A 60,948-nucleotide genomic window follows, 5' to 3' on the forward strand; every position below is an offset into this window, starting at 1 on the left:
TTTTGGTTGTTTGTTTAGGGCTTTTTTAATTGTATAGACACTAGGGAAGAGGAAGGGAGGTTGAACCACATGTTTCTTTCAGTTCAGCTGCCACTTTTAACCCACACTGAGAAGTTCACTCACCAGAAAGCATTTACCCTAAAACACTCAGGGGTCTCGGGAGCTGGGACCATTTCTGAGTGAACGGTCTGTATGGCCAGTCCCGCCTGGCAAGGAGAAGTTTCTCTCCTCCAGCACACTTCTTCAGTGTAGAGTGGAGCAACCACGTCTTGGACATCCACAGTCCAATGACAGCTCTGACCACTGCCCTTTCTGTGGTGACATCCAACCAACAGAGAACTTAATTCAGCAAGCAGCCAACTAATGTAACAATTCACTGACCACTCACAGACTACTGCCTGCTTCACTTTGGGTATGCAGGTACATCCTTCCCATCCATAGTGAGTGTCATCTGAGGATAGCAGCATTTCTGCATTGGTTGCACCTCAAACAGACCTTTTCCCTTCTTCTGTTTGGCTTCATTCCTTTATCAGTGCCTTCCTGCCTAATTTGGGCTCCCTTTGCTATTTTGTGCCTCTTTCCCTCTTCACCCTACAGGTGATCACAAACAGAGCACACAGGATTTCACGTCACGCTGTCACAGCAACGATAGTGGAACAGCTCTGTGATTAGTCCAAACCAGCTCCATCATCCCTTTTGGCAAAGAGTGGTTTTATACAAATTGCAACTGCAGCCTTGTTTTCAGAGAAACAGCTACTCAAGCTTTGGATACAAACTCCAGCCCCTATGCCACAGCCCTCTCCTCCCTTGGAGCAGGGTGGAGCCCACACAACCGGGTACAGGGAAGAGCAGCCCGATACAGAATAATTTCTCCATCATTTCCAAGACCAGCGAGGGACAAGACACCAAATGTGCTGTGCTTCACAACCCCCCAAAGCCAATAACCCAATACCTGCTGGGATAAATTAAATCAATCCTCTGCCCAGCATGGTACCAGCAACACAGACAAAGCCAGGTGCAATTCCCACTTTTCTTCCTGGGCTCTGCCATAACTTTTCTGGAGAACAAACACTGCTGCAAGTTTTGCAGCCTGCCTCCTTTGCTTTCTTCTCTAACCCCTTCAAAGGGGGGCCAGTAGGAGCTAATAGAGCCTCCTGCAAGATTAAAGTAATTCTGCAAGTCGACGGTGTCCTCATTTAATAATCTCTGGGTCTCTATCACCCTGACAGCATGTCTTCATCAAGCCATTACAGTCTGAAAAGAAGCGGGGACAGGAGATAGGGAGGCCTGTCACAGTTACTGGTGAGCTGGCTCCACAGTTTACCTGTCGGCTGCAATCAGGCATCCAGAGATTGCTCTGCTGCAGATCTAAAAAAAAAAAACCAACAAAACAATCACCATCATCCTGATGTGATAAAATCCTCAGTGCTCCAGACATGCCAGGTAATTGATCACTTCCTCATAACATACATCACTCCCTTGCTCTTCATCAAAAATAAACCCACCCAAAACTGAAATACAGAAGGCAGCCCTGCCTGTATGGAGCAATCCCCATCCCTTTCCCCCCACACTCCTTAACAATAACTATTACAAAGCTGCCCACTCCAAAGAGTCAAATGTGCTTCAGTCATGAAAAGAACATAAACTGGGGTGATGATATAGTCATTAAAGCAAGACTTCTCCCAGGGTTAGGAGCAAGAAAGCTCTGGAGACAGTTTAGAGGTGAGTTTTTTAAGAGTCCTCAGAAGACCTTTAGATGATGATGGTGTCAGCCCAGCCCCCCTTCACCAGCCAGATTCCAGTTACCCCAATCTCTTGTGTAGTCTCAGCCTGCTACATCACTTCAGGACAGAAAGGGACAAAGGAAGAGGGGGAGTCACCTCCCTGCATTTATCCACCCACTAATCCCTCCCCTCCTGGAGTGTCTCTGACATCCTCCACACTCTGACAGCTGTGGAGGATGACTGAGCCCATCTGAGGGTTTGGGGCTTGGCCCATTCTCACATTTCTGTGTTACAGAGGGAACTCAGGCACCAGCACAAGCACTTGGCTCCTTCTGGGGCTGCGGGTGGGCAGGAAGGGACCCCCCAAAGAGTGGACAGGCAATAGGGCTCAGCTCCACAGCAGGATACAGGTTACATCCCAAACCCATCAGTTCAGGTGTGCTGCACTGCAGGTTAATTAAAGCATTGTTTTGGCACTTGCACTGGAAGAGCAGAGCTGGGTGTGGGTGTTCAGTTTTGCAAAGGAACTTCCATTTCTTTGGACTCCCTGAACAGCAAAAATACAAATGCAGGCAAAGAAATCAAATGTTGCCTTGCTTTCCTTGAGGCTTGTTCCTGGAAAACAAATTACTTTCTTTAAAAATGGTCCTGAATCCCTGTATTTCCAGCTTTTTCTCACTGCTTGGATAAATACCATGCTCCCAGTATACCCTCCCATCTGCTAAAGGCTTGCAGAAATTTCAGGTTGCTTTTCATTTACCATCTTAATTAATTGCCCTGAAGCTTACCTTTCCCTTCTTACCTTTTGCTTGTTCATCAGGTCATTCTTGCAGCATTTGTAATTGTTGCAGACAGTTTTGTTTAAGGAGGATTTCCTCCTTTCCTGCCAATCTTCTCTTTCCACTTGACCCTGCAGTAACTTTGCCTATCAAAGTAAACACAAGCTGCCTGGTTTGCATATGGAAGAGTAAGGACAGTGAGTGGGAAACAATGGGCATTGCTGCAATAGGGGGTGTTTACGGCTGCAAGTTCCCCACCTCTGCCCTAGGTGAAGGGAGAGGTATTTAGTTAGAGGAGAACAAACAGTACAGTCCCTCCTCCATCCTCTGCCCCAGTGGCTTGGCTGGGGACACAGTTGCATAAAGCAGCAGAGGTGGAAGCTGAGCACTGTTTATGTAAAGCAGCAGATGGTGGCATTATATAATCTGAAATGTTATATATGCCTATATATTTATATATCAATTTCACTGAGGCAACAGGACATTACATCTCAGGGACAATGTGTATTGCTGGCTGGAGGGTCGGTCTACAAACCACGTGCAAGTTGAACATGTTTTTGGCTGCTATGTCTCAAGAACAAAAAATTTAGGTGCAGATTTCCATCTCAAACCTTCTCCCAGCAGAAGGAAAAAGGAAAGTTAAAAGTCATCAGAAAAAAAGTAAGAAATTATCCCTGCCGAGTCCAGCTCCTGCGAAAGCAGCAGCATAAAGAGCCAAACACGTAAACGAGTGTGGAATTCCAGGTATGTGCTACATGCTGAATCCTTGCACTAGCTGGCCAAAACCCCTTTACTGCAGAACCCAGGGCCTGATGATTACTGCCACACATGTGGGGTACACGTTGTTTGAACCCTGTGTGTCCCAGGTTGTCCTGCACTGGTGTCAGTGAGCTGAGCACCACGGAGACCTGAGGCCATGCAGGAGGTCTCTGCTGTGGACACTGCTCCAGTGTCCTTTGTCACAAGCTGCCAGACTGAAGGAGTGACAAAAGATTGTGTGGATGGATCCCAGGTGTCCACGCTGAAATGACTGTGGAGCACAGGCTCCCAGCTGAAGGCAACTGACAGCACCCATAAAGGAGAAAAAAAGTGCCTGCCCACACACCACCAACGGCACCAGAAACCTCCCACTCACCCTGTTTCAGCATTTAAAGAGCTACTGCAACACATCCTGTGATGGTGACTGGCCATTTTGGCAGAGAACACAGGCATTGCCCCTGGAAGTTGGTGCTGGGCTTGAAATGGCCGTTGGCATTTAAATGCAGAAAGAGCAGCAGGCATTGAGTGCACATTAATTTAAAATGTAATTTTTATCCTCTGCCTGGGACTCACGTGGGATTTATGCTATTAAATATTAAATACCAAGACCTTTATGTAATGAGGCAGTTTTACTGAATAAAATTATATTAAACAATGAAATCAGAAGCTTTGCAAATATTAACCATGTAACAAGTTTCAGAAAACAGGGTGAGGACGTAGAGGGGATGTGTCCTTCGGTCAGTGACCCCCAGTGAGCTCCTGGCCCAGGGGCTTGCGGCCTCTGGCATGTGCCTGAACAAGGGGCTCTTTCTTACAGCTGCACTGCACCAGTGTCTGCACCCTCATGAGGGCAAGGCTTGCACATCAAAACAGGGGTGTGAAGAGCAGCTCAGCTTCCAATTTGTGAGAAGTCCAACAGCAAATAACAATTTTCTTTTTATTTTGTTTTTTTTTCTTTACATGGCTCTCCAGGGAATTATTTGAATATTCTGCATGGGAATGGCGATTACTTCGTCAAGACTGGCTGTTGGAGTGACATGGAGTTGATTTCATTCCATGTCTGGACGGGAATAGAAACACTTCTGGAGCAATTGCCAGAACTGACCTCTAATTAACACTGGTACCACTGAAACTCAATTCTGTAGGACTTGCAAGTAAACAACCACAATAGAGTCCCAAATTTAATGACTATTCAGTAATGTGCTTTACTCCTAGATTGTTTCAGGATTTAAAACAATGGGATATAAGTTATTATCCCACCTCACAGCCTGGCAGATACCCAAGCATTAACGCACGTCTGGGCCACACCTGCTCTGTGAGCCTTGATTTCAGAAAACCTGCTTAAATGTGGTCTGGGATACAACTCAGCATAAGCACGGGTTTAGGACCTGCTCCATGTGAGGCACCTCTCTGAAGTCCCTGTATTTAAATATTTTCCTAACCCTAAATGTTTGAGTCTTCTCTCACATGAGGTCATTTGTCAGCAAGGACCCAGAGCATGAACTGGGAGAGTTAAGAGCATCTTGTTATTAGAGCAGAGAGACTGGGCCTCTTTTTGAGTAATTCACTGAGGTTTTCTAAGCGGAGAGAGGAGAAAGGAAAGCTCTTTGTTCAAATGCTCATCTTACAAAAATAGAACAGGAAGAAAAAATCTCTTTCCCAAGTTCTCGAAATGGACGTGATGTTGAGATTGAGATTTTTAGAACAGAAGACTAATGTGATGAAAAGTAATTGAAAACCTGTCTGAACTGCTTTAAAAAGATTGTCTTTGGGGAAAACATCTATTTAAGAGGAAATAAAGAAGTGTAAGGGCCTGGAGCTTCTGCAGCCCAGGGAGCAAGCGTTCCAGGTCAAGCAGCCCCAGCTCAGCTGTGTGCTCCCCTGGCCAAAACACTCTGTCCATCACCACTACTGGGGAAAAAAACCCATAGAGAAGCCCAGGCAGCAGGAACATGGGTACCACAGAACAATGTAAATAGAGACATTAGTATAATTTCTGTCACAACTGATGACTGAAGGAATTCCTGCTGTACCATTTGCAGTTCCAAATTTAACCTATGCTACAAGAAGGAGATTTCCAAACATTAAACATGTTTCCTGTGTGCTATGAAAGGACTCTGTGTACCTTTGAAATTAGCTGTCTCCACCATTTCTGTTGCACCTGCTTATAGTCCAGCAACCTGCCAAGGACAGAGCCAACCAAAATAGCAATAAAAATAATTTCCAAGGTCAGGGGAGTGCATCACGCTTGGGGCATTAAAAATCTCAGCTTTGCTCTAAGCTGCATTGATAATTGGCACCAGAGACAGCAGGAGGACTTTCCACCAGGGCGTTATGCTGCTTGGTGTCCATATGGCTCAGTGATATTTTGCTCGATTTTATTTCATGGTTGGAGAGATCAGAGTTTTCCTTGAAGAGCTGGCAGGCAGAGCAGACAAAATTCCCATGGTATTTTCCTGTTCTAGCAGCAAACTGCAAGGAGAAGAGTTCCTGCTGGGCTCTTGCAGATGAGAGGGCTCTGGAGCAGCAGTGGCGTACCAGGACACAGAATTGTGCAGGAGCTGAGGATAATTCCTCAAAGAAGTGCTGCTGACACTCACCTCCCCTCCTGCTCAAGTGAGGGAGCGGCGCAGTCAGAACAGGCACTGCCACCCAATGCAGAAGTCACTGGGTGACCATGTCCATCCCTCTGCCTTGCAATCCTGTTCGGATAGCACTTCCAAAAGCACCCAAACCTCTTAAAGCTGGGAGAAGCCAGAAGAGTCAGTGTGGTCTGGGAATCTTTAGGAAAAGATGTAAGGGTAAATGTTGCTACCTCAATAACGATAGCTTCACGCTACTGCAACTATTCTTCTACCAATATTTTGATGTTTTCACTTACAGTCATTAGAAATAACTTATTCCTGTCCCCAGACACCAACCAGAGCCACCATTAGTAATATTCTGACCGCAGGCAGGTGTAATAAAATTGATCAAGGTGTTGACACTTAAAGATACAAGCAAAGGAACATGATAAACTGCCAAGGACTGCGAGCAAGAAACACAATGTTCTTTCTTTGTGAAATAACACCTGGCAGGGATGGGTCTTTCGACTTTGCTTCATGTAGACAACAGCTTTCAAATTACCCAGGTAATCCATTTGGCCTCTCAGAGCAGAACGGGTTGGCAAAATAGCCCTCGTGCCCTTGAACACAGGGTGTCCCTGCTCTGGGCATCGCAAGACGTGCGGGACACAGGGGAGCTTCATCATCATTTGTCCCACCCTCTCACAAACTGGAAATGAATCCACGTGTGTGCAACTCCTAGCAAACACCTCTGCACATTTCCCTCCTGTCCCATATATTCCAGTTTTAATTAAACTGTGCATTACATGCCAACAAGATCATTGTGTGGACATGCCTAGTTTGTACGAAAGCATCCATCCCAGACAAATGAAATATTTATAGTATTTTAAGCTTCTGCTACTCAAAAAAAAAACAAACCAAAAAAGGAAGAAAAAAAAGGTAGCAGTAGGCAGAGAACATCACTGTGCAGGAACAAAGGTGGGGAGCACAAAAGAGACATTGGGTCCTGAAGCCAGAGAGGGGTGATTCCCAAACACATTTCGGGAAGGCAAGAGATGCACAGTATTAAGATGAGAGCCCAAGCACACCAGAGACACGGCCCCAGGTGTCAGGGCCAGCAACAACCACAGGCACACCCAGTCATCTCCCCTGCCACCCATGCCACCTGCCTTGCCTGTGGAGACACCGAAGTGTGGGGAAGCAGCTTGGCTTACCCTGAACACAAGGATCATGCCCTGGACTGAGGAGGTGATGCTCTCCTGGTCCTTTCACTGTTTTACAGAAAGCTGACACTTCTTCCAGCGGCCCCAGGTCCGTGATGTGCACAAAGCAAAATTAGGAAGATGCTGTTGCTGAGTACCTGGCAAACCAATGTGGCAAATTCCCTGGGAAATTGAAGAATTCTAAAGGGCAGTGCAAAATAATGGATTGTTCCAACAAAGGTGATTTGACAGCAGCTGCACAATTTGAATTCAGTGAGAGAAAATACATGGCAGGGCCTAAACAAGAGTGTTGACCATGAAGTAGACTTTCCTGGAACTGAAGTGAAAAGGCTAATTCATCAAGCTGTAATGAGAACCTCATTGTCATTCATCTTTTATGTGAACATTTGCAGGCAAGAGCCTGGATGTCAGGGGAAAGCCCTGTAATTAATTTATCTCTGTTGTGTAAAAGGTAACAGATCTGAACAATAGGTTCTGTCCCAGCACAGCTGCCTCAAATAAAAATCAAAGTGATTATTTAGGTATTATTTCTCCTTCCATCAAAGGAAAAATAAATAGCTGCAGAAAAACTGGAACCATGAAAAATACACTGTTTGACAGAAAAGGTGGAGAAGACCACTTCCAAAAATCATATTGGCAAGAGCAACCCAACCCCTCAGCAGTGAGAGGTAAAAAAAATTACCATTTGTTTACAATGGGAGAATTTGTTACCTATCTGAAGGTACCAAGTTAGGATTAAGGCCAAATAATGGAGGCAGCAATCAAAGGTATTTCCCATGGATGGCCCTCAATGTTCAGAAGACCATGTCAAGATTCCCTGCAATTACAAAACGCTGGCTTACTCTTCTTGTGCTTGCTTTAATCAAAACCCTTTATTTTTGGGAAAGCACAAGAGGCACTGGAGGACCTGACACCCATTGAAAGTCAGCAAAATCTGTGTGCTTCATAGCAATTTCTGCCTTTGCCCTCGCTGCCTCCTACACCTCCAGCAGCCTGGTGTGCAGGACGCTGGATCAGTTCTAAGCACACAGCTTAGGGTCACACAGGGTCTCGAGGGGCGCTGGGACCCGCACCCTCCCCGGGAGCAGCGTGAGGCTGCGGCTCCGGCCGGGGCACGGGGCGCGAAGGAAACTCGCCGTGGCTCAGCGGGGGCTGCTGCAGACAGAGCTCTGCCCTCGCTCCATCACCAGCCACCACTGCCCGGCACCGCAGCGAGGGAGGACTGACCGCAGCCACATCACCGCGGCGAGCGGCACCGCTCACAGCGGGACGGGGACCCTCCGGCACGGACAGCCGGGATGCTCCAGTCCTGGGCATGAAGCAGGAGCAGAGGCTGGATTCTCCCTCAGCAGCACCGACTGCAGCACTGCTCCTCTCTGACAGGGAGAGGATCTGTCCATCTGCCCAAAGACCCACACCTGCACACAGGTGAAACGCTTCCTCCCCCTTCCTTCCTGTTCTCTGCAGCAGCCCTGTTTCCAGCCCCGAGTAACCAAAACTTGTATCAAGGGCATCATGTTGCTCTGGCTGAAGTCAACAACAGAATTTTCACTGACTTCAATGCTCCTGGACTGTGCTTTGAAAGAAAAATTACCAAATCGAGTGAAAAAAAGCAAACCAGAACTAGTAGGATACTCCCCAGACAAAGTGAATCTAATCCCCTTCCTTCTTCAATTCGAATTCCAGGACTTTAAGACATTAAAATTATTTTTTTTCCAAATCAAATAAATTTCTGCAAGCCCCCTCTCATTTCTTTGGACCAAATCTCACAAACAGGACTAGGATTTTCAAGAACCAGCACTCAGACAAAATCAGACACGACAGTAGCCAGCCACCTGAGGGTGGCAGTGGGCTTGAAGTGGCTCCTGAGGACCTGGTGCTGGCAGTGATAAAACACATAATCACATCTTTAAGGAGAAATACAGATTAGAAATGAGACCTGTGAGCTCCAGCTGTGGCAGAGCCATGGAGACACTAAATCACAGCAGAGCAGGGAAACCTCTGAGGAGCGCAGAGGTAAGAATGGAGCCTACCAGGGTTGCTCTGAAGGAGAATATCCCTGAGAAAGGTCCCTGGGCTCTCACTTGATGGCAGGCTCGCACATGCTGTGGGACCTCCTGTCGGACTCAGGGGATGGCACTGAGCACCTCTGCCAACACCCACAGTTTGTGAGCAGACCAAAAACATGCAGAAAAAATAATATGAGATCTGATGGTGATCAGCACAAAAACATCCACATTGATTTGACAGCCACCCATAATGCTCACCAGCTGTGGCAGCATGGCAGAGAGGAAGGGTTCCACAGCACCTCATTTGTTTGCAGTGGCAATAAATCTGGGTGAACACTGACCTCTCATCCCGGTGAGGCTGAGGTTTCCAAGCAATGACTAACTGAAGACCATTTAATGCAATTCTGCAGGAGCACCAGTAGACTCACAGGAGTGACAGAGACTTGCCTGAACTGCTTTTTGTACACACAGGTGCCAGAGACAGTTCTTGCCCTTTGGCAACTATTGACCCAGAAATGGACTTGTACAGTTTGAGGTCCAGCTCAGCGTGTGTTTGGTGCTGAGCACGAGCTGACAGCCCTGCTGCCAGGCAGCTTCCATCCAGCAGTTCCAAACCTCGGGGAGCAAGTGGAAAGACAAGGGAGTGGGACAGCTGGGGCTGCATAAATTATCAGTCACAGCAGATGATGTATCGATATGTAAAAAGAAGAAAGAGCAGCCTGGGTCACTGTTTGCAGCCAATGCATTAGGTGAGCTAATTAAAGAGACAAGAAGGAAATTACAGTCAGTGGAAAGTGAGGTAGTTGATGTCTGAGAAAGGAAAAAAACCATCCTGCTGCCCATGCCAGACCTGCCAGGCGTCCCTCCATGGCCACAGCTGTGCTCAGTGCAGGGACTGTGCGGGGCCAACAGGTAGAAGGGTTTTTTAGGAGGAGGAAAGCACAGCAAAGGAGAAAGAAAAGGCAAAGAAACACTGCTTAGTCCTGAAACGCAAAAGCAACAGCAATTTGGGTCTGTTCCTAGAGCTGAGCTCCTATCTTTTTCCACTTTACATCACCATGGAACTCTTGAGATTAAAACAACCAGGGTGCTCGCCAATACACTGGTGAATCCACAAATATGTAGGTCTCCAGGATTTTTTAATTTTTTTTTTTTCTGTTTGCTGGTGTGGTTGGAATTCAGCCTTTAAGGATGTTCTTGCCATCTGGGATATCCCAGAGGACTTGTTTCTTCCTGTGTTTTGCTGGCAACCATGGGGAAAAAATCATAATGAATGACCTCTTTTCTCTTTTCCTTCTGCACCAGCTGGCTCTGATACCCTTTCCCAACCTCCACTTGCATCTTCTACCAAAACAGAATCTCATTTCCCAGAGACTTCTTCAGGCTTCTCAAGATAATGAAAAAACCAGCATAATGGAAACACTTCACATGGGCTTTCCTCTCTCAAATGAACTTGCTTTTTTATTTGGGAAGCTTTTGGAATAAGTAATTTCCCTCTATTCTGTTAATCCCAGCTCCCTGCACATCAAGGCACATCCTAAACTGGCCATACTGAAAGCCATTAGATAACCTCCACAGGGCAGAAACAGAGGCCTCTGCGATTGCTCTGACTAAAGAGTTTGCCAGAAGGAAAACACAGAATGGGTCTTCAGAAGTGTGCGGGAAGAAAAAAGCAAGAGGATAAGATTTTTTTCTTTAACGATCACCTCTTGATTCTCTGTTTCCAGAGAACATGAGCAGAGTGGATGCAGCCCTTCCCAAGAGCGGCTCTGGCACTGCCGCGTGTGGGGAGCGGGGCCGGCCCAGAGCCTGCAGTGCTGGGGCTGAGCTCCACACTGGACACGGTACAGGATGAGAACATCATCCAGGATGACACTGAGCAGCTCTCAGTCTCCAGCCGAGCCCAGAGGGTGGCTCTGCAAAATCTGATACTTGACTGACGTTTTCGTCCTTTAATATTTTTTTTTTGACGTTAAGATTTCTCCAGTTCCAGTTGTTCTGGTTTGAGTCCAGTTTGCTCCGTGGGCATGACAGGTTGCTTAGCAGCCGACTTTAAAGTTCGATTATTGTATTAATATTGATGCTATCATTGCGTGAATCATGATTCCTGTAGGAGGAATAATTTAAGTTTCTTTAAAATATTGATTTTGGAAAGATACCAAAGTGAAGGCACATGGGGCTGAATCCTGCTGGCACAGCAGCTGGAGGATGAGCATCACCGACTGCGCAGGGTGGGACTGAGACCGGGAAAAGCAGATGGAAATTCTTGGATAGTTTAGATTTTAATGGAGCTGCCCTCCACTGGGAGCACAAACTCAGGACAACACAAAAATATTTCTGCATTCAAAGGAGCTGATGTTCTCATGTGTATGGGAATACCTTTTTCTTGGAGCCAGGGAGCTTTCCAAGGCCATAAACATGGGTGCTAGAAATCTTATCTGAAATCTCTAGATTATGATCAGAAGTCCAAAGAAGTCATGAACGCAGAGTTCTGTCAAGAATGTCTGTATTCTCTCAATATTTCCCACATAAAATACAAAAAATGAGTTACATAAATAACATTCTGTGAAAATGTCCTTAATGGCTGTGCTTTGACACATCTTTAAGATCATAAACTTCACTCTTTTTAATGTTTTTGGTAAGACTTGTAATGAGAAAAGACAATTCTGAAGTCCTGACATTAATAAATCTATTGTAAAAAGGTCACCTTCGCCTAAGAATGTTTTATTATCAGTGGAGCAGAATAGCTGTGAATATGTAATGACTTTTATCTGATGATTGCCTTGTATTCTTTCTAAGGAAAGACGGCTGATAATTTACATATAATCATTGAAGTGTTTGGCAGCAGAAAAACAAACTTGTTCAGAGAAATTAATTATAAAGCAGCCATAGAAGAGACATGAAATTTAACTTCTGATCTTTGTGTGTCTCTAAGAGGTTTCAAAAGTCACCACAGGACTGCCTGTCCCCTGGGATGCCACTGTATGGCTGGAGTCAAACCAGCACTGGAGATTCACTTTCTGTATAAATCACTGGAAAGGTTATTTCTCATTTTCATTTGATTTTTCCACTTCGGTGTAGAATCTCCACCACTTGCATTTAGCAGAACATAACATTACTCCTGATCTACCACCAACGAAGGTTTTTCAACAAAAGCTGCCTCTGTTAAGAAACCATTTTTATATACTAATGATCTTATCCCAGGAATGCTTTCCAAAGAGCCATTAAACATCACGCTCCATTTGCCAGGGGACACAGTGAAAAGTAGGGATATTTTTATAGTTGTAGTTTCAAGAAAAAAAATATTTTCTAAAAGTGCTGTCTGGGACAAAGGCTTTGTCCTACTGTGAAGTCCAATTACCTGGGGACCAAATAACTGTGAAACTTCATCAGTGCAGCAGTGCTGTGCCAACTCATCGGTATTTCAGAGGAAATACGATGGAGATTCACAGAGGATGGTTTTTTTGTTGCAAAGTGATGGCTGCTGACTCCTGGAAGCCGTTTCGTGGTTCTGCAGGGGGGGCAGCATGCCACCTCTCATAACAGCACCGAGTTCCTTTCATGTGCCAGAGCATTGGAGAACAAACAGGAACACCTCTGAGGGATAAGCGAGGGACTGGGAAAAGGGATGGAGAAGAACCAGAGGAGCAGGACAGGCAGCAGTCGAGATTTGTCAGGAACCCTTTTGACAAGAAGCTGGAGAGACCTGAACTGTAAATGGGACTTAGACAACAGAAGAGAGGACAAAGCAATCCAGAATGTAGTGAAAGCTTGAGGATGTGCAACTACAACTCTCCAGGAGTCAGATGAGCTGAAGTCCAACTCCTGAGGTGCTTCCAAGCACATCCTGTGCTATTTGCACCCATTACAGGGCTGCTGTCCAGCCTGCCCTCCAGTTTGGAGCCTAATATGAAACAGGAGGAGCCTTAATCTCTCTGTATCAGGAAATGGGTATTTAACTTAATTTTTTCAAACCCTAATTGCATCCTTATTCTTCCTAATACTGAGCTAATAAATGAGGCATTCCAGATTCCACCCTGGCATTTCAGCACACCATAAAAACATACACATCAGATGAAGCAACCATTAGCTGTGTCATGCATTCTCAGCCAGTGCAGCTCCAATGCCACATTTCACAGATGGGTTCAGTGACTGCTGTTCTGTGAGGGCAGGAGCAGCGGGGTGGGCTGATTAAACCAAACTAACAACGTAATTTGGGGCTACTTGTTCTGTTTTATCATAATAGACTTGAGTTGGTTTGTGCTTTCTCCATTCTGTCACCAGGGCATCTTTTTCAACAGAAGAAATCCAGTTCCAGTGATAGCATCCCCAGAGCAGAGCCCACCCTGAGAGAGGCCATGGGCACTGAGGTGCTTGTGTGGGGCTGTGCTCATGTGTCCATTCAACAGTGAACACTGACAGATGAAAATATTCACAGTTGCCACAAAGCTTGCTTCATTTTTCATCCTGTTGGGGATGAAACACCTTCTTAATGTCTTTTACATCAAAGAAATTGTTTCTTTATCTGGTATCATCCAACCTGTTTTCCATTCCCAATCTCCATTCCCCTAGAAAGCTGAACACTAATTGGTATTCAGTGAATAAATTGTCATTACTTCTATTAACTATATCACATTTTTAAACTCCCAAGATAAGGGAATTATTGTTCTCAATACCAAACAATGATGCTGCTCCTGTCAGGAGAAAGGGGTGAGGGATAAAAATTCCAGAAGTAACACTCCACCAGTAAAAGGCGACTTTTGTCAGCTCTTCTGAGCCCCAAACTCTGCTTGGAGCTCTGGCTATAGACAAACACCCTCATCCCAGTGGGAGGACCCAGCTCCCCTGGCACCCCTGCCTCGTGCTGTGTGAGCGCACGCACCTTCCACTGCCACCCCAGTGCTGCAACTCGGGCTCTGAAGTCACCACTGAGCTTCAAAAATCCACAGGTAGGAGTTCACAAGCTCAAGTTAATCTGTGTGTTGGTATCTGATTCAGGGAAGCAAGAAGAGGCTGCTCCAGCTCCTACGCAGACAGAATTTATTCCACCCCATCTCACAAGAGATGTAGTGTTCCTTTTGTCTTGTTTTTAATTTTTATAAGAGGAAAAGACTTGAAAAAGGACATATCTGCACAGCTCAATTCCCATTTGCACATTTCAGTTTTGAGTCCAGAGATGAACAGGATGCAGTGGTGTGAATTGTTACAATAACATTAAAAATGCAGCAGAACTCATTATCCTAAATCTAATCTCTCCCTCTGAAATTCTGTCAGACTCATTATGTTGGTTCCCTTTTTGACACGGTTTAAGCACCTCCAGGGAGCAGCTGTACAATACCAATAACAATGATTAAATTGCTGTCTAAAGCTTCACTGGACATCAAAAAAAAGTAGATTAAATTCACACTTAGAGACACTTTTTAAAGAAAATTATCAGTGTACCAAAATGGTGCAGCTTATGATGTGCCCTTGCGGAGTAACTAAACACCAGCTCACAGAGCAAATGTCACATAAACCTTATGGACACAGGACTCCGAGGGGTCCAGGTCACAGCCCTGAGGGACGTTGTGTTCCCAGGGAAGCAAAAAGCTGACACTTCATCCAAATGTCTCACTAACTCCAGCTTTGGAAACGTGCTGCTTCCTGCCTTCTGGAGGTGCCATTTCCACTGCACAGCAGATCTCAGCCAAGCCCCTCCCAGGCTCCAGGTGCTCCCACCTGGGCCACCAACGAGCCCCAGCCCCCTGAGACTGATCAATCTGCAGGGCAGCCTCAGCAGAGCCTTTTCTCAGCACTTACACAGCATGTGCCTTGGGCTCCTGCTCCAGGTCAGAGGGGCCTGGAGCACCCCAAAGCCATCTGCCTTTGCCAGCTGTATCAGTAGGCCTAAAGGAAAAATGTTTAAATCTTCAAATTCTCTTTAGTTTCTGATCTGACACAGTCACTTCAAAAGTACAGATTCATCCACATTTAAGGCAATGCCACCTCTTCTCAATAAAGGACCCCACTGAGATCACTGAGATTTAATCAGTACTCTAAATTAAAACACACATCAAAGTTTTCTTGAGGACAAGTAATGCAAGTGCATGCTTACTTTTTGGAGGGGAGAGTTTTAAATAGAGCTACATATAGATGAATATCATCAACCAAATTTGTAATTAATTCCAGCAACTCATTAACTGTAGGAGTAAAGTCACTGGAGCTTCACTAGTTTATGAGACCTACAGATGGGTGTCCATTTACTGCCTAAAGTGTGTAAATCATGCCAGGGTTTTATTAGGTGGTATATTGACTAATACCGAGACTCTGTCCATCAGAGCTGCAAAGAACCAGAACACTGGTTTTTAACTGAAATTCCGCTTCAGCGCTCAGGAGTCAAGTGGAACACAAACAATATATAAACTTTGTGCTAATTTCTCCTTAAATTATCAGTATTCCCACTGAGAGTCAGTAAAACTGACCTTCAGCTGCCCTGATAAGTCATGGTTAAAGGAGTGGAGATCCTGACCTGCACCAGGTCTGTATGCTCAGTCCTTTGAAGAGTGCTGGCTGTGTCCCAGCGTGCATCCTGAAATAAATCAAAACCGAACCGAAAAGTCACTTTGAATTATTATTAACAAGCACGGCACTATTTTAATTGGCCCCCTGGTGAATACTGGCCTAAGCATGGGGACAATAAATGGCCTTACTGTGTGAAATTTCTGCTTTGAATCCAACAGTGAAAAAAGTCCCCAAACTCAGAACAAAACACTGACGTGCACATGAGCACATGGAGAGAGCTGGGAGCACCAGGTCTGGTAAGAGCTCTGTCTGTTCAGTCAGTCCGGAGCTACCACACGGTGATTGGCAGGCAAACTCCAGTGGCCTCGGCATCAAACCAGCCATGGTGATTGAGTGTTTAAACTCAAGACTAAAACAGTCCAGTTTTTGTATATCAGGAATGCTGGGGAACTGTATAACTTAGTCTTCTACAAAGGCTGTTTCTTTTCTGGAAGTTGAGGGAAAGCATCTCGCAGAGCCCCACTGATGTGTTGCACCTCCTGCTGGACCTGGGGTTTCCAGCTTCACTCGGAAGTCAAAACAGGACAAAAAAAGAGTCAAGTCCTCCTACAGAAAGCAAGAACTGAGCCAAATCAGCCTCCAAGTAAGCTCCACCAGTGCTGTTGCCACCCTCTATTCATCAGGAACAATGACTGCAGGCATTGAAATTCCACACTGGTTTGATAAACAGAGTGCTGCTTTTTTAGTGTGTCACATTTAGGCAAGAGAACAGATTCTGGCTGTAAAAAAAGTACCCTTGGAACCTGCTTTTATAGTTCTTACTTGAAATATTTCTCAACAGTCCTCTCATCACATGCATTTAAACAACTGCAGCCTCAGGAGTGTAATAACCAATAGCAAATCCACTGACTTTTCCAAGGAAGAAATGCAAGTCCTACATGCAGGTCACAATTTAATGAGTTCACAGACAACAAAGCTCCCAAACCAGAGGGGAATTGATGCTAATTACGACAGGGAATCCCAGTGTCTCCACTGCATCTGTAGTGTCACTCACCTGCAACCACCAACTTTTCACATATTGATTTTAAGGTTAGCATCAGGCACAGCACCTTGAAGTGAAACGTGTCCCTCTGCCTCAGATTTGCACTGACAGGGATCAAACAGCCAGTAATTGGTAGGGGGGAAACATCCCATACTCCCCAGGCATAACTGGAACAAAGGAATCCCAGATTCATGAATATTTAGCAAGTTTCCACACTCCTATGCAAGACAGATGTATTTTGGTTTTAAAAGAATGTCAAAACCATTCACTGCAGTTCCCTTGTGAGATTAGAGTGGCCCCTTTTCTGGGAGCAGTTGGTTTTGTGGCCTCATCCTGCATCTTCCTGAGGACTGGTTTAGGGCTGGAACTGTTCAGGGAGGAAAATGGCATCCATACAGACATCTTTTATTTTCAATTTTCATTTCATTTACATTTATCTTTGGGCTTTGAGGTTGTTTACATCTGAAATACATTTGCCAGGAGTTCAAGTATTTCCTAGCCATTGCTCACCTTAGTTCTTTGAAAGTATTGTCAAGACAAAGGAATCACACACAGCCACAAGTGTCACCTGAGGAGGAGTTGTGAGCAGCAGGCTGGACCAGAGGACAAGCCCTGCTGGCATCCTGCCCAGGGGTGGCACAAAGCACAGCCCTGGGCTGCAGCCAGAAACATGAGCTGGGGACACTAAGCTCTGGTGTGCCCAGCTGTCTAAGAAAGGGGTTGGGGTCCGTGGCCACCCCGTCATGGGCCAGAGCAGCCACAGACACCTCCCCCATGGCTTTACCCATCCCTTGGGAATTGCAGGCGGGGGCAGCCACGAGAGCTGTGCAAGGGGCAGAGGGGTACATAAAGTGCTCCAGCGGTGAATTTAATGCCTGGTGATAAACCCTTTATCCGTTCTGAAGGACGGTGCTTAAACAGATGCTGTTAGTGGTTGTATTTCAAAAGTCAATGGGGCTAAATAAATCTAAAATTTACTTCTACTAAAAGTGCTATGAGGCCAAGCTCTTTTTATTCTTTAGGTGTTCAATTTAGCAAAAATCCAGAGATCTGCTGGAGAATTTAAGACTGCCATGAACAAGAAAGCTTTTTAGTTAAGCTTTCATCTCTTCAAGTGAAGAACTAAATTGATGATTTTTAAATAATTTACATCCCAGAAGTAGTGTTAAAAAAATGTCCCAAATGGAGCTAAAAGCATCGTAAATATAATTTCCTGTCAGATTATATGAAATACCCTGATAAATGAACAGCTCTTAAAAGGACACTAACAGTGGACTTGGAAGGTCTGACTCCAGGTTTCTGAAAATGCCAGCTCTGAGCAGCTGCCATTTGACTTCAGCTCTTCAGCCCTGAGCAAATCATGAGATACAGAAGTATGAGTGTGCACTTTTTTCCTTTCTCTGATTTATTACATCAGTGCTCATGTTTTGAAGAACCTTATCCATCCAAGAAACAAAGGGAAGCTAGTCATCAACCCAGAATGTGGGGAAGGGGAGAGAGACATGACTGTTTATCTGCTCAATAAAGATCCTTTTGAATGCATCACCAGCTGCCAACAAACGCAAATGTCTTTTATTTTCCTTTCAGTGAGTGCATGTGGGAGGGGAGGAGAGAGAGGAAGGAGTCTGTGTTAGCTCTGCTGTTACACTGCTGAATTAAGACAGCCACCTACCCATCATCTACTTCCAAATCCCTTTTGATTTTCAGACACAACTGACATTTCACTGCCTTCTGTTGCCCATCCTGCTTAAATATTAATGCATCCAAAGGTTCAGATGACTGTAGCCATCCAGAACAGAGAATCAGAAATTAAAAGCAAACAGGCAGAACAAAGCCCAGTAACGAGTGCGTGGTTCCGAACTTGCTGGGAAAGCTGAGATGAGCATACAGTCAGCTTGAGCTGTGAGTCATCCTTTCTTGTTATTAATGCAGTATTTATCAGCACTCACTCCTTTCCTCATGATTTCTGCCAGCTCTGTTTTCACACCGCATTCATCACCACAGCTTTCCCGTTTCTCTGCCCAGCTAGCACAGTGCCCGTCATGCCCAGCAGGCCCAGCTCGTGTTCTCAGGCTCTGTCTGTGTCCTGTACTCCCATTGTGCCAGCACCCTGTTTCTCTGGATGTTGCACTTCCTTTCCAATTGTTTGTGTTTCTACGTGATGGGGCAGCAGTGGTGAATAAAAAGTGACAGCCTACATCGAGTGTTGTTATGACGCTGTCATTTCAATTTTCAAACAGAGCCAGCACGAATTGAAGGCAGCTCTTCAGACACACTAAACAGCTTCAGCACGACGGCGGAACTGACCTCTGAGCCCAAGACATGGCACTGTCCTTCAAAGCACAAGGGATGATCTAACTTGTCCTACTACCTCCACTGGCCATCAGTCAGAGATTGGGGTACTGCTGCACAGGGGTTGTGCATCTCTGCTCAGGAGCCCTCTCAGCACAGCACTGACACTGGAACTGCTGCTCCCTGCTCTGTGACCACCTCTTCTGAAGGCTGGACTGAAATTCAAAACAACAGCCTTTGATGTTTTCAGAGGTAGGAAGAATGCCATTTGGGCAGCCAAGGAACATTACAGCTTGTGGAACTATCATTAAAACCTGAAAAACCTGCCTTGGCATCAAAACACCAAACACACTTTCTCACTGCTCTGATGATAAAGGTTTATATTTCATTACACCAGTGAACTATGATTATTTTGCAGAACCACTTCTCCATCCCCAGCAATTTAAAAGATGTCAGATTTTGTACCCTTGTGTGTACAATTTGGAAAGTTTCTAACTTGCTAATCAAGGGATCAGGACAGAGAGATCATCTTCCTGGAACTTACTACCAGCACTGTAAGAGCAATTACATGGAAGATGTCCCAGTACTGATGCCACACAAAAACTTAAGATTGTCTAGAAATTAATTTCTAAGGCCAATTCCATACGGTGTCTTTGGGAATAATTGCAATGTGAGTGACATACAGTGATTGTTCAGCTTCCCACTGAATCGAAGCCCTTGCACCGTTCATGGTAGAGATGCTCCCCAGGCAGGAAAATGGAAATTAAAGCCAAGGCCACGGCTCATGCCTGCTGACCTCAGTGGATGCTGCAGTGACTCCCAGCCACATCCTGTGGGGATGAGCTGACTGTTCATGAGGCTAATGAGGAACAGACAGCTGCCATTAGCTGAACAGCAGCAGTTTGCTCTCAGGGCAGTTAAGGGTTTTGGTTGCCTGTGGTGTACCATGGATGCAACTCTTACAGGTGCAGCCCCAGCTGGATCTGACAGCCTCACCCCACGTTGGGATGGAAATGCCCTGGCTGAGCTGCCTGAAGCCTGGCTGCTCGCAGGGCACGGGGCACGGCACCAGGTCACCAGGCTGCTCTGGGGACAGGGACAGAAAGGCCTGAGGACCACATGGCGTGTCCAACAAACCACCACAAGAGCTGAGAACAGACACCAAACTCCTCTGTGACACCAGTCCCACCTTCCACACTGACCTGTCAATCATGGGGAGGGTGAAAGATAGAACTCTTAGAAGAGGAAAGAGAAGATGCTAAATGCAGACGTTATGGGAAGTGCTCAACATTTCCTTCCATTCAGCCTGAAAGTCAGAAATGATAACGGCTGAACCCTAAGGAGAGGAGGATGAAAGGGTTTCGCTCCTGGGCATGTGACACTGCTCCCCTTTGTGGGACCAGATGCGAGGAAAGAGAGGAGAGAAGAAAAGCAAAGCTGGAGCTGAAAGGCTCTTTTTCTTTTCTTTTTTTTTTTTTCCCCTTTTTTAAGAAAGAACAAAATTAAAACGATCCTGAAAGAACAACTCTTCCTTTCAAAGACATTAGTTTGGGAAGCTGGCTGTAAAAGGGTACATTTTTGAAATGTGGCTGCAGTTACCAAGCAACCTGCTCTGTTGCCAGCAGTGCCTCCGAATTCGGGGGAGGCAAAGCCTGTGGCTCTGCCCTCCCAGGACAGCGAGTGCAGCTGGGCAGTGTGGACAGCTGGCACACCACGGTGTGTGGAGCCAGGACCCCCCACCCAGAGTGGCCTCCAGAGCTAGCTGGGCCTTTGGAAGTAGTGATGATGGCAAAACAATGGAGGCATTGCACTGACAGAGGATGGAGGAACAAGAAGAGGAAAATCTGAAATCAGCCCAGTAGCTGCAGCAGAAGAGCTCTGGGTTTATGTAGGCGCAACTATAAGCATAATTTGATGTATATTACTAAAATTAAGGCAACAGCAAACAAAATTCTAAATTAACATTCACAGTTCTCATACACATTGGATACACTGCAGTGCTTTGAAGGATTTTCTATAGCCCAGGGATCTAACAATGGGAAGAAGAAAATAGATGCCCTGGGACCCAACCTTTCCAGGCTGAAAAACCCACAACTCTGCCTGGGTCCAGAGCTTCACCAGAGCTTTCATTCCATTAACTCCACACAAGGATATCATTACACTTTTCTAATCAAGAGCTGTTTTGTTACCTCCATTACTGTTCTAAATGAGAATTAGGCACAACGTGTGCTTAATTTAGGCTATGAGTTGAGCTGGCAAAAAATCTAAGCTTACATCCAAGCTGTACAAAGAGCTGAGGTGTTTTATTCCCCCCATTTGGTGAAGAGAACTGGCCCCAAAACTTCACAACCTCGCACTGTTCCAAATGTACTCCTGGCAGCCTCTGTCCACAAAATGCCCTGAGCTGCCTGATGCTGAGGGCTGGGTTCAAACCTTTTGGCTCAAAGCTTTATCGGAAAGACTGTGATTAAACGTTGTTTGAGACAGCTGAGGATGCCAATACCAAAGATGGGATTTGGGCAGCACCTCCCAGCACCTCTTTCCACCATTTTGAGCCACCCTCCACCAGCCCCTGAACCAGATGCAGCAGCGTAAGCCCCCGTGCTGCAGCGTCACCCATGCAGAGCACATGGCACTGCCACTGCAGCATCTGCCTCTACTCCAACAGCCAAAGCCAACTCTGGGAGGTATCTTAGGAGTGTAAGATCCCTTGCTGATCTGCACAATCTTCAGCAAGTGTTCTGTGCATGGCCCTTGGCATACTTATTGGGTGCTCTGAGATCATGGGAAGGTTTGCCAACCATCATATTAGACTTCACAGTTTTCCCTACATTACACCCAATATGGCATGTATGTTATAAACACAGTCATTGTGAAAAGAGAGTGATGTTGTCACTAAACAGCTGTTTTGCTCAGTTCTTTCATGAAATAACTGAACATTGTAGGTAGGCATTACATGGAATGCCTAATCCCTGAGTATTTCAGGATTATTAGATGAAAAGGACAAGAAAACTATTTGCTACATTACATTCCTTTATGAAATCACACAGTCTTTTAGATATTTCTTCTTGAAACCGCATTGGCAAAACCTGTCACTTTCCTGAACTGATCCTTACTGTTACAATTGAGCCTACTTTCTGAAGTGACTGAAAGTTTGAGTCATTTAGCACAAGCACTGTTCCCACAACAGGATTCTAAAAGTAATGCCACTCATTCCAAATTTCTTTGCTGTATTTTGTGCAACAACCATGCAGAACCATCAAGCAGAGAAAGAAAGTGCCCAGGGTTTTACCCAGACACTGACTGCCTCCAGCTGCCACTCCTCCCATCACTGACTGATTTCACGACATGACCATAATTCACACAGGCTTTTTTCCCCAAGTTTTGCCCCTTTTCTCTTTTCTTGCTAAGTTCCCCTAAATGGGGCTGGTTTGAGTCTTGGGTAGTGGCTTGACACTGCTGTTTGCAGCCCGTAACCCCTCAGCCAGGTCACCTTGTGGCAGCAGGACTCTTGCCCAGGGATGTAGTGGGTCTTGCAGTTCCCCACGTGGTATTTTGTACACAAAGTCCTGGAAACAAACTGGCATTAGAGAGGGCTCAAAGCAGCGGGGCTTTTGTTTTATAAACCCTGGCAGTTTGTCTGGGCTTCACCTGTGTTTAGAAATCGAGGCACAGCAGCTGTGAGACCCCCAAAAAACAGTGCTTGTTTTCATGTCAAATCTGTGCAAACAGCTCATATGTCAAAGTGACAGCATCTCCCTGGGATGCTCCTCACACCAAGCAGGTCTCTCCGGTGCTGAGTGTGCCAGGTGGCTGCAGACCCAGCCAGCTGTCCCTCCTGCAGCAAAGGTCCTGAGTGGCCATACCTGCCCACACACACCTCCATACACCTGTGCTGCCCACACACACACTGTGGGGCACACACTGTGGTCAGGAGTTTGGTACATTTTCAGCATAGTTTTTCTCCCTGAGAATGCTGACTGAATTTTCTGCCACTGCTTCACCTGGGCACAGTCCTGCAATTCTATTGATTTAGGCCCCAACCCAGCACATTTAAAAATGTCATTGCATTTAACATTTGATTAATTTAATTTCAGTAAAACGGAATTAATTTCACTATTTTACAGCCTTGAAGCCGTAAGCCCACATAAAGGTTGGATGGGTTGCAATCTAATAGATGCACAACTTCCTGGGGTTTAGAATAGACCTCCACCCATCAGCATTTTAAAATTTGAATGTTACACTACTAAGCCTCAGGGTTTTCCATTAATCAAAATTACTCTAGGATCACTCTAGGATTGCAGCCCTATCAGTCCATCAGGTCCCAGAGAACATTTGTTAAGAGCAAAAGCACTTTAGTCGTTCATGTTGAGCTGACCAACCAGGTTCCTCTTCTCCAAAGTCGTGTAGAGATGGGAAAGCCAAGTGTCATTCAAGTAGCGTCAGCACCCCGTTGTGGGGTTCAGACCCCACTCCTGGGGTGCGCTGCATGGAGAGATCCCCACACCTGCATCACTCAAGCCCATGGGACTGGTCAGAGCATGAAGCACTGTGCAGCATACAGAGACGAAACAGGATCAGCCTCCACGTGGCATCCCAATTCCCTCTTTCCTCCCACATCCAAGAAGCCCCCTGAGTGCTGCTTTCCCACAGCCAGGCAGGTGCTTGGTCTGATGTTTCTGATCCACACTCTCAGGCACAGGGAGGAACCAAAGGTGGGTCCCATAACCACATTCTGTTTTGACCACAGAGTTGGAGTCAAAAAGGGATGGATCTCCACAGATTTCATTAAATATGTGTAGACTGTGGGGTGTTTCAAAACCCCAGGCAGGGGTGCAGCCTGCCCCCATTTAAATGCAGATGCTTTAAGAATAATTTAAAATTCCTCAATCTCCATGTGAAGCAGCAGCAGAACCGAGCTGGAACATGCAGGGAAGGTGGCAGCACAGGCAGTCCTGAGGACACCAGCAACTGCCTTTCAGCTCTCACATTTATAAATAATTTATTTCCAGCCACCTGTGCCCAGAATAACAATTTTCTGCCTGAAATCTCCACGCTGGTGCCGGGAGGCTGTCAGGGACTCGCTTTCCCGGGACCCTCTCGACCTGTTGGGAAGGGGTCCAGGTCTCCAGAGGGGCAGCTCTGGAGGGATCTGCCCCTAGTGGGAAGAGGCACGAGAAACAAACAGGGAGCATCCGTTCAGCTGATCGCGTTAGGGCTTCTCGCTGCTGCTGCCGCCACTCAGCTCTCTGCCGATGCAGCCATCCGTGCGTTTGGACAAACATCCAGGCAGAGGGAATGGGTAGGTCTGGAAACGTCGGCAGCTGCAGAAGGCTGCAGAGCTCTGCTGTGAAGCAGCCTTAGAGGAGAGGCTGTTTCGCCGGGCAGGGGAGCGTTATGAAACACGAGCGCACTGGCCGTGCTTGAGGATTTTGGCAGCGCGGCGCGGAGGCTGCTTCCACCCTGCCTGTTGGCGCAGGAGGCCATGGAGCGGCTCCCTCCCGCCGGCTCCCGCAGGGCGCAGGACCCCGGCGCCCCGGCCCGCTGAGCCGCAGGGACCCCGGGCAGCCGCAGGGACCCCGGGCAGCCGCAGGGACCCGCGAGGGACACGGCGGCAGCGGTGAGCGGGGCGCGGAGCGGGGCTGGGGGAGCTCCTGGCGGGGGCAGCGGGAGGGAGCGGAGCGCCGCAGCCCCGGCACGGCACCGCGGGGTGCGCGCAGGATTTACGGCTCTGCGCGCTGGGAGCGGGAGCGGGAGAAGGATTAGTAGGGAAGGGCAGAGGGAGCAGGATTTATCAGCTTTTCAGATATGCATTACGGCCTTTTGTAATATTTCACTGGATTGTACAGGACTTTGCCTGGCTACAACAGGGGTTCCTCAGCTACAAAAGAAAGGTGAGGTTTTTCCTCTTTTTCTTCCACCGTTCAGTATCTGCCTCTGCGAGCCCTGCGCCAGCTGGCCTGGGCACGAGCAATAACCGGACAACTTTTTGCAGAGGCTGAGGTATCAGCATTCATTTCAGTCTCAATGACTGTTTTACTAAATTCATCCACAGCATCTAAGTAAAGGGCTTAGCAGCATTATTTACAAAGACTGCAGGTTGCTCTCGAGATGCTCTTCCCCAAGCATCCACGGAACATTATACTTGAAAACTCAGCAATGGATACTGCAAGTGTGTTTGTGTCACAGCCTGGTGAGGCAGGCTGGAATGCTCAGCTTCTCCAAGCAGTTTCTGGAGCATCACTGTGCTGAACAAATAGACTAACAACGTTTAGTAGGTGAATGTTGCAGGAATTCACATATTGAAGGGTTTATAAAAGACACTTTTAAAACACCTATGATTCAATTACAGAGCTGTGTGTTATTTTAATTTCAGTAGATTTCCGTGCACACAAGGAAAGATCTCATCTGTAGTTCCTGTGGGCTAAGGCAAACATAAATACATGGTACATTTGTTACAACATTCTTGTTCAAAACTCCAGCCACAGACCATATAGGGGCTTTTGGAAACTGCAGATAGAGCATCATTTGCTGGGTGCTTGAACTCTTAATATCTAAGGACGTACATCATGCATGAATGTTTTATTGTTAGTAAAATACATTTGAGATTCAGTACCAGTTTGCTGTAAGCTTTCAGTTTATCAGAGAATGGTGACAGCAGACTGTGTGTTCCCTCTGGAGCACATATCCCTCTGAGTACAGAAGGCACACACACGTATGTGTATGCACATGTGCACCTGAAATGTGAGTATGCGTATGTCTGCATGCATCTTTTCCACACTGGCATGGAGTCAGTCCTGCTGATTACTGCATTATGACTTGAGCTAGGTAAAAAGTGTGGGATTAATGGAGCAATACCGTGGTGTGATCTCTGCTCAAGCTGTCCCTGAGCACTTTCCAAGTCAGCACTCTCACAACAAGTCTTGCTGGACCACCTGCCACCCGCAGACTCCTCTGCCTCCCTCACCTCAGGCTCACCAACAACATTATTGTCTGGATTTACACCTGTCTATGCTAAAAAATTGGTCTTAACAAGTTTAATATCTGGTGAAAGAGCCACTGGGACAGAATTCGTGCAAGTTAGTGCTGACTCTCCACCTCAGGCTGCAGCTCTGCTCTGTGACATTGCCTTTCCCCTCCAAAGCTGAACTGTCTGTCACTGTAAAATGCCTCCTGTATTGAATACACAGAGTATAATATATATTTTTAATTTAGGTTATTTTCAACTTGATTTGACCAGTTTATGGACTATAAAGTTTTTCCCTGTCGTTCTGCTAACTCCGCATAAAGATTTTTTTTTATTTATCACAGTTCAGTGTTATTTAAAGGTTTGAACACAATCACACCATCAAAGATAACTTTGCAATCTGATTACATCTTGTAGCAAGCCCACGTGTAGCAAGCAGTGGTAAACTCACTGGAAAGTCCTCTCAAGCTGCAATGCTTGTCACCACAGCACACGGAGAAATTTGGGTGCCTCTACCTAATTTCCAACTTGTTGGCAGACCTGACAGGGAGACATGTGGGGTCAGCACAGACACATCCTCTAGCAAGGAAAACTTTGTAAGTTGTAAGAAATGCTTGAAGTTTCTCAGAATGATTTTAGCTATTGGAATAAAGGGAACTGCAAATACTTGACAGGGTCCCAACACCAAATTTGCAGCTTCTTAAGAGTTTTACTTCCTATGTGCATTCACACAATATGATATTTGTCTCGACTTTCCAAAACGCCGTGAGAAAATGGCACTGTGTATCCAAGGAAAAGGCTGCAAGCCAGAATCCTTCAGCTCAGGCCTGACTGCGTTTGTTCTCAAAGAAAGCTGACAAAAGAAAGGAAAGGCGTGGAAGAGGGATGGATTTTTCTAAAAATAGTAATCATGAGTCCAATTCCCTTCAGTTTACAATGGAAAACATCATCTTGCTTCCTTGCCAAGAACTCTGAATTTGCAAAATCCTGCTGCTCTTTAGACAAGGACCAACTCTTGATGACCTGCAGCTCTCAATGCAGCATTGACCTGAGCTTCTGCACTGAGCGCATATTAAGGGACAGTCCTCAGTTAGGCAACTCTTCACCTGCAAGTCTGGGGCTGTTTCTCAGTGTCTTCAGCCTTTACCAGCATCATGGTATCACTGAAAATATTCAGTCTTCCCTTAAAAATCCTGTAAATGCTCCTTCAGCTAGGGGAGTAGAACCATATTGCTTTTATTTCTCTTTACAAATACATTAATGCAGCTGCCTAATGTAACATCCTCTGTCACACTTTGCAAGTTCATTTTGGAAGCAAGGTACTGACCTGCTTTTCCTTACAGCAACTTTTTTGGTGACAAGGGATCCTTTCCCTGCTGAAGTCCCAGTGCTTTGTAGGTCTGTGCTTCCACTCACCATGCCCAAAGCCGATACTTGCCAGTGCTAACTACTGCCGTTTTTTCAGTGCAGTGTTAACCCCTTCATTGCTCTCTTCACCTAGAGGTCTCCTCTGGCATTTAACAGTTCTCATCCATCATTTATCCATCATCATCATCATCATCAATTATCCATCATTGTCCTTTCAATTATAATTTTATATTTTACTAACAACTCCAAATTAATATGGTCCTAATCCCCCTTTGGCTGTGAGAACTGGTAAACCGGGATAGAAGACTTGTTTTCTTCCACTTCACTTTATTCATTTTAGGTGAAACGTGCATGAAAAAGACAAATGACGCATTTTCTATTACCAGATACTAGTTCTTTCCTCCTTAGTCTTTCCTTTTAAATATCATCATCAGAAGTGATGCACTTCAACTCTTTTAGGCATACTTTGATGATATGGCAATATGCAGTTTATGGAAAAATCAAATGACAGTTTTTATGTCAGCAGCACTTTGCTATTTCCCCACTGAAAAGCAACATTTAATTTTTGAGTTGCACATTTGCAGCAGTTGTTGTGGGCGGAGAGTCTGCTTATTTATTTCATTGGGTTTTACTACAATGTACTGTCATGGCAACTGCTCTAAGGGCGAGTGCATCTGGAGGTAACTTGTACACATCATGTTGAATGCAGCAAAATTGCCTTGTACCATTTAAACTTTCAACCACTGGGCAAGGGCAAAGTTACCCCTTTGAGACTCAGAACATCTTCTCCTTACTAAATAAATAAACAAATAAATAAACAAACTTGGCAGAGCAATAGGAGCAATGCCAAACATTTCTTGATGCTTGGATGCAGAGCCTGCTGCACAGTTAAATTAGGTCCGATACCCTGGGTGTTTTCTGCAGTTCTGCTGATGCACAGCAAGTTTTCCATCCGGTTCATGTGGAGGCAGAACATTTATGCCCTACCCAGGTGCTGTTTAGGCAGGCATTGGCCAGACTAGTCTCCCTTGGCTCCAGGAGACATTGCCACGTGCTGCCCAGGCAAGTGGCACATCCTCTCATCCTGGCGATAATGCAGCCTCCAGCTGTTCCACTTTACATCACTGCAAACATGGAGAAACTCTACCCAAATCAACTGACCAAGAACACAGGAGGCATTAAAAGGGACTAAATTGGGCCAGTGATGCAGTTTCAAGCAAAACATGCCTGACCTCTGCTACATGGTCTTGATGCCCTTCTCCAGCCAAGCTGTTGGCACTGCTTGATGAGCCAGAAAGCTCCGGCTGCCCCAGCATGGCCTCTCCAGCACCAGCGACTGAGACGCGTCTGAGAACTTGGGCTTGAAGCACCTCTCCCTTGGTGAATAAACCAAAAGAGCTGTGAAACCCTGAGTTGCAGCTGGGCAGAAATGACTGCAAATCTGATCAATTTATCTAGCCTTATTGTGCTGGTAGGGGGGAAAAAAATCCTAAACCTTTTGAACTCCTGTGTGACTGCAGCCATTGCCGTCTCACCACTGAGGGTTCGCAGCAGTGTTTCACTGCGTGGGGCCACCTCGAGCAGTGTGGTGTGCCCAGAAGCCAAGGCACGTGGGCACCTGCCCTGCTGACCCAGCCTGACCTGGAAGTACAGCATGGAGCAGGAGAATCCCAGTCTGAATCTCCAGTGGCTGATACATGCACACCACTTGCTTTCAGATCAGACAGCCTCCACTGGGAACAGCTCAAGTTTACAGTTGCCCCATGGCAGAAACAACTAGTGAATCAAATCCCACCTATGCTCATAGACAGTATTTCTTCAGATGAATTAGTGCAGTAACAACCTGCAGGATCTAATTATGGCTAATTTTCCATTCATTTGTCTCGATACTTCTGACCCTTTTACTGCAATTCTTGAGCACTCACAACATTGATCAGAGATTTTCAATAATTTAACTCTAAGGGTCAGCTCTTTAGCTGGTGTAAATCAATGCATTTTCTTTGGCTTTGGAGCTGATCCGAAGGGAGGTGTGTAACTTCTACTGTAGAGAGTGCAGTCAGAATTCACTGAAGATGCTACAGCCTGGCAGTGCTTCGCACCTGCTCGTGCTCACCAGCCCTTGAAGAAAGAGTAGCAATCACCACATTGAATATTTTTGGATATTACTCAGTCCTCTACAATTAAAATCAGCATACACGTACTTTAAAAAAAAACACTTAACAAAAGTACCTAAATCAGGAATTCGGGCTCAGATTTAACTGAGCCTTAATTTATTTTTGTCCTGGAAGCTTTGGATCTTTAGTTTGGTTGCTATTTAAGACAGAAAGAATTTGCACAACCAAATGAGAAAGGGAATGGGTGGAAACTTAATTGGTAACATTTATTTAATAAAGTGGCATAAGCGAACATCCACAAAACTTTCGATCAACTACTGAAACAAGAAATACAGTGAACAGATGTTTGTTGCCAGGACTGTGTATTTCAGGAGTGTGCCCCAACTGCAAGCTAAGCAAAAGCCATAATATTTTCTTTTCTGGAAAACACTGCATCTTTTCTCAACACTTGCCTGGCTCCACAGAGAAGGGATAGACTGGGAAAACAGGAACTTATGGGGAGATGCCAGCTTTTATTTGCCACGGGAGGTTAAAGGTTCCCTAGAGCACAAAGGAGCTTTTCTTGCCCAGACAATCCCATCGTGGTACACATCAGCACAACTAAAGCTGCAAAGCTCAGCAGCAGTCAAGAGAGATCTGCTGAACTTGAGATGAAATTTTTTCAAACATTTACTAGTTTTTCTCCGCACACATCCCCACAGCGATAGTTGGCAATATAAATCCACTAAAAAAGATATAGCAGGATTTCTGGTTTCTGTTAAAGCAACACACACAGAACCTCCAAATATCCTTCCAGCATAAAGCCCAACTTCTTTGTGCTGCACAGAGATGAATAATTATTACCTTATCTATTGTGAGTTGATGCAATTTCTTTTTTCCTCCCACACACCCACACTACTGTTTCCTTCTGATCTGCATTTATAGCTGAGCTACTGTTCAGCTGAAAGGAAGGAATTTGGTAATACCTCCCTAAAAAGATGCCTGTACTGTGGCTGCTTGTTCATCCAGTGACAAAGGATGGAGATGTTGGCTACCAACAAAAGAAAATAAAGAACTTCTTTTCCAAACATCCCAAGAGAAATAACCTCATCATTAAGGTATTTCTTGTGCATTCAGAGTTAAAAGAAATAAAAGAAAAAAGTCTGAAGATCTGAAACTCGCTTGAGCTCAATCAATCATTCTCATCATTGGATTATAGTTCTTAACATGCATAATTATAAACAACAGATGGAGAAATGCTCAGATAAAGCCAAAAGGGGTGGGTGGAGGAAAGTCACCCTGATGGTAGATGTTTTCAGTTTGGATGTGAACCAGCCTTACTCCCCTTGGTGTTTCAGGTTTCAGCATTGGCTGTCTGGCAGCTCAGCAGGGCACGATGAAGGCATCACCCCAGGAGCCCATGGAGTCCCTGGGCCAACCAGGCGCCTGAGGCTGGCAGCAGTGCCACACCACGCTGGTCTCTGCTGCAGCCACATGGGAAGAAGCTTTTCAGCAGGAGAAGGAACCAAAGTGATGGGCTGAACTTATGGGAGGAACGAGTGTCTGGCCAGGTGAAGATTCAGGGGCCCATTGGGAAGCGTGAAGGGCCAGTTTCAGTAAGGGCATGGCCAAAGCTTTCTTCAGGCTACAGAAGTTTCTCCGTCGGACCCAGTTTCTGCTCTTCTTCCTCACAGCAGCTTACCTGATGGCTGGCAGCCTCTTGCTGCTGCAGCGGACCCGCTTGGTTATCCAGCAAGGTTCGCGTGGGACCCCCGCTAATCAGGCCGTGCCCGTGCTGGACGAGATGACCAGGGTTGGGATCGTAGACCCCAGGACTCTGCAGAGCCCCCGCCCCGGTCCCAGGCTGCTGGTGGGCATGGATGCGCTGCAGGAGCCGGCCCTGGACCAGCAGCACAGCCCGCACTGGCTCATGTCCCGTAACTCAGAGCTCAGGCAGCTGAGGAGAAGGTGGTTTCACCGGTTCACCAGTGACCAGGAGCCCCTGCAGACAGCAGGACTCAAAGCAATGAAGCACACTACTGAACACAAAGGTAAGGGATGTCCCCTGCCCATTTTCTGGCACACACGCAGATTGCACTTTGCTGATCCCAGGCAGACACAGGCGAGCATCCCATGCCCCTGCAGGTCTGCCTTCCTCCTCACTCATTGCCACTTTCAAAATAATTCTGAGGCATATGCACAGGCCAAAGTACAAACCTACCCATCCTGATCATGCTGAGCTGTAACTTCCTCCAAAAAGTAATTTTATTGATTGAATGGAAGCCCAGAAATGAAGTATGCTTCTCTAATTTAAATTATTTTCTCTTCAAGCAGGCAGAGATGACCACTTTAATTTTCTTTCTCAGAAGGGCAAATTAAAAAAGTGAACTTTATCAAATTAACTATCCAAAACCATACAGTACCTTAAGTCTAGAAGTGCCTCCTTCCTGCTAAAGCTTTCTAGTGTACACCAAAATCTGCTATTGCAAACACACTGATTGTTCCTGACCTGCCCTCTGTGAGCATCTCTGCAAATGCATTGCCCCTTTGGGCCATCAACCCCCCAGCCAGAAACAACCTCCTGGGGTTTGGTGGGCATGCTGGGAACGTGCAACAGGCCAAGGAAACACAAGGAGAATTCCTGCTGCTGCATGGGCACAGCACATCAGTGCCTTTTAGAAGAACTAGTTGTTCTTGGAGGTGTTTCACTGATAATAAAACAGGAATGGGATGTGGATGACTAGACACCACATTTTGGAACTGCTTTTTAGTTTGTTGAATAAATTTGTCCAAACAAAAGGGCACAAAATCGCACAAAATGGGTGCCACATCATGATACTTACTGAAGCAATTGTCAGGAATGGGAATGAGAAGGCGATAGTGGTGGGAGATGAGTCATACAGCGTGAGTCAGGCAAACTGAACTGCTGCAGTTACCTGAAGCACCAGACTGGAGCTGCTTCAGAACACCCTGTTGGTGGCAGGTTTTGGTGGCAGAGGAGAGACTGAGAGCTGCTCAGCCAGGGACTTGCTTAGGTTCTAACTACTGATGAGAGGGGCCAGAAGGACTATTTATTTGTGCATCTCACCATATTGAACTGTAGATTCAAATATGCATCGTTTGAATATCTGATTGAATATGAAGTGATGTTATTAATAACAATATAGTTAACAAGCACTGCAATGCCTTTGAAGGTAATTAATTAAAACTTAACTACTTACATAGAGCAAGTTATCTTCTCCAACTCACTTCTAGTAAACTTAGAGGCTTGTTATTTCATTATGGATCCCTTCCGAGACCTAATGAACTCCTCTGTGCTTATAATGCTTAATAAAGCTTCAGTGATGCCCCGTGGTTCCTGCTTAGTAGAGTAGCATTGCCTGACCATGGAGGCTGGGCTTGTGCACTCCTCATGGGTGTCATCCTAATAAGGCCATGGCTCTGAGGCGGTGCAGCTCTGCCCCTGCTTGCCCGGGGGCTGCTGGCCAGCCCTTCGAAGGCTTCCCCAGGCAGACCCTTGACCCAAGCCAAAAACGATGGCATTGGCCCCAGCCTGTTGTGAACCTCCCAGCTCACTTTGCCTTGCTCTGTCTCCATCCAGGATCATGTGGCCTTGGGTGAGAAAATCCAAGTCCTTTTTTTCTCCAGGTCAGGCTATCTCACCTGTTGACATTGTAAGTGCCTCAGGGTAGGGACCACACTTTTCCTGACAGGGACACTGGCAAATACTCTTAGTACAACAATGAGAGTTTTCTATTAAGATTTCTCCCAGCAAATGGAGTTTTCCAGTTTCCCCTGGCCTGGTTCTGCCATTGAATGGGATGCAGACGTGACAGGGACTGCATCGCTGACGTGACATGACATGCTACTCTGAGGCCGTGGAATCTCTCTGTACCTCATTCATGGGAGGATGTGAATGAGAAATTGCTGCCAGACTGGCGGTGGCTTGGAAGGGACACAGGGAGGAGGGCAGACGTTGGCTGGCCTGCCCAGGACCCCCAGTCAGGCTCTTTGGCCCCACATCCTCAGTTCTCTGCTGCTACAGGTTTGAGTCACAGTATCCCAATCAAAAGTCTCCAGTAAAATGTGGAGCATCTTTGTTGCAGGTGCGTGACTCCCACCTTGTTAATGGTGTGCTGGGGGTGTGTATTCACAGCTTGTGAATTTTCCAATTGCACGTTGGCAATTTACTGTGTGCAGGTCTTTGATCTACTGTTCTGTTTGTAATATTTAAATGTATTATTCCTGGCTCCAAAATCCCTCATGGAGTAACTCAAACTTCCTTTTTCTCGTGGATTATTTAACATAATGCTTTTTAGTCTCATTTTTCACCATATATTTTTTTCCTGTCCACAGCTCACATTATTTAATTTCCCTGTGTTATCATCTCAGTGTTGCTATTTCTAAAATCAAATTTCCTTTTTTCCTTCATATTTTAATGATAAAATGTACTTATAGACACAATTGCTGTATAATAGTGGGATTCCACATCATCCTTCCAATTGTATATTAAATAATGGGCTGGATTTTTACAGTATTTTGTTCATGACAACAAAAATTAGGCTGAGCACTGAATGCAGTCTAAGAGAAACATTTATCTTTTCTATGCTAAGTAAAGCAAGACATATTTGAAGAGATTCCTTTGCACCAGAGAGGAGATAGCTCAGTACGATAGCTACATTGTGCTGCCTAGTTAAGAGTGAATTTATCTTTCCATTACAGCTTTAATATAACTCTCTATATCCAAAGAAAATTGATTTTCTTAATATTTCTCTTGCACCATCTCATTATCAGCTAGAGATTTTAAAGAACACTTGGGAGAAATCCAACAGGATTTCTGGAAGTTTTTAGAATTTTGAAGGCTACATTCTCCTTTACTTTAGAGAAGGGCCTTGTTTTATCATGCAAAGGAGGGAGTCGAGCAGACAGCAGCTGCATGCAGGAGCCGTGGTCCTGGGTGGGTCACAGACTCTGGGTATGCAAAGGCAGGTCTGCTGAAAGGAACCTGGGAAAGTCTCACTTCCTTTTTGCCCATTTCCATGGGGCAGTCGTGCCGACCCCTTCAATACCCTTACCAAGGTTCAGTACCAGTGGAGAGGTCTGCAGAGTGTGTGGGACCCCAGACAGGTTGGGACTTGACCAAACACAGCGCTGCTTGCACTGGATAACCCATAACTGGGATGGGTTTTTCCCTTCCATCCCATATGCATTGCCTAACCCTGGTCTTGCATGCACACAGGCACCTACATGGGCTGCTTCACTCATGATTCGAGGGAGAGGACACTGAAGGGAGCTGTCTTTTATGACTTAAGAAAAATGACAGTAGCTCACTGTCAGGAAGCTTGTGCTGAGAGGTGAGTTGGTATTTTTTCACTGCAAATTTTCTCTTTTCTGACAACAAGTGGAACTGAATTTGAAAAGGGAAAAGCATTCCTATGTTAAACATAGAGCATCTATGAAAACAGTGATTATCTCACCTTCAGGCACCGCGTAGCTCTGCTACCCTGCTTGAAGCAGACTGCTGCACTGCTGCCTATTCTCTATGGCAGCATGGCTACTTACAATATATTTTCTATTGACCTTGACAAAAATTAGTGTTTGGTTAAATAGTCTTCATAAGATATTTATCTTTTGATAGGTATTGGTCTCTAGCCCAAATCTTGTTGAGGTGGCTGCCCCTGCTGAGGAGGCCATGCTGTCCCCAGGACAGACTCTGCTCCAGAGCAAGGCAGCAGAAGCTGGGGACAGGTTCCCACCTTCCCCAGGTACAAACTGGGGAGCAGACAGGCACCTCTATGACATGACTGGTACTTCTCTTTGCAGGGCTTACAGCTATGCGGGCCTGGCGTACGGAGCAGAGTGCTACTGTGGGAACACACTCCCAGCTGCTGCCTCGAAGCCCGAGGAGTGCAACAGCGAGTGCAAGGGGGAGAAGGGCTCTGTGTGCGGAGGGGTGAACCGGCTCTCGGTCTACAGGGTGGAAGAGCTGCGGGCAGGAGCGAGGCGACGTAAGTGGGCATGGACCGGACAGGGGAAGCTGCTCACCCCACAAGGGAGAGATGTCACGGCCAGGCTGAGCACAGGGGCTGTCCCTGCTGCTTGTCTCACTCCATTTGTCACCAGAGTTTGAAGCAGCAAAGGACAAAGGTGCCTGCAGGGCACAATGTCCATTTGCTGCTGGTCTGGTCCCTGGCTCCTCCCCAAAATAGCAGTGCTGCTCACCACCTCGGAGCGGGGAGATGTGCCTGGCATGCCGCCTTGGGCTGCCACAGAGGAGGTTTGTGTCACCAGGGAGGAAATTCAACACAGTGCAGAGGGACTGCAACAGAAGCAGAATTTCAGCTGAAAAAAACCACTCCCTTTGGTATCCACTGCAGGCGTACAAACCCATGTGTGTTTAAGAAATAGCCTTGGAAGAGGTGCCCTATAACAGGAGGGCAGAAAATCACTCAGATCAAGGCCACCCTATGCTCAGATGACCCAAGACAACGTGAGTGATCTGTGACTGCAGAGGATAAGTAGAGGCCAGAGAGACAGCCACCTTAATCCCTTTCCTGAGAGAAACGAGACCAGAGCTGTGCTTTTCCAAGGAGTTCTGTTCCAGTGGCAGTTGGGATTTTTGTTTCATCTTTAGATGAAACTCTACTCATCATTCAGTTAGCTGCCATGGGGAACACAATGGATAAACCTTTAGGCAAACACAAAGCACATAACAGATCTAAACAGCTGATCACTCTTTGCAATTGGCAAGCTCACAAGACCTCGTGGATGTTATTTGCTGAGAAGAAGCACCAAGACCTTAGGTTGTGCCAGTATTGATGGTACTTCATTTCTTCTTAAAGACAAGTCAAGGTTTGTACAATAATCTAACCAGCTACATATAAATTATATATCAAAGGTACATAGACCTAAATTGTCACTGTCAGGCTGACAGGCACGTTGGCAGGTTTCCCAGGACATGCATCACTGTTTCAACCTCCAGCATAAAATATATATACATATTCCTCAGGAAAAGACAGCATTTAATTTTTTTTTAAGTATTAATGAATTACTCCTCAAATTAGTCTAGCCTGAAGCTAGAGTTGTAATTATTTTGCCCTTAGTAATACCTGATACTTGTCTGTTTGAAGAATCCCCCTGACACAAGCCATTTGAGGGACCAACAGAAGTATTAATCACAATGAACAAGTATGTTAGAAAGTAACTCTGAGACTGTAAAGGCCACCATGATTTATGCTGCATACTATAGAGCACAGACCTCGCGTAAGTCTTCTCCTTACACGGAGCAGATTCAGTGACATCTCCATTTAAACCTTCCCAGACAGGGCTTGCCGTCTCCCCTCTCCATCCCTCACCTCCCTCTTCCCACCGTGGTTCCCCAGACACCCCGACTCGTGCCCCAAATCCCGAGGCGCAGAGCACGCAGCTGTGGCAGCCAGGGGTGGCTGTGGCACAGAGTCCCGCTTGCCTCAGGGTGTCTTTCAGCGAAAGAAAGCAGGCAGACCACAAAAACCCAGCCGTCTGCAGAGTAATCCATGGGTTCTCCATGAATCCTGCTCCCTCCCGATGCTGGTGTAGGCAGGTCAAGCTTTCTTCCTGACCGCTAAGAAAACTCTAAACATGTTTGTAAACATTTTGTTTCAGGAATTAAATGTCAGTGCGAGATTTAGTAGAACTTTCAAGAACATTCTGAGAAGTCCAAACACTCCTGTTGTTTTATTCTTTGGTGCTGTGCTCAAAGGGACCTGGTCCTAGGTAGACTCCTGTTCCTTTCAGCTTGGTTGGGGTTATTTTATTTTTACATCACGTGAGTGATCCCTGAGATCCAGCTCTGCTTCTAGTAAATGGTTTGAATAGTTACAAAAACAAAATTTAAGCGGCTTCTCCTCAGATTGCTCTTGGCTCTTGCTAGAGAGCCTGGGCTTTTCTGCGAGGAAATTCATGCAGAACCAATTTTTTTTCTTCGTAACTACACCACATCTCTCCTGTCATTCAACTCACGTCCCACATCAGTTCTGGCAATAGCGTTCAAGGGAGCAACTGCAATACTGCCACACTCTGTGGTGTTTCTGCACAAGCAGGTGAAATCAGAGGCTAGTGCTGAAGACACCATGGAAGCTGATCTGCCTTAGCAGCTGACAAAAGCCTGGTTTAGGGTCTGAAAGGCTGCAGCAATCTCCCTTGGCCTGAAAAGTTGTGGGAGCAGAGGGGCAGCTGAAGAGGAAGGTTGGTCTGGTGAGGGGGTTTTCAGGAGTCATTTACATTCCTTTCCTTTTCTGGTGCAGAAGCTTTGTAGATTTTTATCAGGGATTTTAACTCGTTTAGGGGAAAGCAGGTCTTCAGAGGAAACTGGAACCTGCAAACAATAGCAATGCCCTCCACTGGTGGAATTTAACTCAAAGTCGGTGCTGCAGCCCTGCTTTTTGTGGTTTGTACAAAGCTAAAGGCATGTGCTCCTTTCAATACCACAGGATTTGCAACACATTTTTCTAGTGTATATCATAGTTTCTCTTATTTCTGCAGCCTTTGTAATATAAAATTTATTTTATTATTTTTGCCTTCTGAGCCTAATATTGTTCTTTGTGAGAGAGGCAGGATACTATGGACATCATTTTCTTAAGAGAAACCTATTTCATCTCCCCGCAGGGAGGAATGTTATCTATCGAGGATGTTTTAGAGCTCCAGAAAATTTAACAGACACCTTTCCAGCCTCTTTGATACAGCCCAATTTGACGGTGGAGATGTGCTCTGAATTTTGCTCCAAGAAAGTAAGAACAGTTCTTGTTTCACATCCTTTCTTCTTTTTTGTTATTTTAAATTCTAATCTATTAAGGGATGGGGAGAGATTAGTGCCTTAGAGCTTTGAATTTGTAAATGAGTTTCTAAAGGACAAAACTCATCAGAGTAAATACCCACTGATGCATCTGGTCCAGCTGCTGGAGTGGGGATGGCGGGAGGGAAACTCATCAGAGCGGTGCCACTAGACATGATACACAGGCAAGTTGTTCTAAGTGATGAGTATCAACCATGAGGAAATCAATACCGTTTCCATGGAACATTCCAATCAAGCCCCGAGCCATATCTGACCCCGGGGGCGGTGGCTGCAGCTCATGGGGAGACATGCTGCCAGAGGGTGGATGTGGACTGGCAGCATCCGAAACGTGACTCTAGTGCCCTCCAAGGGAGCTGGCTCCACTCAGGGAGCCATGCACAGGGCATGGGCAGGGCACCCTCTGCTTTAGTGGCTGTTGGTTCCCTTGCCTTCCTCCCCACTCTGATGGGGCTGGTTTTGCTACACAGGGTTCACTGTGTGGTCAGATTTTGCCTGCAGCCCCATTCAGTTTCATGCACTCAACTCAACGTTCAATTACTTTTTGCAGCATCACAAAATTGATTACAACTATTAGCTGGCTGATTACAGTGCTTTGACCAGGACCCATGGCCTCAGCGCAATCTCCTCTCCCAAGGAATAAGCACCAGGGCATAAGGAAGTGCCCTCAGGAGTCACCACGGGAGGTTTAGATTGGATATTGAGAAAATTTTGAGATTCCTCATGCAAAGCCCACTCCAGTTTTCTCTCCTTCCCCACTCATATCCTGCCCAAGATGTGGGAAGGTTGTGCAGATGAGGGTCAGCCTGCCCACGCTGCCTGCCCTGAGGCCAGGCACTGCACCACCGGCACCCTGCACCGAGTGCTGAGGGGCTGCAGAGCACCACTGCACCGACCACCTTCTGCAGATGCAGGAGTACAGAGGAGCAGTTGTTCTGTTGCCTCACAGAACCTCCAGCCTTCCAGAACAGTCCATCACTTGCAGGGGCCACTTGGCATGAGGCACAAGGAGCATTTTTATTCTAGGCTGTGTTTGAGGGCAGGGACGCTTACTAATTTCTCAAACTGAGAAACACTGCTTCATTGTAAAGGAAAAATTTGTGTTTGCAGGCAAACCCAGAACTGTTTTGCCTTTGGATCAAATCTGTAAATAGTTTTTGACAATGTCATATCTCATTCGCTAAGTAAATGTTGGCTGTTGGGCACACACAGCACACGTGTTGCATTTGACTCCTTATCAGAGGATGAATGCATGGGAAAGAGCAAGAGATAAGCTGCTCAGCAGTCCTGTCACATGCTCCCAGACTCCAAAAGATTTTTAAAAGGCAAAAAGTGTTGATATAAAATAGATGGACTTGAACGTTCTGCACTCAAATGCTCCCTGAACTTCCTTCAGCCTTCTGCCCGCCCACACAGACCCGTGCCACCAAGAGAGCCCACAGGGCACTGAGGCAACTCAAGTCTTTCTGGTAAACAGAAGAAAACCTGAATTTTTGGGCCAGTAAGCAATTGCTAATTTCTTCGGCAAATATTTAGCACATTTCCCTCACATCTGTTTTAGTTCTTACCACTATTAACCCAGCAGCTGGGCTTCACTGCCCCACCACTACACAGCTTTGCAGCCTGTTACCCTTCCTGGGTGAGATTGGTACACCAAAACCTGAATTACTCTGCATCAAATCCATTAGAAAACACGTCTTACAGACAAGAATTTTCCTTAGGAATTCCTTGCAAACAACACTAACTTCCTCATGATTGCATACCTTAGGAAGTCTCCTATGTAGAAGCAAGGTAGCACAAATATGAGGACAGTAACAGTAAAGCAGCGCAAGCTTTAGAATGACATATCAAACAGTGCTGTGATCTTGACAGTGGCCTTGTGGAGATTTCTTTTCTTTGCATGGCAGCAGCATTCCCTGAAGGCTGTTGATGCCATGGCATTTACACACTGATCCGTTTTCTCTCTTTTGCAGGAGTTTCCATTGGCAGTGATCCGAGGGCAGGAATGCTACTGTGGATACCCCACCGGGCGCTTCCCAGTGCGCGACAGCGCGGACGGGCTGCGCTGCAGCGGGACCCGCAATGCCAGCAGCACTGCCGAGGGGAACTACTGCCTGGTCTATCAGACACCTGTGCAAGGTACAAGCTCCAGCCTCGCTGTGCCAGGGCCAGGGCCACCACTGCTGGAAACAGCCCCTGTGCCCCTTCTGCAGCGGGTAAAAGGGATCTCGTTGGCAGCAGTCTGAGCCACAGTAGTGGGTATCACCGTACGGGCAGGAATTTAGGAAACAGTCTCTCTCTAAATTCCCCCCTTGCAATCATGCACATGAAGATGCATCTTTCCATTCTCTCATTGCTCAGCATTGTCTCTCTCCAACACAGAAAAAACATCTTTATTCTGCAGATGGAGAGAATTGAGGGAGAGCCTGGGAAGGCATTTCTCCACCACGTAGCCCCCATGTTAGGAAGCCACTGAGGCAGATCTGCAGACCCTAAGTCTGCTTTACTCATCTTCCTCTAAAATATTCATCTGCATACATGTTGAAGGCCAGAAAAAAAGGCAGAGAGTAAGGCTCCAGTCTAGAAAACCATTTAGGTGGTTCTAGCAACTTTTTCCATGCAGTGGTTTACACTGAGTTCAATGAAACTTCTCACAACCTTAAAATTAACAAATTAAGTGCTTTCCTGGATTGGTGATGGGCTTTTTTTTATCCCCCAACACCCTTTTCTTTTTTTCCTCCATCTCCCAGTTCAGAGGTAGACTGCAGACCACAGCACGAAAGAAGAACTTGCAAGAAGAATGCTTGTTTCCATGAAATTGCTAGTACTTCCCAGGTCTGTGGAGACCAGTGCTTTCTCTGGGCTGTGCGGGCACTTTCTAGCCATGGCTTCATCTAGAGCTTGCTCTGAAGAATGAAGAGAGTAATTGACAATTTATTTCCTGGCTTCTTGCTGAATCATCACATAGGGTCAAGATTAGTTCTTATCCTATCCTTGCTTTCAATGGCATGCTAAGAAGCAAGGTGAGGATTTACAGAAGCATGTATGAAACCAGGTGTCTGACTCCACGTTTGGAGGGCTTGCCACTGCCTGGGCCTTCAGAGAGAAATGGCAGTGCAGATGTTAAACTAAAGACAGCTGATTTCATTAGGAGGGTTTTTTTCCTGTGTTAAAAAACTCCCAATTTCCCGGTGTAGTGGCACATTTAGAGTTCCATTGAAGACCCAACCTTGACAGGCAAATAGCTGGTAACAAACAGGCTTTGAGAGGCTTTTAAGACAACTTGCTGGCAAGTAAAATGGTTTGTTGCAGCTTTATCAAAAAAGCATCGCCTAACACAAAACCAGCAGAAATCTCTCTGAGGATAATCTCTGGCCTCATACAGCTGAATGAATTTTAGGAAGTAGCTGACTCACAACCAGACCAAATTGATACCCTATATTTGTAAAAGAGAGAAGGAGGAAGCAATAAACTCTGTAATCAAGAGCTGTCAGTGGAATTATTAAAAAGCCACAGTGCTAACAATGAAATATCTTCTCTACTCACAGACACCCGCTGCACAGACAGGAAATTCTTAAGCACCAAATCCAAAGTGTTTGTTGCTTTGTCAAGCTTTCCTGGGGCTGGGAATACGTGGGCACGCCATCTGATAGAGCATGCCACGGGATACTACACAGGAAGTTATTACTTTGATGGAGCCCTCTACAACAAAGGTACCGGGGCCCAAGAGATGGGACACGTGCAGCCCTTCCAAAGCACAGAGCTTTACTTACTGCTCTGTCGGCCTTCTGCCTGAGCCAGCAATGTCTGTCGCTGTCAGCACGTTTGGTACAATTCAAACACACACCTGGACCAAGCAGCCTCCCGCAGTGCAGATGGCAGCAGGGACAGCTCCAGTAGCACGCTGCTCCTGACAGGCAGCTGCCCGCACAGACAACAGCCAGGCGCTCCATTTGCAGATGTGCACATTGCCCGCACTGGTGCCCTGTGCACACGTACATGTGCAGCTCCCATCTGACAGGCTGCTCCAAAAGACCAGTTACCTAAATGCTGCGGGTGAGACCCTTCAGTAAACAAGTAGGTTAAATTTTCAAATGTTCCTAATTACTCTGGGAGGACAGTATCCTGAGTGGGCAGAGATTCAGCAGGTAACAAGCATTGGCCCTGTGAAAAGCTGCCTCACTGCAGTGTGGGGCTGAGGATGCCTTCTCCAGCAGAGGGATAGCCTGGCTGCCAGTGCGTGCCCAGCTTGGTGGCTGGGGCTCCAGCCATGGGTTTAGCTGACTGGTACTGTCCCACCAGCCTTACACCACTGTAGGGAATGATTTAGTGGGAAAAGGCACAGACACATAGTCTGGCAAAAAAGTCAATAATCCTGTCTTGTAAAACAGGTTTTAAAGGAGAAAAAGACCACTGGAGAAGTAGAAGGACCATCTGTGTGAAAACACATGAAAGTGGCAAGACAGAGATTGAAATGTTCGACTCGGCCATCCTGTTGATAAGGAACCCGTACAAATCACTGATGGCAGAGTTCAACAGAAAATACGCCGGGCACCTGGGCTATGCCACTGACCGCAACTGGAAAAGCAAAGGTAAGCATTCAACCCATCTCCTCAGTATGCTGGGAAGGGGGGACATGCTAGGACCTGAGTGAGCACCACAAACAAATTCAGTGGGACTTGAGTCCCACTGCAGTAGGGATCAGTCCCAAAACCTCTGACACCTGCACTGTGGGAGCGGTTGTGGTCTTGCCATATGCCCACCCCCAGAGGAGGGTGTGCACAGAACCAATGCCACAGGCACACGGGAGCGTCTCTGCCACTGCAATGCTGGGCATAGAAAACACGTCCATGTGCAGTGCTCCTGTGCACAGCCCATTTGCCAGACTGAGGTGAAGAAAATTTGCCCCTGCAGCATGTAATAGCCATGAGAAATATAATTTAAGATTTGGAGGATCCAATGGAGCATGACACTTCATGAAGGAAATTTTACAGCACTGCACAGGTGCTACTGCACTGCAGAAAAATAAGGATAATAGCAATAAGTGGGCTTGAGATTCAGTGTCCCCTGAACACACGACAAGACTTCAGAACCTGCTTGCCACACTTCACATGTTTGACTGGCAAGCTGGCTGGTGACTGCAATTTCCCCGCTGGGTACACTGCTGCATTCAGACTGCAGCAGAAAAGCCATTTGGCTTCCATTTCTCCTTGTACGTATTTTAGGCATTACAGCTGTGGCTTGGGAGAGGGTTGGGGAGGAAGTATCCTGTGTCACCACACATTTCTTTCCCAAGTTCATGTATCACCTTTCATCAGTCACAACTCAAGACTTATTCATCAAAAACTGACAAAATAGCCCCCCAGAAAAAAGTTTGCTGGGAGTGGCTTTCCTATAGTGCAAACTGCAAATTGTTACATTTCAGCCACAAATGCTCTTTGTCCAGCCCAAAAGCTTTCACTAGGTCTGTCTTGACTTCAGGAAATTAAATTATTTTAGACAGCAAATAGAGATCAAGGTATCATTAATGCCTGAGGCAAAGGAAAATTGCTGACATGCAGCACAGCTAACAGTGTCTCATTTTCCTGGCTTCCTGGTCATCCAGAGTGGCCCGACTTTGTGAACAGCTATGCCTCCTGGTGGGCCTCCCACGTCCTGGAGTGGCTGAAGTATGGGAAGCGCCTGCTCATTGTCCACTACGAGGACCTGAAGCAGAGCCTCATCCCCAAGCTGAAGGAGATGGTGGAGTTTCTGAACGTGACAGTGACAGAGGATCGGCTGCTCTGTGTGGAGAACAACAGGGACGGGAATTTCAAGCGGTCTGGTGCTAAGCAAAAGAATTTTGAGCCATTTACCCAGGAAATGAAAGATCTTATCAACAGATACATCCTGACAGTGGATGAAGCCCTAAGGGGAAGAAACTTCTCAGGGCTGCCCAGGGAGTATGTGCCAAGATGATAGGCTGGTATCATGCTGCTGTGGTTCAAAATGAAGTTTTTTTTCTTAAAAAAACAAAAAACCCAAACAAACAAAAAACCCCACAAACAAACAAACAAGAAAAGCAAAAAAAAAAAGAAAAAAAAGAAGACCAGACCTCTCTAGCAGTTATGGCAAAGATACTTGTGGAGGCTGCTGAGCAGTGCAAATTCTCTCCACTCTTGGGAGAAGGGGGTGGCCGCAGCATCCCCCACAATGAGGCACACAGCTGGGGACCTGTAGGAGAATACAGACATTAAGCAGGGCCAGTTGGGAATCCCTGGGTTTTATCAGCCCCAAACCTGGCTCCAGGGGCATGGAGGAGACCCCAGAGGGGTGGCAGAGAAGGGAGTGCCACCTGTGCTAGGGGCTTGACACAGGTTTTTGCACCTCCATCTCTTCACCTGGAGAATCACGGTGGGTCTAGGGGGACACCAGGGACGAATGTCACCACAGTCAGTGCTCCTGGTTCTAGAAACGGCCACAGCCAGCCCGTACTGACATCAGCCTGGACCACCTGGAGAACAGGGGCAAAGGGGATGAACCCCAGCCCTTCCAGCCCCAGCAGGGGTAGGATCCCACCTCCTACCTCATCCCTGCAGGAACTCCAAGACAGTCCAACCTGAAAAACCATGGCTACTTAGGGCTGCCCTCTGGACCCACCTCCAGCAGCCATGCAGGTTTGATTTCTAACTCCTGCAGTTCCCCAAGGTTTGTTTGACCCTGCACGGGGCCCTTGTGTAGTGGGGAGGGAACAGGGGCACACGGGGCTGGCAGGGCAGCTGGCCCATGATCCTGGGCCACTGGCCAGCTTGGAGGTGGTTAAACCCTGCAGCCAAAGGGGCTGCCCTGCTGCGAGATGCTTCTGTTCATGGGAAATAAAGGATTTCTTAAAAATTTGAGTGAAAATACTAATTTTAATAAAACAAGTTTATATAAAGGGAGCTGAACTTGCTCTGGCTGTGTATCATTGGTGCTTTAAAAACATGCAGGTCATACAGGTTGAGTACACTTCAACCTGAGTCTCTCCCTGTTTACACTCCACACATGGCTCATCTCTGTGCCACCTGGCTGGTATGGGGCTTGTTGCCTGAGACCACAAACCAGGATTTGGGCCCACCACAAAACATGAAGATTATGAGAATGACATTTTATTATATAGCCTTTCCAGCTTTGTATAGCATTACAGGATCATTTAAAAAATATTTTGATCATTTCAAACCTGTAAATGATGAGCAAGGACAGGTTGTAAACTCTCAAGAAGGCAATTTAATTATGCATATGTCCTGTAATGAAGACTCTAGGTGGCTAAAATTAGACCTGGCAAAAATTATGAATATGCATTAGCTCTGTAATGCCAAAAATCAGCTCATTTAAAAAGAAAAGAAATTGTAGCTAACCATTTCTTAATAGCTGAGGTACAGGGGCTGCCTCTTTATTTTTATACCTTTTGTACAAAATATGTGTACACACTGTATACTTTATACATCTGTGTGTACAGACACAAGAACGTGTCACTTGCATGTGTTCTGCTGGGGTTCTTTTAGGATCGTAGGAATAGTGAAGGACTTCATGGGCCATTCCACACAATCCCCACCAGAGCCTGCACCACCACATGTAAGTCACCCACCAAAACAAGCTGACTTCTGCCTTAAAAAAAACTGCAGTATTTTTACCCCTTTCTCTCCTAGAGAAAAGGGTGCAGAATGTTTTCCTCTACTGGTCAGGAAACCTCTCCAGACCAACAGAGCATAGCTCACACTGTCCTTCCCTGCCACATCTTTTTTGGTCCGTGTTGTCTTTTAGCTGAAGTAGCTCTTCGCCTTTACCTTGAGATGTGTTCACAGGTATTGATCACATCCTCTCTCAAGCTCCATCTTGCAGGGGCAAATATCCTGTGGCACTTTACCCAATTTCCCTGCAAGGCAGGTTTTCCTCTTAACCATCTCTGTGCTTATCGCATTTAGCTTTAATTAACCAGAATGACTCAGTTAAAAAATAAATAAATAAAAAAGGAGCTATCATGCCACTGAAAGCCATGCTGATGTTCACTCCATGTAGACTCGCCTTCTTATTTTTGTATTCAAAATATTAGAAATTGAATAAATATGCATGCAATTCCCTCAAGCTTCCAGTTTTCCTCAGGAAGTCATGAGTCATAAGCAGGCAACCGGAACAAAACAGAAATGCTACATTTGAAAAGGAAGAGTTTAACACTTGAGATTTTTAAAGTGAACAACAGTCACACTATACAAGGTGGAATCCAGATTCTGTTGAACTGCAGCTAAAAAGCAGGTAAACCATACTAGAAGAGAGGACATAATAGGAGAGAAAATGGTTTTTCTTCCTAGAAACCAACTTCAAAATAAAGCCTTTAAAGCAATCCTAAAAAAGCATGAATGTCATCACCAGCAGTTCTGTCTTTCTGCACTGCTTTATGAATCTTCCATTAAACCCATTTCTTTTAAAACCCATTACTCGCTGCTAAGACCAAGCTACTATACTACTACAGCAATATTAACCTCCATGAATTAATTAAAGGATGGATTATCAGCATGACACCTTACATGACACCCCTCTGGAACCTCATGTGTCTTCCAATGGCCTGCAATATAATGAGATGTTCAAATATAAAAAGTTGAGTCACTGCTTTTGTCAATTGTGACAATTATTCAAATCAGAAAGATCTGACTTCTCAACTGCATTACTTACACTTTGCTTTTGACCTTGGGTGGTTGAGAGCAATCTTTAAGGAAGCCATCCCTTTGAATCTCCCTTTTATATTGGTGTTTAATTAGTCTAACAAATTTCCTGATGTACAGTTACAATGGGCTGTAAATCAGCTCTTCCTCTTTGAACCACAATGTTGCATTTTTTAGCCTTCTGCATACTCAGACCAGCAAACACATCTTTCTCTCAGCTCTTTCTGCACAGCACCTATTTATCTTCAGTCACTGGTTCCCAGATCAGGAGCTTTCCCCATCGCAGGACTCCACCTACCATCCCAACACCCTAGTCCTTCAGTCTGCAGGCCCCTCAGGTTGCACCATCGTGCTGTTTCTGTTACAAATAGAGGGATTTACAGGAGTATGTCCAAGAAAATGCAAAAACCTTATCAGGAAGTGTATCATTTCTAGACATGGGGCATGACCACCACCAATGGCTGCATGGTTTTGACCAAGCTACCTGAAAGAGCAGCAAAGAGGAGAATGAATTAGTCACATGCATCTTGTTACGACTCTTAGTTACATGAACCAGTGTCAAGCAATCCCTCAAATGAAGACGAATACAATTGAAGTGCATTATTAAATGTTTTATGCAATAGTTCAGATGATGTGAAAGGCCCAAAGATTTTAAAATTAAATCATCTCTAACTGAGGAAATGTGGTTTTATCAATCCAGTCTCTCCCTGCCCTCGTACTGTGTCTCGCCCCTGCTCTTGGAGCCTGCTTGTCACCTCCCTGCCTACGGGAGGGTGGTCTGCAGTTACCAACTTGCCTCCTGCTCATGCTGGAGATGCCAGGCAGGATTCTTCTGCAGTTCAAGGCTCACCAAAACCTTGGCTACAGCTCCTTCAGGTCCTGCCCCAGTGCTATTGCCGCTGTCGCCTTTCAGCGTGCCAAATGGGAAGCTCCGAGGTTTGTGGGCAGGAGATGCTATGGAATCGCAGGCTCTTACAAGTACTGAAAACAAAAATAATTTCCTTCCATGGACCACAGGAGAGACCTTTCCAGGTCTGTTCTTCACCAGTGGGGAGGGTCAGAGGCATGCTGCGTTATCTGGAGGAGATGCTGCAGACACGCAGTGACTGGATTATGAGCACTTATCCTGAAGGCAAGATAGACAATCACAGCCTTTGGATTTCTAGATATGTCAGAAGCTGCATTAACCTATAATAAATGAAATAAAGCACTTAGTACCACCTTAGCAAAATTATACAGCTCATTTCATAGGAGAAAATTCAAGTCACAATGAATAAAAACACAGAGAGGGAAGTGATTTAAAGGCAACACCTTGCTAATGACAAGAACATTTCTTTGACGAGTGAGGTTATAAAGGAGCAGTCTGCAGTACAACTGCATCCTTCATGAAGCATCAAATATGCTGGAAAATAAACCAAATCTTCCATGCTGACTTACCCCATTACAATGATGTTCTGGAAAATTGTCAAATACACACAAATACACGCATGTGTGATTGCATGGGCAGTTGGTCCCACATCCTCCACACTGGGACCAGGCCTGTCCCTGAATGGAGTCCCCTGGAGCCTCTGAAAGGCCTTGGGGTGCACGGGGCTGGGACCCCCACCCCGCAGCAGGGAGGCCAGAGCTGGGACAGCACCCACCACCCCGGGGGACACTGTGCTCTGATGGAGGATTTCTGTTAAAAGAATGTGCAGAACATTTGTTTTCTTAGAAACTGTCTTTTTTCCACAGTCACTCATTTAAATGGATTCCACTGTGCCTGTTTTATGCCTCGCTTTATTCCAGCAGAGACTAAATTAAGCTTTGAAGTTTAGTGAGAAATCCTAATGGCATTCGACTTCAATGCTATTGCCTGAATCCTGGGGAATTAAAGAAAGGGGGGAGAGCAAGAGGAAAGAAACAACTCTTTTATTGTTTTTTACAGCTTGATCCTGAAATGAGTGACTTTGAAAATAACCTTAGCGCCTAACTTTATGCATTATTCATATATACTAAAACATGTAAATACAGTTTTCAAAGGTTAAAATAAAACTCCTTTCCTGCACAGGTTACAATTATTTAATATTTTGACACAGCAACTTACATCATTAATATTAAACAGCAGATAAGGGAAGAAAGTGACCTAAAACAAGCATGTACCTTTCTCATCAGTATGGAACATCTACACATTGCTCAGGAAACGGACAGACTACAAGCATACCTAAGGTCTTCCAAAAAGGAGGGAAGAACTAAGCATTTTAATTTTGCATAAAACTGTAGCTGCCAGTTTGTCTTGGCTAAGAATGAGGTCTGTCAAAATGTGTATTTGCAAGGAATTTTCTAGCGTAGTAACAGTCTTGGGGGATCAAATAGTGGTATTCTTTCAGTTTTCAGGAGTAATCATGACCATGTAGTCACAAATGGAAGATAAATTAAGGGTTGTATTTGATTACTACAACAATAAACAGGATGCACCTGGAGTGTACCTGTACACACTGTGTGGGATAATTTAAGCCTACGCCCTCCCCACAGCAGAACTTTTGTATAGCTGTGAGCCACAGGATAACCCAGAGATGCAAATTCTGTGCTCCTTGGGCAATGCCAAAAATATCATTTCACCCAGCACTGTCATGACTAAATTTCCTTATTGAAGGATGAAGCAGGCCTGGGCTTTAAGCAAGTGTTCACTTCTTCTGATATTCATTCAGAAAGGGAGAGACAACAACTTCTGCCTGTGACAACTCCTTCCCAGGTACAAACAGGATTAATCCTAATTGCCAGGGACAGAAATCCTGTTAGGCTATCCAGCTTATCTCTTTGATAGCACAGGATACTCCTCCAGGCTTCTAGGCTATTATCCATTGCTTTGTTCAGTCTGTCTTCCAGTTTTGTGTTGATGCCCATAACTAGTACCTAAGCACCTCTCCAGTTATTTACATTGCTGAGAAAGATCAATACATTTCATGGACTCCTCAGTTCTCAGTTCAGGTCACTCAGGCACACTGGCGGAGTGGTGCAGGACCGACTGTTGGATGCCAACAAGAGCACCCTGCATCCTCTTCCTGCTCTGTCAAAAACTGCTTATGGAAAAAGGCCATGTTCAAAGTGTCCCAAATTAAGAAAATAAACTTGGAAAAAACAACCACAAAAATTGCACCTGCCAAAGCAGCATTCATTGAAAAAGATTTGGTTTAGGTCAGACTACCTCAGCTTTACAAACCCAGTTCATGGTTGGTTGTTTTTGAGTGACTGAAGGTAAATCAAAATCCTTCCTGTTTCATTTCTCAGACTAATTACATTCATGCACCCCCATGTTGTCTCTTCACCTCTCTTATGTGGCAGCAATATGAGAGAGTAAAAAGGGTAAATACATGGAAATTTCAAATGTCTTCTGGGACAGGAAACAAAATCTTCTGCTCACATCTACAGCAGCATCAAAATTAAGTTCTGAGCTTTTGCAAAAATAGAGGTTTGTTACAAATGCTTAATCCACCTCTGCCCACTCTCCATGAGAGGCACAACAAAATTATTTTCAATGTACTTTCTGCATTATTTCACCAAGGTTTGTTAGTGATGTTTTATTTCTTATTGCTGCAAATATACGGCTGATTATAATTAGACAAGAAAATGCAAACTATGCATTGACTGTCATTCTCCAGAGCTGTGTGAGGAAGATTCTTGTTTTACAGAACACCCCTTACCCAGGAGCAGCTCACTTCTCTCAAGTCAGAAAAGCCAAAATCCTTCATTTAAATCACTCACTGCCAGACATATGCTAAGTGCAAATACATCCAAGTTGAAAATTGCTAAAGCATTTGCATATATGCAAAACACCTTTAATCAGAACCATGCAGAAGGGAACTTCCAAAACAACTTGTTTCCACAGCATTTTACAAAAACTCATATTGCTATTTGCAAATCACTTCCAAATATAAAAGCAGGCCTGCATCCCTAGTGTGGAGAAATAAAAGTTACATCCATTTCTGGTCAATCCTGCCAATTTTATCTGTACTAGGACCACAATAAAACTATTTTTATAAAAAGAGCAGAATGAAAAATTGGAATGGCTTTTATTTAACTAATCTAAGAATTAATTAAAATAAAGATTTGCTGTCAGTTGTGAGCATCAACAAACAAGCACAACATTATTCTAATAATGGCTTATTACATTATGTCTCTGTTGGAATGCAATATTTATTGGAAATCCTTGGGATGGAACAAATTGATTATTTGTGCAAATTTAACAACTGTTTGCTTACAGATGTAAATGCTTATTGTTTAATTTGAAGTAAGTCTACAGACAAGTTCCAGATGCTTGCAAAGATGACCCAGGGCACCCACAGCTCTAAGCACTTACACCTGAGATTAGTTAACCCTGGACAGTTTTTTCATTGTGCTCGAGTGTGACTCAGTCCAGCCTTTCCCAGAACCCACCCTCTGAACCTGGGTTCTACCAGCTGGTGCTTCAGCAGGTTTTTCAGCCCCAGGAGCCAAGTGTGCTAGGAAGCAGGGCTGGCACAGAGGCTCCCGCATCCCCCCAGACTCCCTGCCCTCCACAGCATCCAGCCTGAAGCAGACCCAGACCTTGCTGGGGTGTTGGAAGGCCCACCTCTAGTGTTACACATTCAATGAGAGTCACCAACAGCCCGCTCCACACAAACACTGAGCCACAGCTCTGCCTGTAGCCCTCCTTCAGGAAACTCCTGCCAAATTGCCGGTGACCACAGGCAGAGAGAAGCAGCCTCCGAGGCAGAAGTGCCCAGGCAGTGATTGACTCGCAGCCCCAGCTGGGCAGTCCGTGGGACAGCAGTGGGGGCAAATCCCAGCCCCTGGAACGTGTCATTGCTTTGGCAGTACTTTGCTTTCCCTGCAAGGGAGCTGTCATCTCCGTGACAGTCCAGGGATCCCTGAAGGGCCAGACAGCACTAGACCTTAATCAAAAATCTCTGCAGGCCAAAAAGTGGGGGGTTTTCTTCTGTCTCTGGAAGTGAATCTCATAAACCATGTCATAGTATCACCTACAGGGAAGCAAATGGCACAGCTCATCCTCTGAGATAACCCCCCACTGAATTTACCTGAGCTTTGCCAGGCAGTTACACGGTTCAGGAGTCAGTCATCCTGCTGTTCTAGGCCTGTCAAGAACCATTGCTTTAGCTAGTAGAAGTTAGCATCATTCTACTGACTTCAAACAGACTTCTTTTGGTTTATCAGTTGCTGAGGATCATCTCCTTCAGCCATTTCAAGGTAATAAAAAGGTTGTTTAAAAAACTTATTACAACTGATAAACAGTCCGTGCAAGGAAACATTAAAAGCAATTTCTAAGTGCAAGTTGCAAGTCTGAATAGATGCCTATTGCTGTTTCTGCAGTAAAACAGACAAGGGAGTCATCAAGTGATTTTGTTTTTGATACAAAAGGACAAATAGAGGGGAAAATGCTGCCCTGAAGTAGCACAGATTTCAAGTTTTCATGATAATGAGATTAGCAAGAGAAATGCAGTGTCACAGTCCTTAGCTGCTTTTTCCCATCAGCAGAAGCTGCACTGTCAGCCTCACACTGGAGCAGGGTTACCAAAAGGTTGGCAAAAACAAGAATGAAGTTTAACATGGAAAAGCCTCAGATGTTAAAACTAAGGTCTGTCAATATCCATAGACTTCTACCTCTGTTGGGAGTAACAATATTGTAACTGCCAAGACAACTCCCAGACTTCAGGAAGAAGAATTTGTAACCATTCTGGAGAAAGAAATACTCTCACACATCTGTTTGTGGGTCCAGAACAGTGAAAGGCAACTACAATATTAATAAAAGAAATATCTTTGAGGCAAAGAGCAAGAGAACTTATTTCACCCAAAACAATTAAACACCTCTTAAATTCAGTCCTTTTGCAGCTCTGTAAATTGCAATAATTGAAGGGGGGCCGGGGGGAAGCCTAATGCTGATAGATGATTTATTTCCGTGAGTAACAGCTTCTGACTTCTTGCAACCTGATGAAAAGGAAATGACTCAGGAAATGACTCCATTACCATTTCACATCTCTTCCACTTGCAGCTTACCTGCCTCGATGAGGAATAACACTTCTGCTTTGGCTAAGGAGACTCAGAGCTGTTGCCAGCAGTCTGTCCAAGATTTCCTGTGCCCTGGGAATATTCATGTACCAGAGGGATGCTCAGTGGGATGAGGTGGCAGCAACTCTTTCAAAAGGAGTCAGGACTGCCACCAGCACTGGAAAAGCCACACAGTGTCTATCATTTTACTCTTTATTGAAAATATTTTGCTTTCCCCTTCTTCCATGCAATTAAATTTGCCATGGTGAATTGGCATGCAAAATTGCCCTCTCCATATACATTGTTGTTAAATTACTCTATAATTAGTACTAACATATTGTACTTAGAGCATTTACTCTGCTTGATGGTTCCATCAACATAACCTTATTGTGATCTATAGCAGTAAGGACGACAATTAAAATGGTATTACTCACTTTTAAAGAGGCACTGACAAGTTCTACCCGCATTTATAAGCATCCTTTCAATCATGCTTAGCCACTTCCATAAACTCTATTAATAATTCTGTAGTGCTGATTTCCCTGTGGAGAGAGGGAAACAGAAAGGCCTTCCCAGCCTTTTGGGCAGGACCAGGAGGTAGATAATCCAGAGCTATGATGGGGTACCTGCCTCCCATGGAGCAAACATCAGGGGCTTTCAAATGCCCAGGAAACCAGTGCTGGAAATCCCCCATACAATTCAGTAGGATTCGGGATCCCAAGTTCTTGTGGCACTTCTGCAAATCCTGGTTTATTACCCAGGAGGGATATGACCAACGTGGCTGGCCCAGTAGGGGAACAAGTGGGACCCTGCAGAGCTTGAGGGCAAACATCTCCCATCCAGGAGGAGCAGCTGTGGCAGGAGCATTGCTTCCAGTGAAGCTAAGGGTAGTGCTGGAGCCCTTCAGGGAAAGGCTGAAGCCTCCTTTGGCCTGAATGGAAGCTGGGAGAGATGCCTAAGAGGGCCACTGTGGAACAAACAACAGGAGCCAGAGCACAGGCCAGAGATGCAGAACTCTGTGTTGCCAGCAACTACCTCAGCCAAAGAGGGATTTATCCAGTAAGCTGAAGCTGCTAAATAAATTATTTTATGCCCTACATTGTCTAAAAATGAGGTGCAACTTCAAATCCCTGGGCTTTTAGGTGTCCAGCTGGAGACATTGTACCAGGGACTGCTATGTAATGCTCTACATCTCAGTTCCCAAAGTTGTCAGAATTTGCATACCCCCAGGGACCCAACAGAACAGAGAAACAATTCCTCTGTTGGAATTTTATCCAGTCACATAGGCCTATACCCTGTACACCATCTCAGAGCCAGGACCAAGATTTAGCCCTTGGTTAGAAAGAATATTTATACATCTGCTTCATGCAAGCTGAGTGCAGGACCCACCATAAATAGGTAACTTAACACTAAAATTGCTTTTTAAAAGAAGCCTTCGTTTTTCATATGGAAAAGGAAATCCATTGGAATACTAATAGCCTACATCTTTCAGATTTGTATTCAGGTACAGGGGAGCAGGGTGAGGAGGAGGGGTAGAAGTGACCTCAATTCTGACAGTCACATAATTTTGTGGTTCAAAAGTTATTGGAACGTTTCAGAACATAATGCCCAATGATTTACATTCCAGAGAGCTTCCCCAGAAACTGAGGGATTGCTAAAGGGTGCGTATCTCAGCTCTAATGCTTGTGCCCTTTTCTCAAATTAGTGATACTGTCAAGCTCTGATGAGATCACATCTGACACAGAGCAAAACTATGGTAACAGTCATGTGTGATCTTATCCAGCCCAACTCCTATTCCCATGGGAGTACAAAAGGAAAGAAAGTACCATTAAACTGTATTTGAGAAGGTGCTATTCCCCCTACAGCTATAGGGTATATATATAACTACTTATCACATCCTCAGAAAAGAGTAGAAAAAGAAAATTCGGAAACAGCACCAATGATCTAAGCAATCATGTAATACAATCCCAGCTACAATTTAGTGCTGATTATAATTCTAGGTTTCTAGATGCAAGTGAAGAAAGCCAGATGAATTTTGGGGAACATGTATAATGAAAAGGGTGCTATAGCAGCTGAGGGTCTGGCCTTGCTTGTGAGAGGCAGGGTTTGAACAGTGTGTTTTGCCTATGATTTGGCTATGCCCAGAACACATCCAAATAGCCCCCGCTTCCTTAAGGGAGGGATGATTAATGACAGAGAGGCACGCTCTGAGAGCCATCTGTGAACTGGGGTGCGAACCTGAAATCGCCTTCAAACACCCAGTGCACCAAGAGACACAACCACACATGGCCACTAGAAACAGGATGAGTGGGCCTGAATTATTCGTTCAGTTTCTGAGCTCACCACGAGCTGAGAAGCCTCCTGATGGATGTATCTTCCTCAGGCCTGATGCTTTCAGGGAGGAGCCACAACTGCTGTTGTAGAAGGAGAAGCACTTAACAACACCTCCCATTACAAGTGTCAATGGTCTCAAACAAGCACCCTAATATGGATTTAGTAAGATTGCCTATGTTAATTATATATCCATTTATTGTTAAAAGTGCACTAAAGATTTAGTAAGAGATGAATCCAGATGTGTGTTAGTCAGCTGAAAGCTGCATGAAGTATGAAGGGTAAAATTCCCACCTGCACCGGGTGGTGTTTGGTCAATGCCAGATTTGGCTTCCGCCCGTCCCTGGTGGCACGAGGACTGAGCTGGTCCTGAGCTGACCTCACTGCACAGACACAACTTCACTGCAAATGCATAAGGACCTTTTCATCAATACCAGATACTTGCAAAGATTTTTTTTAAAAATCAATTTAATGCTCTACCGGCAATTCAATACCAAACAAATCAGACCAAGGTTATGCACATACAGCTATGACTCGCTGACTGCCCTGCTCAGCCACATGGTGTTTGAACAGGAGAATATAAAACAAAACACTTCCCTTAAAAATACTTTGTAAATGTTAAATTCTAATGGGTATTTTTGGGAGGACCATCTTTATTCACTTTACATGCATGTGTTCATTTGCAGCAATCAGGGTTATCAGACACTGTTAGATGTGAGCCAGATGTCACTCAGAGTCCTGACAGCAAGACCAGGGCCTGGAGGAAATGTGGATGTGATCCCCTTTCCTTCCCATGGCTAGGCTAAGAAAACAGTAACTTGATCTTTAAAGGTCTAGACTATCTGTTGCAGAGCTCTCTGAGGCAGGAAGACTTTTCCACAGGGAATAAGCATCTATCCACTCTTTAGAGTAAAGGGGTGGATTCCAGTATCTGTCGCCATAAAGTACAGTGACTTTATTTAGACCTCATGCAAGTGAAATTTAGTCACGTTACTCTGAGCAAACAGGAGTTAGAAAAGAGAGTTTTGACTTGAATATCAAAAACATCCAAAACCCCCCAATTGTTGTTAAAGAATCATTCAGAATAAGAGTAACTCACATTAACATTAAAACAACATGCAGGGGAAAAAAGTGAGAAAGCAAGCAAGCGAGAAAGAAAACTTGATATAAATCAAGCCTAAACACTCCACCAATCATCAGCTCTCTAAATCAAGAAATCTGGCAGATTTTCCAAGTGAGAATCAATCTTCCTGTCTCCGCAGTAAGTATACTGTAATCCTTTTTCCAGCACAGTACAGAAAATGTAACTGCCACATTCAAGATTTATTGAAAAATATTCTGCCAGACTGTTTGAATGCTGCAGTTCCAGATGTTTTTAAAAAAGAGGTCAGAAGAGTTTTCATGGCTCTATGCTCCTCCTCTGTCCAAAGCAGCTTTGGTGAAAGATAGTTCACATATTTCCTGTGCCTGCCCCAACAGCACCTGTGTCTAGAACCTGAGGTGATGCTCCTGCCAGATGACACACCTCCTCACCTCCTGGGAGTGGAAGATGCTGCTAAAAACACATAGAGGTCGGTGTGGGGGAAAGGAGACAAAAAGCAAGGACAGTTAAACAAGCAGGAAGCCAGTACTACATCCCCCTCACACCCAGCACTGCCCCTGCCTTCCCCATCTATTGCAGGCTGCAAATCAAAGCTCAGCCCTCAGAGGACAGACTGGGATAGGAACAGATTCTGACTATAGGCAACAGTACTGGAAAACAACCCCTTAATTCTCAGTACAATGCAAATCAATGTTGCTGGCATTGGAATCTGTTCACGTTACAAGAAATTCAAGTGATTCTGCAAAAATAACCCCAAGGCAACATGCAAAGGGAGAGGGGAAAGCCATTGGATTAAGAAACTATTTAAATTAAGAAGCCACTGAAAAACCTGAGAGCTAAGGTTTCGCCAGAGTTTTTAGGGCTGTTTTTAAAGCATACTGATGAGTTGACAAGAGGTATTCTTCTCTTTCCCACTGCTTACAGCCAGGGGACTTCAGAAGATCCATATAAAGAGGCCACCTCAAAAGCATTTCGTGGCAGTTTCCTTCCTGCTTATCCTTTAGTCTCTCTAAAAACTTACAATGAGAGCTTGGTATAGTTTGATTTTTAACAAGGATAATTTGTATTCCAGAAGAAAAGCTGAGGTTTGATGTTCCTTCTAAGTCTATATGATACAACAGCCACTGTGTCTGTTCAACAGCAGAAGGAGACCTTCCAGGTGTTTTTTTTCTACATTAGTAAAGATGGTTATTCTTTTTCAAAAGCCATATATTTTTTTTCCCTCTACTTTCTGCATGTATTTTCACTTTCTTATAAGCCAAAGTAATATATTTAATGCAAAAATATGGTGAGAATGCCCAAAGAGCTGTGGTGCAGATATGTCACTGTCCACTTTTCCCATGAGCTGCACCTGCTATTCACCCCATTGGTCAGGAACATGCCCCTGTGGGGAACAGCCTGACATCCCTTCAGATGAACATGTGGGAAAAATGGGATCTGAGCTGGTGTTCAAAATTCAGCAAGAACAATTTCCTTTAAAAATTAATTACTGCTGACATCTAATACAACTGCAGCATGCAGGCAGACACCAGCAATTAATTAATCGGCAGTTTTCAAAAAAGAGCGTATTGATTTGTTGTTCCTCATAAACCTGGAATATCAGATTGAGGACAAGACAATTACATAAAGCAAGGGAAGGAAATTTGTTTTCATGAATGAGACAAATGGAAAGGAGTCTGGGTGTCTCTGGTTTTCACCTGAATCCCCATTAGGGTCACACACCAGAAAGACACATTCAAAATAGCTCACTCATTCTTCTGAAAAATTCTCTCCAATAAATAAATACATCAATAAACTGAAAAATCCATGGTGCTGGAGCCAACTAAAAGAAACCATCTTCACTCATATTCATTTTAGATAGGTACTCTGTGTCTCTTCTCCAGACAGAGGGGTGATACCTGGGAAGCACCCACAGAGGGGACACGCTGTCCCATCCCCTGCTCCACCTCCAGCACAGAGCCACTTGCAGCTGGCTGCAGCACCACTGCTGCTTGCAGAGCAGGACCTGGCTGTGGCTACAGCCCCGCAGCCACTCTTCCACTGGAAAATGTCAGCTCTCAGCTCCAGAGCATCTTCTGTGAGCAGTTCTGTTATCAGTCCTGCTTCCCTGCAAGCCTCCTTTCCTTGCAGACAGCCACGGCACAGGGAACCTGAGCGGCGTGGCCAAGGCAGCATGCTGTCAGGCACGCTGTTTATTCCTGCAGCAGAATTGTCTCTTTTTAATTATCTGCCCCGTCCATCGCTCTGCCACTCTGTTTCTGTTTCATCACTCTGTTCCTCTTTCTCTCCACACATGTTATTTACCCCCATAAATGCTCTTTCCCATGAGATGGAAGCTCACACTTGGGGCATTATTTAGGGGTTTGACTGGAACAACTTCACTGACTCAAGAGGGAAAATCAGCTGAAAGATTCTGCCTCCCTGCCAGTCTCTGCACCACAGCCCTGGAGGATAGCACGGCCCTCCCCAGGAGCAGGGGCACGGCTGCTGCCCTGGGCACCCTCTGTCCCTGCTCTGCCCATCTGCCCCTGTGGCTGGTCCCGTGTCTCCCACAGCAGAGAATGTACCCGAGCAGTGAATTTTAACTGGTTACGCAGTGTCTGATGACAACACTGCCAGCACAGAAATCCTGGTGAAAAACAAACAGGAAGATCTCACGCAGGCAGTTTCCATGGATGCAGCTGCTGCTTGAGTGGGCTAAAAAAATAAAACAGTCTTTTGCCCAGAATTTCACATTCCCTTTCTCCCTGCAATCATGTGTGTGGGGTTTGAAGCTGTTAATTCCTATTTCTGTTCCTGCTGCACCTCTCCAGAGACTGGGAACGTGCCACCTCCTGATTTACACGGCAGGCCAGGGAACAGGGACGTGATCACCTTGTCTGTTCAGCATTCAGCATGCTGACAAACAACCCAATACTGCATTGCCAAGGAACTAAAACCTGCCTCAGAAAGCCAAGGCTTCATTAGCAGAAGCTATTTACTTGCTGCCCAGACCAGAATGGCAAGGGACTCACCCCCAGTGGCGGGTTTGGCTGAGGAGGGTGCTCAGACCCAGGTGCTGCAGCCTCACTGGGTTCAGTGGATGTGAGAGGAAAGTTCAGACTCTCAACCATACAACTTTTTGGCTTGAGTTCCTGAGAAAATCAGGAAAATCACCTTCTTTAACTGCGCTGGTCAGGGGGTCACCTTACAGCTCTCCTCCTCATCTTCCATCACAACCCCTTCTTCTTTCAATATGTTTTATCCTTTTGTATTTTATCCTTTTTTTTTTTCTCTTCTAAGGAATATGGCAAAATCTTCAAGGCTTCTGAGCTACCCAAGTTCTGACAAGTTTCACCCCAAATAAGCCTGCTGCTTGCTCATCCCCGATGCTGCTGCTAACAGAGGTGCATTTCCAGGCAGCGCTGATCTCTTCTTGAGGGTCTCTCTGTGGCCTCCTTCCAGGCAGGACTCACTTCGCAGGGAGCAGAGGGGCAGCTCCACCAAGCTCAGTGCAGGGTTAAATTGGTGCAGAGGTGTTGAAGGAGTGAGAGACACAAAGCACATGGGACAGGTGGGCTACCCAGCAGGGCTGAGCCTGGGAGCCCCAGCAGACTTCCCATTATTACCCTGAAATGTCCCAGTCTTGGGAACCGTAAGGAGGATGCACCCTGCTGTAGGAACAGCTTGACTGCATAAGTTACCGACTGTTACAGAAGCACCCTGCTGGGAAGCATGAAGCCAGATCAGCCTAATTAGAGCATCTGAGAACTCTCAGGCTCAGCACAGCTGATCTCATTGTTTGCTCAGGAAGGTGTATCTTCCAAAGTCAGGAAAACACTTGGCTTAAAAGGGCTTCCCTGCAACTGAGGCAACTCTCAGTATTGTTTTCAGAAGTGACTGAGGCAGTTTTGGAGGTGGGAAGGATAAAAGGATTGTCACATATGTGATTTCCAGTAAAAAGCTTCACCTCCACTCAAGGACATCACCCAGAGCACACTGCCCAGGACGACCAGCAGCTGGGCTTGGGTATCTCCCAGGACAGAAGTCGCTCTCCCTCTCTCCAGCCCATCCCAGGATCTCATCACCCCCACAGCAAAGAAGCTTTTTCTGATGTTAAATGTAATGTTCAGCATTTCCATTTGTATCCACTCCAGTCGCAAAACTGAAAGATAAATTTTGGAGTGCTTGATGTGCTCAGATTGCGATGCAGAGACACTGGCTCTGCCCACGGGACTTGCTGTAAAGGAGCAATCCAATCACTGGGAGTGCTTGGTTTCACATCACCTGCAGAGAGAACCACTCTCCATCTACCCCAAATAAGCCCTGCTTCAGAAAACATGCTGTGAATGAAGTCCATGGGCAGAAAAAAACAACCTCCCTTTGATTGCACATGCATGAGCCCTTTGTGTCTCCCAGTAGAGGGAATGGGCTCTTTGCAGTGTGGAGCCCTGACACCTTTCATTTTGGCCTGGCATTCCCTCTGTGTCTTCTCTGCTAGGTGAGGAGCTGGCAGTGCCTCCCAGTGCTGTGCACTCCCCTCCCTGCATCCCGGCTCATTCCTCCACCAGGGCCATGTGTCCACTCAGCCCCGCAACAACGAGCAGTAGGAACGGCATGTTTGGAATTCTGCCTGTTTGCTCCAATCCACCAATGTTGTTCCTGGATCTCCTGCTCCAAAATTCA

The 60,948-nt window shown here is 45.7% G+C and overlaps 1 protein-coding gene across 4 annotated transcripts; it reads left to right on the forward strand.

The window, feature by feature from the left end:
* The first annotated feature begins 23,810 nt into the window (after positions 1-23,810).
* On the forward strand, positions 23,811-45,077 carry WSCD1 (WSC domain containing 1). Of its 4 annotated transcripts, XM_039563019.1 has the most exons (10): positions 23,812-24,513; positions 30,680-30,892; positions 31,016-31,372; positions 34,561-34,675; positions 35,145-35,329; positions 37,968-38,089; positions 40,125-40,290; positions 41,700-41,864; positions 42,543-42,743; positions 43,757-45,077. In XM_039563019.1, exons 2-10 carry the CDS (start codon positions 30,868-30,870, stop codon positions 44,107-44,109), a joined length of 1,689 nt encoding a protein of 562 aa, XP_039418953.1. In that variant the 5' UTR covers positions 23,812-24,513; positions 30,680-30,867; the 3' UTR covers positions 44,110-45,077. The 4 variants fall into 4 exon arrangements, with proteins under 4 accessions (XP_039418952.1, XP_010400555.1, XP_039418953.1 ...); XM_039563018.1 differs by having other exon boundaries at positions 23,811-24,513; positions 30,680-31,372; XM_010402253.4 differs by having other exon boundaries at positions 23,811-24,195; positions 30,680-31,372.
* Positions 45,078-60,948: the final 15,871 nt, after the last annotated feature.

The sequence above is a fragment of the Corvus cornix genome, chromosome 19 (assembly GCF_000738735.6).
Source record: "Corvus cornix cornix isolate S_Up_H32 chromosome 19, ASM73873v5, whole genome shotgun sequence".
NCBI lineage: Eukaryota > Metazoa > Chordata > Aves > Passeriformes > Corvidae > Corvus > Corvus cornix.

Excerpts from the sequence above, each read along its gene's own strand:
- WSCD1 (XM_039563018.1), top strand. The coding sequence starts at position 30,946 with ATGGCCAAAGCTTTCTTCAGGCTACAGAAGTTTCTCCGTCGGACCCAG. Across the intron at positions 38,090-40,124 it reads CTGAATTTTGCTCCAAGAAA|GAGTTTCCATTGGCAGTGAT; the intron begins GTAAGAACAGTT and ends TCTCTTTTGCAG. Across the intron at positions 41,865-42,542 it reads TGGAGCCCTCTACAACAAAG|GTTTTAAAGGAGAAAAAGAC; the intron begins GTACCGGGGCCC and ends CTTGTAAAACAG.